General features: G+C 46.0%; 1 protein-coding gene across 2 annotated transcripts; it reads left to right on the top strand.

Moving 5' to 3' along the window:
* Window positions 1-9,459: 9,459 nt before the first annotated feature.
* Window positions 9,460-48,802, top strand: GOLGA7B (golgin A7 family member B). 2 transcript variants are annotated; one of them, XM_035132748.2, is made up of 5 exons: window positions 9,460-9,606; window positions 41,386-41,511; window positions 41,962-42,114; window positions 44,144-44,245; window positions 46,709-48,802. In XM_035132748.2, exons 1-5 carry the CDS (start codon window positions 9,535-9,537, stop codon window positions 46,814-46,816), a joined length of 561 nt encoding a protein of 186 aa, XP_034988639.1. In that variant the 5' UTR covers window positions 9,460-9,534; the 3' UTR covers window positions 46,817-48,802. The 2 variants fall into 2 exon arrangements, with proteins under 2 accessions (XP_034988639.1, XP_034988640.1); XM_035132749.2 differs by lacking the exon at window positions 9,460-9,606 and adding an exon at window positions 35,615-36,329.
* Window positions 48,803-59,583: the final 10,781 nt, after the last annotated feature.

Genomic DNA, 59,583 nt, shown 5'->3' with positions numbered 1-59,583 from the left:
TCTCCCGTGTTCAACTGCAGCATTTCTTCCAGCTTTAATACCTTCCATGAAGGGGAACCCACCAAATCTAGAGGCAGTTGGTTCCATTGTTGAACAACAGTCATCATTAGGAACGTTCTCCTAATGCTTGCCTGAAATCTGTGTCCCTACAATTCCCACCCATTAGTTCTATCCCTGGGCTCTATACACACTATAAAGCACCCCCTGCAAAATTTGTTAAGAGTACTGGGAATTGTAGCTCTCTAAGGGGCAAATGAAAGTTCTTAAGAGTTCTTAGAGTTCTTGAGGAGATGCTTTAAATGCATGGTGCATATGCACCCCTGCTCACTGGATCAACAGAGCACAAGTCTGTTATTTATGTATGACACTGCAGCAGCGAGAATTTTGATAGCACAAAATTGGAAGACTGGAGAAATACCAACTAAAGGACAATGGCAAGAAAAACTGGTGAACTATGCAGAAATGGCAAAATTGACGGACAGACTACTACGGGGAAAAGACAACAGTGACTTTGAAAGAAAATGGGAACCATTATAGTATACTTGCAGAAACAAAGGAAGACTATTGACTTGATGGCAGGATTTAAATAAACACTCACATCTTTAGCAATAAAAATATGTAGAAAATAAAGAAATAATATAGTGTACATTTTAGAGATAGCAGTGTGTAATAGGGGGAAAATAAATCAGAAGTGGAAGTTGGGGGAAGCCCAGGAGGGGTGGGAAGAGGGAATGTGATGTTTGTAATAATTGAAAAAGAACATGGAATAAAAATTTAACAACAACAACAACAACAACAACAACAACAACAACAACAACAACAACAGAGCACAAGTCTGTTTCATCTTCGGTGTGACAGCCTTTCCGATGTATGAAGATATCTATCATGCATCCTCTTAATCGTCTCTCCTCCAGGCTAAACATGCACATCTCTTTCAACCACAGACCACACACCCTACTCACCTTCTGGGTGCCCTCCTTTAGACATGCTCCAGTTGGTCAGTGATTTTTTTTTTAAAATGTGGCTCTCGCTGCTATGTCCACCAGTCCCCATTGGGAGATCTGGGATTAATCCTTGCCTGCTCTATTTCCAATAGCCCCTGGAAAAGCAAGGGTTAACCTTTTGCTCCAAGGAGAGATGTTAGCATGCCTGGATGCTAGCTGGGAAGGGCAAATTGATTTTCCCCTGGGGTCTTTGTGTTTGCTTTTTTTGCTGGGAGACGCTGTTGGAGACAAGATGACGCCTGCTTGGGGGCTCTGCTTGGAAAGGGGGGATTGAGGGAATGCTGCATATTGACAGTAAGAGACAGGGGCATCTTCACTTATTATTGACTACCTTGCACCTAGAATCCTTTGCTCTCCTGTGCACTTGAAGTACTTGGCAAAGGAACCTCTCTGATGCCTTTTCTGGGGGTAGCGTTATACGGCCATTCATCATAGTGGCAACATAGGAACTGCAGGAGCTCATTATGGCAGCCCCCATGACAACACTGCCAAGGAGAGCCTAGTAGCCCCTGGGGGAGGGGGACTCCAAAATGCAAGCAGCGGAGACACACACAGCAGTGCAGCACAATTCTCAATTCAATAGGAGCCACACGACTGCAACCCCGCTCATGGTTTCCTGGGAATAAGCTCAGGTGGACTCAGCGGTGCTGACATCTGACTTGCACAAGGTTGTAAAACACAGTGAGCATCCATGAAAGATTTTCAGCCAGCTGAAATGCAAACTTGAGCTTTTGGTCAGAAGTGCACAGAACAATTTCAAATGCAAATTGTGCCGGCAGAGGATGTAATCGCTCCTGAAAAAAGTCCCAGAGCTGCACTCTCCCTCCACTACATTGTGGGGTTAGAGAGCTGCCATGGCTGTTTACACTGTGGTTTTCACCCCAGAAGGAGCGGCTTATCTGTATCCTCCAGCATGCTGTGAACTGAGCCATTGCCATGCTCTTGCTAGTCTGAAATCTGGGGAAGTGAGGGGAGGGGCTTGAGAACAGTTAGCTCATGGTGAACCTGTTCTATTCATTATTTTCATTGCCACGATCCTACACTTTGTCGACGGGAAACTCCCCACTGGAGTAGAAATCATATATCAAATAGATGGAAAGCTCTTCAATCTGAACAGGCTGAAAGCAAAAAGTAAGGTTACTGTAACGTCCGTCATAGAGCTTCAGTATGCTGATGACAACGTAGTGTGCGCAGGCTCAGAGGATGACCTCCAAACCATCCTAAATATCTTTGCAGAAGCTTACAAAAAGCTTGGCCTATCACTCAACATCCAAAACAAACAAACAAACAAACAAAAAACAAAGTGCTGCACCAACAAGTACAAAACAACCCCTCTGCAGCGCCACAAATTCAACTCAGTGGTGTAACGTTGGAAAATGTTGATCACTTTTCCTACCTAGGCAGTTACCTTTCCACAAGGGCCAACATTGATGCCGAAATCCAGCATCGCTTGAGCTCTGCGAGTGCGGCTTTCTCCCGATTGAAGTGTAGAGTGTTCGAGGACCGGGACATTTGCAGGGAAACCAAAGTGCTTGTTTGCAAAGCAATTGTACTACCAACCTTACTATATGCTTGTGAAACATGGACCACTTATAAACGCCATCTCCAACTCCTCGAAATATTCCATCAACGGTGTCTCTGAAATTTTTTACACATCACTTGGGAAGACAGGCGGACTAATATCAGTGTACTGGAAGAAGCAAAGATCACCAGTATTGAATCAATGATTCTTCAACATCAACTTCGTTGGACTGGTCATGTTGTGCGGATGCCTGATGATCATCTTCCAAAGCAACTACTCTATTCTGAACTTAAAAATGGAAAGCGTAATTCTGGTGGTCAACAAAAGAGGTTTAAAGACTGTCTCAAGGCAAATATTTAAAAATGTAGTATAAACACTGACAACAGGAAAACACTGGCCTGCGAACGCTCCAGTTGGAGAACAGCCTTTACCAAAGGTGCCATGGGCTTTGAAGAAACTCGATCTCAGGACGCAACGGAGAAATGTGCTAAGAGGAAGGCACGCTTGGCAAATCCACATCGTGATAAACTCCCACCTGGAAACCAATGTCCCCACTGTGGAAGGACGTGTGGATCCAGAATTGGCCTCCACAGTCACTTACAGACCCATTGTTAAAATTGTGTTTATGGAAGACAATCTTACTCGGCTACAAGTGATCGCAGAAGAAAGAAGAAGAAGAAGAAGAAGAAGAAGAAGAAGAAGAAGAAGAAGAAGAAGAAGAAGAAGAAGAAGAAGACCGTTGGATCTCCATGTATGTTAAGCTGCCATGGCATCAGATATAGTCATGTGGTTCAGCCCTGTGTTGCCAAGATCAGATTCTGCCTACTCTGCATCGGTGCATATTTTGAGTCCCTTATGCTCCTTGCCTTAGGTGTGCCCAGGCAGTGATATAATACTCCTTCTTACTGAGTCCAATATCTTTCCTCCTAGAATTTCCAGGACCCAGGTGGTTTTTATCATGGACAATTTCCTATGCCTTCAGCTGTTCCCTCGGATGCTGCACCACTGCAAGAATGAACAAGATAAACAACTTAAGTGGTTTATTTACGTTTAACCGAATGACCTTTTTTTTTTTTTTTGCAAAGTGGCTTGGAAGAGCCTAGCTGAGAAGGTCAGGCCAGAGGCAGGGCAGCAAGTTTACTACAACAGAGTGTTTTTGCTGCTTCTTTTAATACATCCTCATATGTATGTGAGGTCATGATCTAGGGATTTCCAGGCAAGTGCCAGCCCTAATGCCCCCAAAAGGACTGGGAAGGACTGGGAGCTGTTTCAGCACTGGTCAGATATTCTGCCATTTTGAACAGCCTGCAGTTTTGACAGGCAACCCTGTGCATAACACATAACTGTAATATAAATCTGGACATTGCCAGATTGCGGATAATTGATCATCCGTCCCTATCAAGGATCAGTTGTAGCTGGCAGCAGGGGAGCTGCTGAAAGTCACCTTCTCTCTCCAACCTGGTCCTGGTTCTGCTGCTTGGGCTGTTAGTGACAAAACTAGATCCACATTGAGCACCCCCAGAAATAAAAATCTGTGCTTTAGGGAAAATACAGGACCTGTTGAGCACCCCCTTGACAGCCAGAAGAACCAGCCACCAAATACACCTCCACCTTTATAGGATAAGCTTCACCAACCTAGATGTTTTGGACTAGAACTCCCATCAACTCTAGCCAGTATGGCCCATGTTCAGGGATGATGGGAAGTCCAAAACATCTAGAGGGAACTAGGTTAGGGAAGGCTGTTGTAAGGGCTAGTGAACAATGATGGCTGGCCCATTGGTTATGTAGCTGGGTGACAAGAAGCAAAGCGCTGACTGCGAGGGTTTATGGTTGGTGCTGGGGAAAATATATTAGGCATATCTGGTTTCTGGGCACCCTTGTTCAAGAACTGCCTCTCCTCCCAGCCTCGATACCTTACATGGGTGTATGATGAAACAATCACTTTAGTTTCCAAACTTTGTGTGAATCTACTCAACCAGTTTGGACCTACGATTTGGTTGTCAGCGATAGTAATAACCCCACGGCTGTAAGTCCCCAGTGAATTCCTCTGAAGCGTTCTTTCATTTAACATTGTGAGATTGAGAGCTGGTGTAGTGTAGTGGTTAGAGTGTTGGGCTAGGACTTGGTAGACCAGGGTTCAAATCCCCACTCAGCCACAAAACTCACCTGGTCACCTTGGACCAGTCGCAGTCTCTCTGCATAACCTACCCCACAGGGTTGTTGTCACGGTAAAATGGGGAAGAAGAGAATCATGTATGCTTTGAACTCCTTGGTGAGATGTAAATGTGATTGATAAATAAATCCTGGGTGAAGAGTGGCTAACACTTGCTATCTACACACACACACACACACACACACACACACACACACACACACACACCAAACAGAACAGAGATACTTCAACAAAACAGCAAATGGCATGTTGTGTTGCTTTAGTGGGAACACTGTATTAAAATATAAGATCTTATTATTCCACCCCACTCAGCATCCCTCAGGCTCTGAGCTGGGGAATTGAGATCCTCCCTTTAATAAGGACGCTGACAATCTGGAGAGAGTTCAGAGGAAACCAAGTTGGGAAGATGATTGGGCTGGAATGCAAGACCTATGAGGTAAGCCCACAGAATTGGGCCAGATCACTAAAGAGAAAATGATGGGAAGCGGACAGCACAAAAACTGCTTTCAAATAAATCAGAGGCTGCTTTGAGCTGGATGATAATTTGAAGGACACCAAGCCTGGGAGTAAAGGGAAGGAGTTTTGGAGAAACAGTGGAGGAGGGACCTACTTTAAAGGAGACTGTAAGCATCGGGCCAACTGGGAGACTCCATCATTGCAAGGGTTTTTTTTAAAATTTTAAAAATGTTTGACAAATATGGTTTGGGAGAGGACTGGGTCAGCTTGGTCCAGTTGAGGGATGGGTCTTACGGAGATTTTAAGTCATTTTTTGCACTAACATGGTGATTCAACTGGTTCGTGGAAAGGGGAAGGAGCTGGGTGTTCCTATATAGCCTACACCTAAGAGGGTTCTCATTTGCTTTCCTAGCAGGTATTCTGTGTTTTTTCACCAGTGGCATGATAATAATAATAATAATAATAATAATAATAATAATAATATATTATTTGTACCCCGCCCATCTGGCCGGGTCCCCTCCGCCACTCTGGGTGGCTTCCAACACACATTAAAATACATTAAAATATCACAGATTAAAAACTTCCCTAAACAGGGCTGCCTTTAGGTATTTTCTAAATGTCAGGTAGTTGTTTATCTCTCTGACCTCTGATGGGAGGGCGTTCCACAGGGCGGATGCCACTACCGAGAAGGCCGTCTGCCTGGTTCCCTGTAGCTTCACTTCTCGCAGTGAGGGAACCGCCAGAAGGCCCTCTGCGCTGGATCTCAGTGTCCGGGCTGAACGATGGGGTGGAGATGCTCCTTCAGGTATACAGGACCGAGGCCATTTAGGGCTTTAAAGGTCAGCACCAACACTTTGAATGGTGCTCGGAAACATACTGGGAGCCAACAGGTGAAGCCTTATCTGTATTTACATGTGGAGAAATTCAGCACTTGTTGAATTTCTGTCTGGCGTGCAGCTAACTGCATGGGGTAACCCTACTTGATGCTGGCTCACCATTTACCCACTAGGTGATATGTCCTCCTGACACCAGGTAGGTTTTCCTGTCCTCTCCCTCTCTATCATAGGGTGTTGTGCCTGAGGTGCTCCTCCCCAGCCTCATTAGTGCTGATCTGCTCCCTGTCTGTCAAAAACCCAGCCAGGCTGAGAGAGTCGCTGCTGCAATTACTGTCTCCTCAGAGAGCTTCTGCAAAGACACCACGTGTGCCTGCAGCTCAGCCAGCCACAAGATACCAATTAATGTTACTGACTGTGAACAGCATGGCCAAACTTGACTGCTTCCCTCTGGCACTGCTTCCTGCCAACCCTTCCCTACCCCCCCCCCCATGCTGCAGCCTTAGGGAGAGAGTGATCTTCTCTGCACCCCCCTTCCCCTAATCTGGCTCTCCCTCTTTCATGCACCCCCCCCCAAAAAAACTTACTATGTTTTTAATTCCAGCTTTGTGGCTGAATGAGATGGCCCATGTCGTAGGGTGCCAGCCTCTCGGGATGAAGATAGTTTTAAAAAGGGGAATAGGCAAATGAACAGAGGATAGGACTATCCATAACTGCTGCTAGTCATGAGAGCTATGCGATGTCTCCAGGATCAGAGGGACCATGCTTCTTAATACCTGTTGCTGCCAGGGAATCACAAGCAGGAGAGGAGGGCTCTTGGAGTCATGCTCTCCTGATGGGCTTCCCATGGGCATCACATTGGGAAAGGGGATGCTGGACCAGATGGGCTTTTCCTGTGTTCTTACGTTCACTTCCTGTGGAGAAAGGAATCACTTCCCCCCTCATCATTTGAATGAGGGAATCTGCAAAATCAGGGGAGGCCAAGGGTTTATGAGCTCGGTTCCTGCTGTAGTATAATACTAATGTTTGGCGTATCCAGAGTATAATGTGATCGGCAGTTGAAGGGGGTGTCCCAGAGAAAGGGAGAGAGGATGATGATGAGCAAGTTCCACAGAATATTCAAGAGACCTGTGCACAGTGATAAAGGGTGGGTTGATGGCGGTGATTCAGAGTGCTGCAAGAAGAAAGCCTCCAAATGAGAATATGGTTCACTATGGTTAGATCCCCCAATGTCACCTTTCCTTAAGGGCTCTTTTATGCCAGTGTGGTGTAGTGGTTAAGAGCAGTAGACTCGTAATCTGGGAACCGGGTTCGTATCTCCGCTCCTCCACATGCAAGCTGCTGGGTGACCTTGGGCTAGTCACACTTCTCTGAAGTCTCTCAGCCCCACCCACCTCACTGGGTGTCTGTTGTGGGGGAGGAGGGGAAAGGAGATTGTTAGCCGCTTTGAGACTCCTTCGGGTAGTGATAAAGCGGGATATCAAATCCAAACCCTTCTTCTTCTTCTCTATGAGCATCTTACTTTTTGCAAGGAAGTAGCACAGTGCCCTCTAGTGTCACACTGGCAGCATTTGGGGGGGGTCATCCCTGGCTCAAAGGGGAGAATGTCCCCTGACTTACCTGCAATCCTCCTGACGGCACAGCACCCTCTCTGCCCTTCAGTTCAACCCAATTCTTGATGTTGATCCACGGTCTGGCTTTGCTGCTCTGCTAGGGAAGCCTTGCCAGTCCCATAGGCCAAAGGTGGAGTGCAAACCTGGCCTTGGGTTTGCAAAGATCCTGGAGTGTGAGAGGATCTCTTGGATGGGGGCACCTCTCCTCCTTTCAGAGGCAAATGGGACTCCCATCTCAATCAGGCTCCAGTTGGCCCCTATGTCTTTGCTCCATGAGACTTGCTCATCTCAGGTTGCCCTGAGCTTCAATCCATTCTGACTGAATATATGCATGAATTATGCCTCTGAGCTCCACCACCCACCTTCCTGAGGTCCCTGGAATCACTGCAGAAGGTAATAATAATAATAATAATAATACTAATAATAATAATAATATATTTTTTATATCCCACCCATGTGGCCAGGTCTCCCCCGCCACTCTGGGCGGCGGTGCCTTTGGACTGTCAGTATTTTGAATTAATGTGGATTAAAGTGTTTTGTCACTCTAGTGCAGCAAATCCACGACGGCCTTGGTTTTCTGAGGTTTGGAAAGGGACGGGGAAATGCATTGAAAAGTGTGGGGTGAACAAATGAACAAATGACACCCCACAAGCAAATCAGGATGAATGCTCATTGTCATCTAAACAGATCAGAAAGAATGTTTAGTGAAGACAGGACATGGAAGCTTTGTGCAAGCATGTAACCTCCAGGTAAGCTTTGGATAGGTGCTGGATAAAGAGGAGGACTCCAGAGGTTGGCAGGAATGAAGTCTAAAGACTACAGGGGGATTATGAAAGGCCTGTCTGGGCTGGGCTCAGAGCCAGTTGGCCCACCTGCCCTGTCTGTCAAGACACCTTCATTACTGCACACCCTCTGACGTCCCGGCACTCCTTGACCTTTGGGAAGGAAGACACATGGGCTCAGCATGCTCTGGCCACTTGCCCCCACCTGATCAGGTAGGGCCTCTTCCCCGCTTTTATATCCCACTTTCCCATCCAAATGGACCTGCAAGTTGGCATAAGAGCAATATCAGAACATAACAGATAAAGAGCAAAATAACACAAGAAGGAACTCCCACCTGCAGCAAAGCAAAACAGAGTTGAACAAAGACCTAATAACCAGGCCATTGAAACATCGGAGGAAAGCACTTTCAATTGTTCCAAGAAACCAGGTGCCAGCAAAGTTGGTACTATAATGGGAGTTCTGTGTCTCATGCACCAGTTAACACTGGGATCATCCAAATGACCTCCTTGTTGAACAAGCATCCTGATTTGCATGGACAAAGCTTACACAAGGGCATAGGAGCCAACTCCTAGGAGCTGAGGTCCCTTCACCCTCCAATAAAATATTTGAGAGAGCCAGGTATCCCCCAAATTTGATGGGCATTGCGTGTTCATGCGTCACATCTTGGGATCGATTATACAGGGCAGGCCTTACCTGCCCCACCTCCCATTTATTTAAGTTGGCACCCTATGCCCTGTCTTTATTGAGCATTTGTTCTGATTTAAGCTTGTAGGGAGGTTATATGACAGTAGGACAATGAACATTCATCCTGAATTGCTTGTGTGGTTTTCACACACATTCCCATGAATTCTCAACTCTCCCCTCCACACATATCAACGGCAACCTCTTGGGGTGGGGGTTCTGATCCAAAGAGAGCACAGGATTCTGTGCTTCTCTGACAGCTCTCCCTCTCTGTTGTGTCGGAGCTCCAGCAATATCTTGAATCCTGGCACTAGCCCTGGAGGAGGAGCTGGCTGGGGTGGATGCATGACCAGGCTGGCTGGGCCTGTCGAGCACCTGTGCCTGTCAGTGACATGCCGGGGCCAGCAGACTATCTCAACCGGTCAGTGGAGGCAGGAAGAGAAACAGGGACTGTGCTTGCAGTTGGCCAATGGGGGCTGGAAGCTCGTCTGAGAATGCGGTGAGACCCTCGGCTGAGACAGGGACATCTCTAGCTTCACAGGTACTGAAACAGCATCTCCTCTCCTTGTTAGCAGTAAGGCCTCACTCAGCCCCCAAGGCTACTGTAAGAGTTGCTTCCTTTTATAGGGCCAAAGCTGGGTACTGGGAGATTGGAAGCTGAGTGCCACCTCTGAGCAGGTACTGTTTCGCTGCCCCTGCTGACTCCAGAATAGAGCTTTGGCTTCTTCTTCCCTCTGGGTGAATAACCCCCTCGTAGGCCGCTAGAGGACTCTTTCTCCAGCCCCCAGCCTGTTTTGTTTCACGCCGCAGGCTCCGATGCCTCCATGTCCTTGTCATTTGCTCTCTGCCGCTTAAGATTTATTAAGGCTGTTGGCTACAACTGAGTGCTTTAGAGCTGCAGGCAGCAATGGAGAAAGCGGAAGGCAGCTGTAAGGGAAGAGGGGGGGAGTTCATCTAGAACAATGGCGAAATCCCTTTGGCAAGGAAGGGAAGCTACGCAGAGGGGGGTGGGGAAAGAAAAATATTGCAGGCCTAGTTCCAAGTACCCTTGGAAAGAAAGAAAGGAACAGGTGATATAGCAGGGTCAGGTTCTGCAGTGGTGCATTGAAAAGGGGGGGGGGTTAGAATTCTGACATTTAAAGCTAAAAGTGATGACAGGGAACTGTGCGGCAGAAAGCTGCTTTTCTGTTTATTTGGTGGTTGTGGTTGTTAATTACCCACCCTCCAGCCTAAGATCCCAGGTTGGGTTACAACAATTAAAGCACAATATTAAAAGCAGTTCAAAACAACTTACAATCACAGCAATAAGATGGGGGGTAATAATAATAATAATAATAATAATAATAATAATAATAATAATAATATATTTCTACTCTACCCATCTGACTGGGTTGGCCCAGTCACTCTGGGGACCCAAGCTGAGGAAAGGCTGCCAGGTATTACTATTAGAGATCATGAATGTGAGTTGCAGAGTTGCAGAGAGGCGACCTCTGTGGGGGCTGGCAGGGAGGCACTGAAAAATTCCGCCCACCTGGCGTTGATCAGTGGTACAACCGCATGTGGCTGGGCGCCTCTTAAGTGCTCCTCACAGAGCCCTTTGACTCGAGCCTATATGCCAATCCCAGCGGCCTCCCTCTTCTCCTAGCTCACAGACCCTCCTTCCCTCCATGCCACACACTTGTGCTCTTGTCCCCAAAGCTGCGCAATGTGTCCTTGGCCGAGGCTCAGCCTGGTTGGTGAGAGGGGAGTGAAATGCATCTGGAGGCGGCCCAGTTAGTGCTGTGCCATGCTGCTGCTGCTGCTGCTGCTGCAGCTCACGCTTCCCATACTAATAAATATTTCCTGGCTGGTGGAGGCACTGCAGAGATGCTGCCTACCGCATTCCCTTCTGCCCACCCAGGACAGAGTCCCTTCCCTTGGAACAAGGTCAAGGAAGAAGGCTGTGCTGAGATGGCTTTGAGCAGCAAGGATCTTTCCTAAGCCCATCGGGGTGTCGGCTGCCCTCCTCCAGCTGCATTCATAATGCTCTCCCTGTTTGTCAGAGCTGGCTGGCTGACAGGGAGGATATGAAATATGAACAGAACAGCTCTTTGTACAGAAGGGAATCCCAGAAGGTGTGCTGGGGGAATCAGAGCCACAGTCCAGCAAACCTCCCTTTTGGGGGGATTAGTGGCTGCGCTTAAATGAAGGCCCCTTGACTACCCTCTTGTGCGGACTCAGGTTTGGCCTCCATCGCCTGCAGGTCCCTGGCTTCTTCTGGAAGCAATGGCAGTAACCCAGGCAAATTTCTCTCTGGTCCAGCAGAGGATGTACTCAGGAGTTGTGGTGCCAAGTTAGGCAATGTAAGTCAGAGTGCACATATAAGAATATAAGATAGATTAGTTGGTTAGAGCATGGTGCCGATAATGCCAAGGTTGCAGGTTTGATTCCCATGTGGGACAACTGCATATTCCTGCATTGCAGGGGGTTGGACTAGATGATGCTCAGGGTGCCTTCCAACTCTTCAGTTCTATGGTTTTATGACATGGGAAATTGCATGCGGGGTCACAGAAGACAAGGATACTGGGTGTGAGGGCTGGCGATGGCAGCAGGAATATACAGCCAGGCACCTGAGCAATCAAACTCCTCTCGTGTGTAAGAACATAGGGAGAGCCTTGAGGGATCAGACCAAGGGCCTTTTTGGTCCAGCATCTACAATGCCTGTGGGAAGTCTGCAAGCCAGGTGTAAGTGCAGCAGCACTCTCTCCAACCTGTGAATCCCAGCATACTGCCTCCAACACAGGTCGTCGTTCATCGTTTCCATGGCTAGTAGTCACTTGCCAGTTTTCCACTTTCTTTTCTCACACCATCATGCCAGGTTCCTAAAAGAAGTATGTTAGAGCAGCCTTCCCCCAGATGATGTTGGACTACAACTCCCATCGGCCCCAGTCAGCATGGCCCATTGGTCAGGGATGATAGGAATCGTAGTCCAACAACATCTGGGGACCCAAGCTGAGGAAAGGCTGCTCTGAAATACTTCTAAAATATCCCATAATTCTTTGCTGAATCATCTAAGCCAAGAGTCTCAGTAGAATTCTATGTTTTGGGGCCAAAATAATGTACGCCAAGGAGGAGGGGGCCCAAAGAGTGCAAAAGTAACAAAGTTTTCCCCTGCATGCATTATAATGTTTTAGTTACAGGTAGGTAGCCGTGTTGGTCTGAGTCGAAGCAAAATAAAAAAATTCCTTCAGTAGCACCTTAAAGACCAACTAACTTTATATTTTGGTATGAGCTTTCGTGTGCATGCACACCTCTTCAGATATGGTATCTGAAGAAGTGTGCATGCACACGAAAGCTCATACCAAAATATAAACTTAGTTGGTCTTTAAGGTGCTACTGAAGGAATTTTTTTATTTTGCATTATAATGTATTATTGTTGCAATATATTGTATTGTTATCTTCATCAATAACATCAACATTTCCATATATTGTTTTTTGTCCCGTTGCCTTTGTTTGTGGGTTGTTTTTTTTTGGTGTGCCAAGATAACTTGACTAGCCTTGTGGGTGCTATTTATGGGTGGGTATGCGTGCCATATGCTGTTCCACCTGGCAGCCAAATGTATTGAGCTAGTCCTGCCCACAGCCACCTCTTGCCCAAACCTCCATGCATAGCTCTGTTTTTACTGAGAGCAGCTGCGCACCAGGGTCAGGAAGAGGAGCAAGCTGTTGGGACAATGGGAGTTGTGGCTGGTGCGATAACAAAGCTCTGAGCATAAAGGTGCCTGGTTTGAGAATGGGTGGTTCCCTTTACGCGAAATCCAGCCAATGCACTCTCTTTAAAATACTATTGGACTTTAAAGGAGGATTGGACAAATTCATGGAGGATGAAGCTATCAGTCGCAACAAGCCAAGATTACTCTGCCTCCATGCTTCTGAATTTGCTGGAAACTCCAGGAGGGGAGGGGGCTGTTGTGCTCAAATCCTGCCCTACTGGTTTCCCACAGGCAACTGGTTGGCCACTGTGAGAACAGGATGCTGGACTAGGTGGAGCTTTGCCCTGATCCTCTGCACCATTCACAAAGAAAGGGTGCAGGATTGCAGCCATATTCTATCTATCTGGCAGTGGCTCTGCCCTATCCTTCGTTGCTCCTATCCTTCGTTCACCTTGTTTCTGCCTTCCTATTCTTTGCCAAAGGGGCTGGCAATTGGTCAGCTCAGATTGTGACCAGACTGGGATAGATATGAAGTGTAAACAAGATGCGTAGTAATAAGTGTGGGATGCAAAGGGTTAAGTGCAGTCAAGTCACAACAATCCCTAGATAGTCCACTTGGAGGACTGAGGAGGAGGATATGACTAAGCGTAGTTTCCTCTTCCTTCACATGCAAATGAGTTGAGGAAGTGGCAGATAAATCCTGAAGGAAACAGCCATTTTCTCTCTCTTGGACCAGACCTCTTGGACTACACACATCTTAGTGAGTCTCTCCCTCAAGGCCTCCAGCCTAGAGAGAGAGATGAGATGGAGTCTCACTTCTTATAAGTGAACTTCACAATGTATATATTACCTTTTAACTAAGCAAGTCTACCTCTTGAGTGTGCTGTACCTCGAGATGCTTGTAAGTAAACATCTTTTATACTTTTAAGAGCATTGTGTTGTGTCTTTTCTTTTAAGAGGGAAAAAGGGGAAATACCAGGAAAATACACTTTATTTTAGTGGCTTAAATCAAGCCTGCGCAAACGTTCTTCTGCTGTGTATTTTGCAAAAGGGGAATGTTTTACTCTGCTAAAGTTTTGTGCTTGCTAGCGCAAGCGGGGATAGGATATATTAAACAATATCTCCTCATCCACATTCCTGAACATTCCCACATAGGGTTATTGCGGCCCAGAGTTGCGTATTTTGTGTATTTTTGAAGGATTGATTTGGATTGTGATTTTGAACTCTGTAGGATTTTTCCAGTTAGGATTTCCTGGTTGAGCACATGGTCTCTTTGTTCTGCAGTGTGCTTGGGGGATTAACTACCCCTCCCCTCCCTCAGAGTTTACAGCACTGAGAAAGCTCAGAGGTAGTGAAGATATTTTTGAGATTTTGAATTTGATTTTTGAAAGATTTTTGAATTTTGGAAATTTTTGAAGTTTTAAGATGGCAAGCTCCAGTTTTGATAGTGAGGCAAGACCAAGTTTTATGCTGCTGGATGACAATAATTTTGTGCAGTGGAAGCAGCGCGTTTTAGTTTATCTTGCTGCTAGGCGTGTTCTGCAGGCCATTAAGGAAGAAAAGCCTACAGGAACCGATGCAGAAGCTTTAGCTAAGATAGAAGCTTGGAGTATTAAAAATGATGAAGCCAAGCACATAATTTTGAGCAGTTTGAGGAATGAGCATCTATCAATGATAAATTTTGAAGATGATGCATCTAAGATCCTAGAGGACATTGAACGCATTTATGCACAATCTACAGAGAGTTCCTATAGATACTTGTTGGATAAGTTACTCAAGTTGAAGATGAATTCTAGAGAAGAGTTTACAGAGCATTTTAAGAATTTTTCTGAGATTGTTCAAAGAATTGCCCTTACTCCCAGAGCCTTTGATGATGTGACTAAAGTAACGTTTATGCTTGCATCATTGGGACCTACGTTTGCTCCATTTAAAAGTATAATGGATCACACAAAGGATTTAACTTTTAATGAGCTTATCAACCATTTAAGAGAGGAATGCAGAGATAGCCTTGATTCTCAAGAAAGGAATCCAAGGAGGAAGGATAGCAGCTATGCATCCAAGCATTTTGGAAAGTCCAGACAGACATCTAGAGAAATAATTTGTTTTAAATGCAATGGGAAAAACCACATAGCAAGGAACTGCAAGAGTCAAAATGGGGATAAAGTTGAATCCCACCCCTCAAAACCACAAGGTGTTAAGAAGGGGAGTCATGAGCAAACCATGTTGATGCAGGAGAGGAGTTTAGCTGTCCAGGATTGTGAAAATAAGCGCAATAAGTGGATTCTTGACAGTGGAGCGAGTTCTCATTTCTGTTATGAAAAGGAGTATTTTAATGAGATTAATGGGGATGAAACCTCTGAAATTGAGATTGCTGATGGCAACATTGTAAAGGCAATTGGTTCAGGAACTGTGAATTTGAAATTCAACGTAGATCATGAAACAATTAATACTAAGATAACTGAAGTTAAGTTTGCACCAAAGCTTAATTGCAACTTACTCAGCGTGTCCAGTTTGGACAGGAAAGGTTTTAAAATTACATTTGAAAAAGGACAATGTATTGTGACTAAGCATGATGAAGTTTATGTTCAAGGCACACTAAAGGATGGTGTATATGAGCTTAATGTTTCAGAGAACCAGCAGAACCAGTCTGCAAAGGTGGCGCAACCAAGTCAAAAGGACGAAGGAAGTCTGGAACTCTGGCACAAGAGACTTGGACACAGAGACACCAACGTTATTCTGGAACTACAGAAAGGTGATCTTGTGAGAGGTCTGCAGGTAAAGCAAAGCAACACAAATACACCAACATCAAAATGTATAACTTGTGTTAGTGAGAAAGCAACTAAACCTTCTTTCCCACGTTGTGCAGAGAAGAGAAGCACTAAAGTATTGGACATTGTCCATACAGATCTATGTGGACCAATGAATGTGTCTTCTCTAGGAGGTAATAAATATATTTTGATATTTTTGGACGATTTCTCGAGATTCTGCGTAGCCTACTTTATCAAGGAGAAGAGTGAGACAGTGGAATTGTTCAGGGACTATCTTAACATGGTCAAGAACAAGTTCCAGCGAGCCCCTTCCATTTTAATGTCCGATAATGGTGGGGAATTTTGTTCACATGAGATGCAGGCCGTCATGGCTAGAGAAGGCATATCACACGTGACCACAGTTGCCTACACACCCCAACAAAACTCAATTGCAGAGAGGAAATTTAGATCCATTTTGGAAATGACAAGGTGCATGCTAAAGGAAGCTAACTTGTCACACAGGCTGTGGGGTGAAGCGGCTCGTTGCTCAGTCTATCTTCAGAACAGACTGCCCACAAAAGGCGCAGAGCGCACACCATTTGAACTTTGGCATGGAAAAGCCCCAAATTTGTCACATATACGTGTATTTGGAAGTTTGTGCTACTATCATGTGCCCAAGGAGCACAGACACAAACTTGATTCCAGAGCTAAGGCAGGGATCCTAGTTGGGTACGCTTCTGGAGGAAAAGGATATAGAGTCTTGGATCCGCAAACTGGCAAGACAAGTTCGCAGCATGTAATTTACTTCGATGAGCAAGGCAAAGTTGATACAAAGGACACTGCCATTGATTGTTCCAAGGAGCCACAGGATGAGGAATTTGTGATTTTTCCTTTTGAACCAATACAAAGTACTAATCCAACTTCTAGTGTCGTAGCACCCCCTATAGGTGACACCCGAGAAGACGTGGAGGTCCAGGCCCCTGGCAGCACCAGAGACGAAGATGATGACGAGCAGCTGTATGGGGATATGCCACTGCTGGAGGAGGATGAGGAAGCTGATGCGGTCGAAAGACCAGAGGTCAGACGCTCATCCAGAACCAACAGAGGTGTTCCACCATTACGGCTGTCCTACCTTACAAGGTCGGCGTCTCCACAGGAACCTTCCAAATGGGAAGAGATAGAGAGGATGCCACCAGATGAAGCCAGTCTCTGGAGGAAAGCTGCTCAGGAGGAGATAGATGCACTTCATCGGAACAGGACCTGGACACTCACAGAACTACCTCCTGGTAAGGAAGCAATTGGAAGTAAATGGGTGTTCAAGGTTAAAAAGGGTTCAGAAGGGGAGGTGCAACGCTACAAAGCTAGGCTTGTGGCACAAGGTTTTTCCCAGAAGTATGGAGAGGATTACGATCAAGTGTTTGCACCGACAGTTCGATACAGCAGTGTCAGACTACTTTTAAGTATTGCAGCATCTAAGCAAATGTCAGTTTACCATATTGACATTGCGACAGCCTTTCTTCACGGCGAAATTTCTGAGCAGATTTATATGAAGCAGCCCAAAGGTTTCATTAAACCAAATGAGGCACATCTAGTGTGCAAGCTGCAGAAAGGACTTTATGGTTTGAAGCAAGCAGCGAGGGCTTGGAACCAGAAACTCCATGAGATGCTGGTGCAGCTTGGGTACAAGCAAGGGACTGCTGATAAGTGCTTGTACACCAAACAAAGGAATGGACAGTTTTCGTACATTTTAGCCTTTGTTGACGACCTTTTAATTTCTACGTCAAATGAGAAAGACTATAAAGACATAGTCAAACACCTCAACAGGGAAGTAGAGGTCAAGGAACTTGGAAAAGTGAAATACTACTTGGGAATTCAAGTTGAGAGAGAAGAGGATGGATCGTTCTTACTCAGCCAAAGGCAAAAGATAACTGAACTGATTGAAAGCATGCAGATGCAGGACGCACACCCAGTTGCGACACCGATGGCCACAGACTTCTTGAAGAATCAACAAGGTTCGAAGTTGCTGCCAAACAACACGCAATACAGGTCAGCGGTCGGCAAACTTTTGTATTTGGTTACCACATGCAGACCTGACCTGGCAAGTGCAGTGGGGATCCTAAGTAGGAAAGTAAGTTGTCCCACTGAGCATGATTGGGCTGGAGTTAAGAGGGTTGTTCGTTATCTAAAGGGAACCATGGACTGTAAATTAAAACTGCCAGCTGTCAGAGACCCTAAACTGCTTGGGTACACTGATGCGGATTGGGCTGGGGACAATAAGGATTATAAATCCACAAGTGGCTATGTTTTTATGTATGGGGACGGAGCTATTGCATGGGGCAGCTATAAACAGAAATGTGTAGCTTTATCGTCCACAGAATCTGAGTACATTGCGGCTTCGGAAGCTTGCAGAGAGATCCCCTGGCTGGATCAGCTCCTGAAGGACTTTGGCGTGCCAAGAACGGGACCTGTCAGCTTGATGGAGGACAATCAGAGCAGTATGAAGCTGACACAAAGTGAAAAGTTCCTTGCACGCACCAAACACATTGGGGTCAGGTACCACTACATACGCCAGGTGATCGAGGATGGACTTGTTGAAATGTGTTACTGCAACACTGACCAGATGACTGCAGATGTCCTAACAAAGCCCCTGCCAAGAGAGAAGTTCCAGGATCTTCGTGGCAAGCTGGGACTCTTGGGTGGTTGATTAAAGTTATTTATGTATGTTTTTGTGTATGTTGTGAATTGCCTGAGAAGGGGTTTGTGGGATGCAAAGGGTTAAGTGCAGTCAAGTCACAACAATCCCTAGATAGTCCACTTGGAGGACTGAGGAGGAGGATATGACTAAGCGTAGTTTCCTCTTCCTTCACATGCAAATGAGTTGAGGAAGTGGCAGATAAATCCTGAAGGAAACAGCCATTTTCTCTCTCTTGGACCAGACCTCTTGGACTACACACATCTTAGTGAGTCTCTCCCTCAAGGCCTCCAGCCTAGAGAGAGAGATGAGATGGAGTCTCACTTCTTATAAGTGAACTTCACAATGTATATATTACCTTTTAACTAAGCAAGTCTACCTCTTGAGTGTGCTGTACCTCGAGATGCTTGTAAGTAAACATCTTTTATACTTTTAAGAGCATTGTGTTGTGTCTTTTCTTTTAAGAGGGAAAAAGGGGAAATACCAGGAAAATACACTTTATTTTAGTGGCTTAAATCAAGCCTGCGCAAACGTTCTTCTGCTGTGTATTTTGCAAAAGGGGAATGTTTTACTCTGCTAAAGTTTTGTGCTTGCTAGCGCAAGCGGGGATAGGATATATTAAACAATATCTCCTCATCCACATTCCTGAACATTCCCACAATAAGTAGCTACAGCTCTGGCAGCTTGAACGTTTTATGTTTGGTCTTCGCAGACCAGACTTTGCAAAAAAACAGCAACTTTGCCCTTTAGACAAGAGGAATTTGAAAATTAATATGCAAAAAAGAGAAAGATCTGGATTGTTGCTGCTGGCTAGTGAAGATGACGCCAAGCTTAAGAAGCTGCAAGCTGTGCAGCCCCCCCCCCCCCCCCGTGGCACCATTCTATATGGCCAAGTAGGAAATGTAAGCAAAAGCTGACTTCATCTTCCTGCAGTCTCTTCCTGAACAGCGAATGTTTGTTGGAGTCTGGTTGTATAGTTTGTTGATGGTTCTGATCCTGCCGGCCAGATAAAGTTTTGCATCTGTACTGGGACTTCAGGATGGAAAACAAACGAAGGAAGGAAGGAAGGAAGGAAGGAAGGAAGGAAGGAAGGAAGGAAGGAAGGAAGGAAGGACTGGGTGCTTCCTGGTCCTGATTCAGTTAGGTTCATTCATGATGCTGCAGGGAGAAGAGCAGTTCTAAGCCAAGGGCTTGGTGCTCCAGTTGGTCTGCATGACTGTCCATCCTTACTCACAAATAGTAGCTGCCCCTACCACCCTCTCCCTTCTCAGTGAATTATGATTTTTGCTTGAGTCCCTTTGTCTGCTTGGAGGACCTCAAGTGTGGGAGGGGAGCGGAGGCAGAGGAGATGAAACCTGCTTTAGACTATCCACCAAAAGGTCATGCATCAGAGAGCATCTCCCACACACAAAGGTACCCTTAGAAACAGTTCTCTGGAGTTTCTCCTTCCACACGCACCTGGTGCCTTTATAGAAAGGTCAAGGCATATCTCCAGTAGCTTCTGCAGTCACCTGGCTTGGCTGCTGTCAGTCTCCATCCTAATGATCCAGTCGGAGTTTGCTTCCTCCCCACCCTTGTTTTGGAGTGCAGCTGACAGGCTCCTAGCTAAACCGCTTGTTCTCTCTGTTACTTTGAAGAGGGCTTGAGCAGGCAGATGATGACAGCCTGGCCATAATGGGTTTAATGAACTGGGGAAGCAGCTGCAGATTGTGATGAAAGCTAACAGGGAGGGGAGTGTGAGCAGGATGAGGGCTTTCAGATGCCTTCCCTTTTGGTCTTCATAACACACAACAACAACAACAAGAAAGCTGACTGTGATGGTCTTGGACGGCAGAACCAGGCCTGGATAGAGCTGTGGGATGGAGAATCATGCAAATTTTCAAAGCTAATAGCCAGCACCATCCTTAACTTTCCCATTCTTTTGTGCTTTTGGTTTCACTGCAAATGGACAAATAAAGCAGGCTTCAAATGAATGTTGATCTCCAGTGAACTGAAAAGCAATGAATGAGTTGTGCCCTGTTTCATGTGGGACACCTAAGCGATATAAGAAGAACCTGCTGGATCAGGCCAATGACTAGCATCCTGCCTTCGCAGTGGCCAACCAGGTGGCTAGGGGAAACCTGCAAGCAGGACCTAAGCACAAAAGCACTTTCCCCTGCTGTGGTTTCCAGCATTTGGTATTTAGGATCATACTGCCTCTGACCATAGTGTAGAGATGCTTAAGTATACAGAATCCTGCTTCGATGCATGAGATGAAATTCCACGTTTCCTTCATCCCAACCATTTTAGGGTTTATGGATTTGATGTCTACATAGACAGTTGGCTCACGAAATGAAATAGTCCCCCACAACAAGTTAAACTAACCCATATAAAACCAGCATATCTGAGAGAAACCTAGGTTACAAAAGCAATTCTTCCTTTTTAAAAAAAGTTTTCTATATGTGGGGAATTTTGCTTTGCTTTGGATGGAAGAGGATTCAGTCATGTGAGCTCTCAAGCTGCAGTGGGACAGCCTAGACCAGGCATCCCCAAACTGCGGCCCTCCAGATGTTTTGGCCTACAACCCCCATGATCCCTAGCTAACAGGACCAGTCATTGGGGAAGATGGGAATTATAGTCCAAAACATATGGAGGGGCGAAGTTTGGGGATGCCTGGCCTAGACTCAGATTTACCAGTGCCAGTTTGGGGAGAACGCTAAGCCCTTCCACAGGGTTGGGGACCCTGTAGCCTTCCAGATGTTGTTGGACCCCAACTCCCACCAGCCACAGCCAGCAGAATCAGAGGTCAGAGGGGTTGGGAGCCATAGTCCAGCAACATCCAGGGGGCTGCAGGTTCCTTATCCCTGGCATTCATAATACAATGCTGGCTTGGCACCATAATTCAGCATGGTTGAGCACCTGTTGACTGCCTCCCCTCAAAGAGAAGAAGTGGCTGCTGCCACATGTACATTTAACCTCTCCTTCACCTCGGTAGAAGGCCGATGACCACATGGATCATGTCCTGCTGCTCTGCTCTTTCTCCACCTTGCCTCCACTTACCTTGTCTTCTCCTGCAGAGGGTGGACAAGTGAAGACACTGGCCATTTTGAGGAGCAGCAGTAGAGGAACAGCCACAAACTTTGGGCAGACCTACACCATACATTTAAAGCACATTACCCCCCTTCCCAAAGGAGGGAACTATGGTTTGTTAAGGATGCTGGGAATTGTAACTCTGTGAGAAGGAAAACTACACAAGTCACTTGGAACACTTTCCCTGCTGAAATCAATCAGGCACCCACAGTTCTGATATGTTGTCACATGCAGAAACCCCCCCCTTTTTTTGGCCCTCTGTTTTTATAGAACGACTTTGATTCAGTGCTGGTCATTTGTTTCTTATTTTTTCATGCTATGGTTTTATGATGTTTGAATGGGTTTTTTTGTACACTGTCACAATATTTTTATGAGTAGGTGGTTATTATAAATACATACATAAATAGAACAGCAGCAGCAGCAACAGCTGTACACCAATGTGCTGCCCCCCTATGGCTACTGCAAGGGCCCCTGCAACCCAAAGTTAAAGGGGTCCACTAAGGTCCACTTGCAAGAAGCCTCCCTGCCCCAACCTTGGAGCTGACCCAGATTCAGTGATCACTAGAGTGATTGACGTAGGGGTTGATTCTCCCTATGATCCAACTCAAACACCATATTACTGACAGCTTTTTAGATAATTTCTTTTACAAGCTACATGGCAGGCAGAAGTCCATTAGCTGAAGTTTTCCCAGCCCTGCATCTCAGAGAGAGGGACGGGGAGAGGGGGCAATGTATTGTACACACTGTACTGCATTTTAGGGCACACCTACTTACTTACCCCTTCTGCGCCCTTGTGTGCATGCCATGGCCCCCTACCTCCCCTCTGTTTCCTGAAGGCATTCATGCAAACACAGTGGCAGGTACCCTGCCCTGCTAATCATACGTTGCAGAGTAATATGTGCAGCTATTCTTTTCTTCCTGCTGTGCAGGATTTCCCCATTCCACAACAAAGAGTGAAATGGCTATTATCCCCATGCCATGGGCTAAGAAAATAGCCCCTAAACAGAGGAGAACTGAAGGTTCTGAGAGCACGGGTGGGAAACCTGCGGCCCCAGGGCCACTTCCAGTCTTTGCCTTAATTGATTGTGTGCAGCTCTTCTGGACTACATTTTGTATGGGGGAGGAAGCGGGGGAAAGGGAAATGAGAGAGAGAAGAGAAGAAAAGAGAAGAGAAGAGAAGAGAGGCCTGCTCACCACTAGTATGTGCCCCCACAGCAGGTTACTTCAAAGGGAATGTGGCTTTCGATGGGGGGAAAGTGTCTCTATTCCTGTCTGAGAGGGATAGGCCTTACTACCCCATAGAGAAACACTTAGATCTGCAGTTTGGCTTCCCTCCAAGTGCAGAGCTTCCTTAATGCATGGGTTAATTCTCCTTGCTGTGGCTGTCTTGGCAAAAGTAAATTAGGCAGGGACACCTGGGAAGGAGCACCATCTGCCAGGTGTTTTCAAAGCCAGCTCACAGGGTACAAAAAAGAGCAGTCTCTTGCCAGCAGAATTGTACAATTCTTCATGGAAGCACGGACTCCCCTTCACTCCAGATTAGGAGACATGTTATATTTTCTTGGCACAGAATTGTTGAGGGGGGGGGAGGAGCATGGGGAAATGTATGTACATCATCAGGTGTGACGAATAGACCCGCCCGCCCTCCTTTTCACTGTGGCTGTGTACACGAAATGCATTAAAAGCACATTTCCTCCCCCCAAAAAGAGAACTGTAATTTGTTAAAGCTGCTAGAGATTGCTACTCTATGATGGGTAAGCTTCTCAAGATTCTTTTTCGGTGGGAGGGGTGTGTGCATTAAATGTATGGTGTGTACTATGCAGCAGGTGTGTACTACCGTATGTGCATGCTGGGAAGACACAGGGAATCGCATCTTCCAAGCTAGTGCATGAAAAGAAGATACAATCATTGCATGTGACTATCTAGATGGAGATGCCATGCAATTGCATAAGCAGAAGCCTTCCCTGTAAGGGGCAAAACATGTAACCGGTGGAGTGAGCGTCAGGTACGACTAGTAAGGTAACCATGACCAGGAACTTCTAAGGTGTGTTTTTGTTGCTCTAGTAGGGAAGAATGATGTCATCTCTGTTCCTTTAGGGCCTGCGAAGCTGTACTGGGAGCAATTTAGTAAGCTCTGAGACTTCTCTGGCATCAGCACATTCTTCCTTCACTCCTTCCCTCTCCACCTGCTTTGAAGAGCATCCATGTGCTTCTGTGTCCCAGAAGATAGGGAGCTCTTTGAGAGGAGGAAGAAAGAGAGAGAGAGAGAGAGAGAGAGGAGAGAGAGAGAGAGAGAGAGAGAGAGAGAGAGAGAGAGAGAGAGAGAGAGAGAGAGAGAGAGAGAAGCAGAAGCGACAATATGCTTTTGAGGCCAAACAGGCAGACACGTTTAATTATACACTGTACAGCACAATATATTTTAACTAACTGCTAGCTATTTCCCTAAGTACCCCCTTATCTCTCAGAGCAATATAAAACCTGGGGTGGATTATGCTGCAATTCTGGAATCTCTGTATATATTATCGGCTGGGATCCTGCATAAACACTCCACTGAGTCAGAACAGCACCAGGTCTAAAAATAGCTCAGCACTGTCTAAACCCAACAACCTGTGAACACCCTCTCCCTCAGTACATATGGGGTGACAAATTCCAGCTCCCTGGCTTGAGAATGATCCAGCCATTCAGGAAGAAGCCGAAGCATAGAGATTAAAGGCAACACAGCTTCTTAGTTTTATCATAGACATGTCCCTATTTTATGAGTGGAGAGGGGATGTCTCAGCTGACCTGTCTACCCACAACCCACAGAACTGCTGCTTCTGCTAGACTCATACAGTGCTTATACCAAATGAATATAGAGTTGGAAGGGGACCAAAGGGTCATCTAGTCCAACCTCCTGTGATGCAGGATCATTACAAAGAAGCTCCTTATATGCCAAGCAAAAGCTCAGTAATCATCAAAATAAACTTCTGGCAAAATGAGTGTGCAATATGAAAAAACATAATTTCAGTTTAAGTACTCCGCGGACCTGTCTGGAATGGATTAATCCACTTTCCATTACTTTCAATTGGAAAGTTTGCTTCAGGTTAAGTACGCTTCAGGTTAAGTACAGACTTCTGGAACCAATTGTGTTTGTAAACCAAGGTACCACTGTATGTATACAGAGAAGGGCAACTAAGATAATCAAGGGTCAGGAAAGCAAGGCAAAGGAAAATTTAATCAAGATGCTTTATAGATGGTATTTAATACCTGCTCAACTAGCTAAAATGTATAAAACAAAAAACAAATTTCTGTTGGAGGTGTGGTAAAGCAGAGGGGATGCTCATACATGTTTGGTGGACCTGCGAAAAAAGCAAAAGCTTCTGGAACATAGTGTATGATGAACTTAAATAAATGTTTAAGTATAACTTTATGAAAAATACAGAAGCCTTCCTACTAGGGATAACGGACACAGGTATAACAAGAGAAGATCAGAAAATATTCCTTTATGCCACAGACCTGGCAAGGACCTTAATTGCCAGAAAATGGAAAAAAGAATTCGTGCCAACAAAAACAGAATGGCAGGATAAATTACTAAATTATATCAAATTGGCTAGATTAACAGAGGCAATTAGGGGATTCCCCAGACAAGAATTTCAAAAAGAATGGGGAAAATGTAAAGCAGGGGTTAGCAAACTTTTTCAGTAGGGGGCCGGTCCACTGTATCTCAGACCTTGTGGGGGGCCGGACTATATTTTGAAAAAAATATATGAATGAATTCCTATGCTCCACAAATAACCCAGAGATGCATTTGAAATAAAAGCACACATTCTACTCATGTAAAAACATGCTGATTCCTGGACCGTCCGCAGGCCGGATTAAGAAGGCGATTGGGGTGCATCCGGCCCCCGGGCCTTAGTTTGGAGACCACTGATGTAAAGAATACTTTACAAAACAGTGCCCTAAAATACACACCTGGACTTGTTTTGATTAATGTCTGCAGGAGACTTTGTGGTTGTTGTTGTTTTAAATCATAATTAAAAAAAAATCATAATAATAATTCATAAAGGAAACAGTTATAAGAAATAAGGAGGCCATGTACAGGATAAAGGAAGTCTTTTATTTTGTCGTTTGTTTTGTTTTATGTTATGTTTATTTTATGTTATGTTCATGTCTAATGGTGGTGGATTCGTTTATTGGAGTTGTGGTGGATTTATGTTGTAAATAAAATAAAGTTTGAGAGGATCTCTCCTCCTCTGCGAGGGGAGACGTTGCGGGCAGGACACGCTCCTCGCGTCAAGTGGGGGGGGGATGTATCGGCCCCCTGCTGCAGCCAATCCCTGCTGCCGCGCCAAGCCTCTGGCTGGCCAATAGGGCCAGCCTGGGGGCGGGGTTTGCAGGCATTTAAAGCAGTGCGGCAGCAGGGGAATCCTCCTTCTTCTGCTGCATCCCTACGGATCTCCCACCAACCCTCCCTTTAGGTCTTCCCTTTGGGTGTGTGCTTTGACCTTGCTATGGACTTCGGTTGGTTGCCTTGGTTGCCCAAGGGGCCTGGTAGGAGTTTTTTTTTATCCATTTGGCTAATTGGCACCGGCCTCTTGGTTTTTTCGCCTACCTCGTGGCAATTCGTCACAACTTTTTCGGTATTTGGCGGTTAGGCATTGGAATATGGAGTTGTCTGGTGTGTTTGAGGACTGGTTGTGGCCATCATCCAACCCTCCTCTTATAGGGGTATCCCCTTAAGGGATCCGACGGTTGTGGATCCCGTCCGATGCCCTGCTGAGGCTAGGGCCATGGCACGACCCCCGGTGACACCAAGGGAGCTTTCAGTTGTATTTGCATCAACAGGCTCCTCCCTTGGGGTGTTAACCTGATATGACCCCCCGCTGAGCGGGGTGGAGTCATGCTTGCTAGGGTGTCCAATGCCTAAGCCAATACCTCTCACTTGCTCTAACCAATAAAGTTGTGGCCTTATTTTACCCATTAACTCAAATCCATGTGTCACTGTGTCTTCATTTCTCGCACGGGGGGGGGGGGGGTCCTCGAACCGCAAGCTGGTAATAAATCATAGCTGCCAAGTTTTCCCTTTTCTCGTGAGGAAGCCTATTCAGCATAAGGGAAAATCCCTTTAAAAAAGGGATAACTTGGCAGCTATGTAATAAATGATTATTTATGATTATTTCAACACACCCCTCTCAAGAGCTGAATGCAGCTTAAAAGAGAGAGCAATGCTTAATTCTGTACACTCAGCTCTCTTTTTGCCTCTGGTGTACAAGTTTAAAGGTTTCTGTTTCACCCCATTAGTGCTTTTGTTCAAACAGGCTTTACAGGTTTTTGAAACAATTAAAACATTTGTAAGATTTAATCAGCTCACGGGACAAATGGAACAAAGGAAATAAACATGTAAGCCATAGGTGTTGACGTCTCTCTCTCAAACCACTTTCAACTCTTGTCTCTTTCTCTCTAGCTACCCAAATTTCTTCTACTAGCATTTCAAAAGAATGGTTGAGACTGTTTTCACAAGTTATCATTTCTGGCTATGGTGCCTACTTGCATTCTGAACTCCATACCTCAAGCTTGGTGGATCATCTCACCTGGGATAATTACATCACTCCTTTCCTTCCATAAAGTATTTGAGACATTTACACTTATCTTCAACCATCATGTCCTCTGTCTTGGCTTTTAGGAAAGGTACATAGATGGATTTGCTCTCTTGAAGGTATCAGGAAGGAAATCAGATTGTGTCAGATGGAATCCACATTGCTGATTACAGAACTCAGTGGGAATTTGCCTTTGTCTTTGCTCAGTGCCTCAGCTCATTCCCACCCCCTGGGCAGCTTGGCAGCCCTGGACAGAAGGGGGTCATTAGGCATTGCTAGTGAGATGTGGTGGTCAGGTCAGGAACATCCTTGACACTGGTACAGTGTGAGTCTTTGTCATGGGCCTCCGTATCTGTCTAGCAGATGGATGGGAAGTGGGGAGGGGAACTTGCGAGCAATAGCTGAATGAGTGCCTTGGTCAATCTGTCTCTGGAGGGTTGACCAAGACTCCTTCTGTTCACTCTGATGAATGGGTCTTGCAATGGACTGTTATGTTAGGGTAGGGAGGGTCCCTCATCTGTTTGTTGCTCATTTTCACATCACCCTGCTGCCCTGTGTGTCTTGATAAGTGATGAGCCCACGGCACAGTAGTGGAATCAATAATGCACAAAACAGCTTCACTGGCTCCATCTCAGCCCTATACAGGACCTGAGTCTTGCTTGATTCTCTCTGCCTGGGGTAAGTGATGGATGGAGCAATGCAGTAGAGTGATAGCTCTGGGCAGGAGGCAAGGGCACACATAGGCCTGGGAGAGCCCAGAAGGGCCTTTTCTCAGGGAAGATTCATTGCTGACTATCCTGCTCTTTTCATTTAGTGCAGTCATGTTTCACAGACTCGGAGATCATACTCTGTCGAAACAGATTGTATCTGATCTAAGGCTCGAGGGGGAAATTAGTACGGTAAGTAGGTGTGGGTGAACAAATGCTCCACTCATTCCTCCATTCCAGCTTTGGGAAAGGTTGGGTTGGGGTGTTTCTAGGAAACCACAGAATGAGATGTTGCCAGATGATCTACTTCAGCAAAATGCAGGTGTGGTGTGCATGTTGCTGGATTCCACCGCTCATTGTCCCTGACTGTTGGCCATGCTGACTGGGGCTAATGGGAGTTGTTGGGTCCCACAATTCCTGGAGGGCCACAAGCCCCCCAACCATGCTCTATAGCACTCTGTTAGCAGAACAAATAAGAAAGTTTAGTGCAAGCAAACAAGGAAGTTGAATGCAAGATTGAATGAAACCAATTAGATCAGGTTGGGCTTGTGTATTTGTGTTTAGGACCTAGTCTCCTATGTCCGATCACTGTCAGGTTCTGGGAGACTCCAAAATCTAGAAACATCTCAAATTTCAGATGGTGCCTATTTCCCTGGGGTGCACAACTGAGAGGATCGGACACATATGCCTTGCCTGCATATGCCTTGCCTGCAGAAAGTGTGAGAGCCCTGGGATCTCCATAGAAAACAACAACTCCTGTGTCACTGGGAAAAGCCTCAGCTAGCTTCTGTAGGGTGTATTGACTTATGTGGCCCACTTTGTAACAAGAAGCTCGATATCCTCATTTGCACTTCCCTGCTTCCTCTAGACCCAATACAGGCTTCTAATCCACTGACTGAATATTCATGAGCTTGCATGCTATTGCCAGATCTGCTGGAAAGCTCTCATTCCCTAAAACAACGCCTTAAGGAGGCAGCATAGATTATCCTTGGAATTGGAGTTTGGGGGCACCCTCAGTTGTTCAATGTTATTTACAGAGATATTTCCTTTTGGGAAGCCCAGTAGTGGGGGTATAGGCTTGAAGTTCACTTATGCCCTTTTCCTGCACAGTTCTGCCTGTGTTAAGGACGAGCTCAAATGCAGCAGCTTATTTTGTTTCCTGAGGTGTCATCACCACTGTGCTAACAAAAAAGAGAGCAGCTACTGGTAAGATGTTAAGCCCTTTACTTCTGCTCCAAGAAAGGAGTGGCAGACCACAGTGAATGTGTGAGTGTGATTTTTTTTTAAAATTCATACATCCAAAGGCAGAAGTGTTGCCATAGAAACACAGCACATCCTTTTTGCCAGCTGGGGGAGATGGCTCCTGGTTGACGTCATAGAGAGGATGACATGCACGTGGAACAGAAAGGTGTGGACAGTAGACCTATTATGGGGAACCAAGAAAGGGGAGCATAGGAGCCAATTCCTAGGGGCCAAAGTCCCTCTGGCCCCCCAATAAAATATTTGAAGGGGCCAGGCTCCCCCAAAGTTGATGGGCATTGCCATGCAAATGGTTTGTGTGTGTGTCTGTGCTGCATCTTTGTGATCGATGATGTGGGACAAGGCTTAACTGCTCCCTCCAATATTTTATTCGAGTTGGCACCTTTGAAGGGGAGCATCAGGAGGTTCTGAATGGGAACCCCAATCTAATATGTAAATTCTGTGTCTACTGTCTCAGTGCAGTAGTGGTTGATGCCCACTGGGACTGGTGGGGCAGAAGAGAGGCAGACCCAACAATAGGTGGAACCAGATCTAAATGAAAGGCAAACCCACTTCCTAATTAGTTGTAAATAAGAAAGCAGGCAGACAGAGAGTTGGTTGACGGTAGACTGAGGTTGGTGGTGCAGTGCCCAATTTGCCCATGCAATGGATGGAGTGAGGATAGCAGGTAGTCCTGCTGAAAAGAGAGTACTTAACAACTGTGGACAAGGCAATTCCTACCCCCTTTTGTTTGCCCTGATATTCTGGCACTTGCCAGAGGGCAGCATCTGATTTGTGACACACAACCTCACTGGACTTTCCTGCATCACCTGATTTCACTAATTTTGAAGGCTACAACCAGGTTCTGTCTGATGCATCCGTGGGTGATTGCAGTGGGCGATGGCTTCCATGCCATGCTGGAACGGAGAAGCTTGGCATTCTCTCAAACAAAGTATCTTAATATGAAGCATTGCATACAATCATCAGTCACAAGAGTGAATGTCAGTAAAATAAAATGAAAAAAGAAATCAAATGACTGGTAGAGAAAATAAAAGCTAATCACATCCCAAAGCTGAATATCACTGGCTAGGATCCCTGTGGTGTGCAGGCAAATTCCCCACCTACCCAGTTAGAGAAGATGACACAGTTTAAAAACATTTCATAGATGGTTATTTTTAGATTCAGAACATTTCTTTCCTATCAGACTAGTTCTCTTGTGATTCTAGGCATCTGGGTGGTGTTGGTTGTTATTATTGCTTCTTTTACTGGCTTCTTTCCATCAAGAGCAACTGATCCCCTACAACACTGATGCCACATACCATACATGTGTGTGGTCATGTTGAGAAGTTGGCATTTTCTGGACAGATATAGTTTTTTTTTTACAATGGACTTCCTTGGTAGTGAATATAATACTATGATTGAAACACAGATAGTGTCAGCTGGCTCCAAGCTTCTATCTAGCCGTTGTAAGGAGCAGGAAAATGCATGTGTTTGTTGCTGGTTTGCCACTTGTCTTAGGGCTCTTCCAGACTTTTGCTGTTTCGGGGTGGGATTCAATCACATACCAGTGAGTCCATCTTTTGCACCACAAACCCACTTCCTCATCCCCAAAGCTGGTTTTTGTGACAATGAGAGTGATGGGGAAATGCCCCAGAAAGTGTGGAATAATACAGTGGTACCTCGGTTTATGAACACAATTGGTTCCGGAAGTCTGTTCATAAACTGAAGTGTTCATAAACTGAAGCGAACTTTTCCATTGAAAGTAATGGAAAGTGGATTAATCCGTTCCAGAGTACTTAAACTGAAGCGTTCATAAACTGAAGCGAACTTTCCCATTGAAAGTAATGGAAAGTGGATTAATCCGTTCCAGACGGGTCCGCAGAGTACTTAAACTGAAGCGTTCATAAACTGAAGCATGGGTGTAATTGGTTCCGGAAGTCTGTTCATAAACTGAAGCGTTCATAAACTGAAGCGAACTTTCCCATTGAAAGTAATGGAAAATGAATTAATCCGTTCCAGATGAGTCCACGGTGTTCATAAACCGAAAATTCATAAACCGAGGTGTTCATAAACTGAGGTTCCACTGTACTTGCTTGACAGAACTATCACATAACTTTCCCACAAACAATTCAGAATAGTCCTGTTCTTGCAAACTTGTGCAAACAAGGCAGCATGAATGCTCAAGAAACAGGTCATCTGCAAAAGACCTTAGCGAAATCATAATGCCTCTCAGGATGCTTGTGCCAATACACCAGAGCCCTTGCCACTGGCTCTCTAATCTGGACTGAACAAACTGCTTTTATTCTGCCAACTGCAGGTTCTAAAGTCAGCTTCTGGACTGCTCTGACCAATAAGAGAAGCAGTCCCAGGCTATCTGCATCTTCAGGCCTACAACCTCTGTTATTATTTTCCCTGCTATATTATTTCCATTAGCACATTTTTAAAAATTCAGTGCAGAGAAGTAGCTAGGTCAGCATTGCCTCCCATTGCTTTTCCAATTGAGGTAAAAGCCAGACCACTCCTACCACATGCAAACTAAATAGGGCTGATAGCGGCCGTATCAGTAGCAGGCAGAGCTTCAATCAATTTTCTTGGTAGATTAATCGACTAAAGCTTCTGCTGCAGTTTGCCATCTGATTAATTAGTAGTGCTAATAGTGAAAGGAAGCCACCCAGCAGACTTCAGGCACATGCCAGCTCCTCCTTCCTTGGAAAAAAACAGAAATGCATGGAGACGTTCTCTTCCAGTTCAGGGCTAAAGCAAGTGCATACTTTGCATTTCAGAGAATTCAGGCGGACAGTGCTCAAATGAAACCAGTGTCAAAAATGACCGCAGTTTAGGTCCTTCACAATACAAACAGGTAAAGTCGGTTAGTTATACCAGCATGTTCTGCATGCATAAGTACACAAAGAAATACAGGATGAAGATGCCCCTTGTTGCTCATTCCCCTTATCCCCCTCCCAATCACTGTAGTTCCACTGACGGCTGTGCCTTTGTACTCTTTGAACTGAGGACAATGCAAGATTCCTCCACGAAATTCAATGCAATTTGCTGACAGTCAGCCCCCTTCCACGGCAAGACACAGCATGCCTGACTGCAGCAATCATGACCTAAAAGGACTGGCTTGAATCCAGTAGGCAGCAGGCACAATTACTCCTTGCCATAAAGCACCGATGTTGGCAGATTCCTCTCTCCACTGAGTACCATGAGTGATTTGTGAGGCGTGCTTCCTTCCCAAAGGCAGCTCATGTCCTGCAGGGAAGCTTATTTTTAGAACACCATGGAAAAGTCCCCATTGGCTTGCCTTAGGTCTTCCCGGTGATCTGAGGTGCAAGGAGATTCAGTCCCAACCCAGGACATAATGGAGTGCCCCAAGTTCTTCAGGGTTTCCTCATCTCTTCCTAGAAGCATTCTATAGATATTACACATGCCTACAAACTGAGGCTGTGCATATGTTTAAAGCACACGACTCCCCCCCCCCCCAGGAATCCTTGGAAGTGTAGCTTGGCAAGGGTGCTGGGAATTGTAGCTTTGTGAGGGGTATATGACAGTTGTCAGTAATCTCTTGGGGAAGTCATGTGCTTTAAATCTGTGGTGTGAATGCAGCCAGAGGAGACAACATATATTGTAAGCTCCCTAAAGAAGAGACCTATCATTTTTGCTTATGCTACCCTGCGAAGCTCCAATGCACATTGACTTTGAGGTCTATCTATGATATGCCATAAAAAGCACGTGGTGCATATCACACAGTAACATGTCTTCCATCCTTAAATGCATGCTATTCGTCATTTTACTCTGAATGCCATCATGCACCTTCTATCTTGTATACGAGCAGCAAATACAAATATTACATAAACAGAAAATGTGGCGTCTCCAAGAGCTAGAGAACTGAACTCTTTCGAACCCATACTGCCTATTCATAATAAATAATCCTGCCAGAGACCTCACCATCATTTCCCTAGACTGAGCACGGATGTGCTTAACCCAGTCTGCCAGGGCCTTCAATTATTGACTTATGAGTATAAGGCACTGTCTTGACCTAAGACAGTTTCCTAACTTGCCCTCCTTCCCAAACACGATTCCTTTTAATGGATTCAAATCACCCTAGCTGTGTATCACTCTTCAGCCACCCCCCCACTCTGTTTTTCCCATACTGCAGACCATGCCAATTGCCTGCATAGGTCTAATGAGCCCAGGCTTTGTTCAATCTTCCAGAAGTTTTGCTCCTCTCATTGAGCTGTAGCTAATCTTTCAGCCTTTCTTGTTGATGTGATTCTGTGCAGTGATCTCCAATGTGCAGCCTGAGTTTCCTTTCCAAACCTTCAGTTTTCGGGGTGGAGGGGTGGAGGACACCATGTCTGAAGATCCGTAAATGAAATTTCAGGCTGCACTTTGCGGAGCACTGCACAGAATGGCAATGAGAGATACTAAAACATTTCCAGAGCAGAACTCCTCTGCAGATAATTACAAGTTCCAAGCACTAGGCATCATTGTTGGCTTTGGGCCAGGTATGCCCAGCATCTGCTCAGGTCGATGCAGCATTTCTGCCCATGCCAGCAAACAGCTGGATTACCACTGGCTCTCAAACCTCCATTCTGCTGATGAAGTGCTCAACTGCAGGATTGAGAAGCTTCTCAGCAATCCGTATTGCTCCTTTAATTTGCCTGAATGACAAGATCCTTTGAGAAATTTTTCCATGTGCCTTTGCACAATGCATCTGACAGGGTCCTGGGTTGTATTAATTGGGAAGAGATGGGAAGAATGGAGGAGGGCCAGAATGACAGGTTTGTCTTCAGGGTGAGGCAGAAGAAGCAAGTATCCTGGCTTGGAAGTTGGGTGTGGTTCTTCTGCAGGTGTATACAGGATTGAATTAGGCTTGTAGCTGATATTTATATGTGTGTGTCTGGGTGTAAGTATGCATATCTGAAGTCTCTTGGAGCCACATAATAACAACACTATATTTTTAGACCTAAGCATTTATTTTCCTTCCTTCTTTCCTCCCCCCCCCAACAAGTAGCACATATATATCACAGAAACAAGCATAGCTAAAATATTCCTGCTATCTGCATTTATCTCTGTTTCCCTTATGTTGCTGCTGTGAAGTCTTGGAACATGCAGAAACAGTCACAATTTTCAGGACAGAACACACAACAGTAAAAGGTTCATAAACAGGCCAATATCTACGAGGGGGCTAGAGAGCTCAGCTTGGGTGGGGGAAGATTCACATAGGGCAGAAGAAATCATACCCATGTTGTTTATATTCCATGAAGTCTTCAGTACCCTATATAGGTCATTGCCCCTTCTCTATGTCTGCTGAATAAATTCTGCAAACTAAGCAAAGACATGAAAATAATAAATGTGCATAATTCATAGAGATTGCAGAATCCAGCCTTTTCCTTAGCACTGAACTCCATAATTCAGAGTACATTTGCAGGAAGCAGCTGAATAGCAAAAGGCCCCAGGAGGTAAAGAAGACAAAGAGCAGAATCCTGACACAGAGTAGAGTAGGCATGGACTGAGAAACCAAAGGGAAGGATAAGTAAATAAGGCAAAATCCTAAGGCAAGGATGATGAACCCGAGGCCCTCCAGATATTATTGGATTACAATACCAATAATTCCTGGGTTGCTAATGGTGCTGATGGCACTTTGAGCTGAACAACATCTGAAGGGGTCAGGTTCACCACCTTTGCCCTAAAGAAAGGACAAGCAGAGGAGACAATGAATTGAGAAAAGGATCCATCAGTGAGAAAGGTGTTATGAACAAAGCTCCCATTTGGCCTCCAGCAGGTGTGGAGAACATTTGGCTCCTTCAGATGTTGCTCAACTACAACTCCCACCATCCCTGGCTAATGGCCATGCTTGCTAGGGCTGATGGGAGTTGAGACAACAGTGACTGGTGGTCACCTGGAAGTTGTCCTAAGGAGAAAGCAGAGCAGGTAAACCCCATAAAACAGGATAAGGGACCTTGTGCTGTTAGGAGAAAAGGTGAGGACAGGCAAAGATGCTTTGGAGATTAGAGGAGTGTGGGTCAAGGAGTGATATGAGAATAGGGCTATTACTTCCAGGTGCTAGGAAACCTCCTGTACCTTTAAAAGTTCTGTAAAAGGGAAAATCCAACCAAGGGTGGAGGAAGCCACACCTGGAACTGTAATTATTATTTTAATCAAATGGTCAAAGCAAAGGTACAGAAAATCTCTCAAGGTGTGAACATTGCAAGTTTAAGGAGGTAGCAAAGCCCGAGAGATGCAGGGTTGAGTTTGAACTATCCAGCTTTCGACTGAACTTCATAGTTAACTAAGGGCACTGCATCTAAAGTTGCCCAATTGTGAACTCAGGAGAGGGGATACAAATATATTTAATTCCACGAAAAATTATGGTTTCTTTCAATCCTGTTTGGGGAATATCATTCCCTGGAACAGGGAGAAAACCCCATTATTTTAAATTCCAAATAAACATTCAGAGATCATAAAATGCTTTTATCCATATTTCCATCCGAATATGAACCATAGCTGCCAAGTTATCCCTTTTTTAAAGGGATTTTCCCTTATGCTGAATAGGCTTCCTCGCGAGAAAAGGGGAAACTTGGCAGCTATGATATGAACACTCCCTTGCCAGTTCTAGACAGTAAGCATGGAGGATCAAGTATAGTGCAGACACGCCACCCCAGGGAGGGCTATTCTGCAGGAGGCCCTTCTGTCGCTGTGCCCTAAGTGCCCATTAGTGCGGCCAATTAGTCAGTCCCACACCATATACCAGGTCTCCCTTAGGCTTTGTATGGGATGGGGTGGGTATGTGGCAGCTGGGGCCAAGCGTTCCCCATCAAAGAGAACTGCCCTGGAGGCGGAGGCAACAACGCCCTCCAGCAACACCGCGACCTGAAGCTATGCGTTATCTCCCGCTTTGAGGCTGGGGTAGCACGTGCCCCAAGTAGCCCGCACGCCGGCTCTCGGAGGACAAGCAGGAAATGAGCGCGAGCCCGGTTGCTCTTTTCCTTGCTCTGCACAGCTCCGCCTCTCGCCGTCCCTCCCGCAAGTCAGTGCCGGAGCCCGGCGCTCCAGCGTGGGGACACCCTGGGGGGATGCGGCTCCCACGAAGGCAGCCTGCCCCCTCCCCTTGTAGTGGAGATGCCATTCACTGAGGAAGCCTGAGCGTTGAGGCTGGGGGCGAGCGAAGCAGCTGCCGGTTGAGGAGGGGATCGCGTTGGGGGAACGGGTCGTCAGCACCGCGGACAGCGCTAGGCGGGGCGCTTTGCCCCCGACTCCTGCGCCTCCGATTCCAGCACCAAGGACAGCGCAGAACTCTCCGCGCCCGTTGCCCACCGCGCTTCCCCGCCGCGGACGCCGCCCCAGCCCTGCCGGTGGCAACAAGCTCCAGGGAGCCGAGCGCTTCCCCCGCCTACGGCAACAGGGACATCGCCCTTAGGTCGGCTTCCTGGGAAAGGAGGAGCCTTCGTCACCAACCTGCTCTAGCCTCGGCTTCGGACTCCCGAGCTCCCGAGCAGCGTGGAGCAACCACGCTGGCAGCACAACATGGCAACCGAGGTGAGCAGCGCGGGGAAAGCAAGAAGCACAGGAGGAAGCTCTGTCGAGTCATGGCAGCCGCTGGGAAGCATCTCCTCCTGCTTTGCCTGCCTAGTTTCTGCCCAGTGCGGTAGGGGATCGCCAGACCAGGCGACCCTCACCGAAACTGGCTGCTCCGGCACCGCATCCTCTGGGTTTGTTCTGCAGGCCCCATAAGTCCCTTGTGCCTCCGACTTCAGCGCCGGTTAAAGAAAGGCAGCGCCGAGAGCCTCCGGCGTGTGTCTGGGGCTAGGATGGTTGGCACGTCATGGCTCCCTCTGAAGCCTCGCCGTGGTCTCCTCCCCAGCGTGGCGTTTCCCCTGCTCCGCAATCCTGGTTCACTAAACAAGGCAGGGCATTGCTAATAGAGAATGAGACCTCGCTATGCTCAGTTGCGCTGAGGCAGTGTGTTTCCCTGGGTGCAGCGCAGGGAGTCTCATGGCAGTACCTGCCAGCGTCAGACAAGGGGCAGGGCGAGGACAGCAGCATCCCTGATGCTTCCCCAGGCTGTCCTTTGCATGTGGCTCTGGTGATGGAGGATGAGACCACCTGTGGCATATGACTCTCCGGTTTAAGTGTGGGTCCCATTAACCAGCTTTGTCGGCAGCCACCCCCATCCCATTGCTCCGCGAGGAAGGTCTCAGTGATAGAGCCCTGGGACCTCCAGGTAGGACTGAGAGAGAGAGAGACCCCCTGCCTGAAATCCTGGAGAGCCACTGCCAGGCAGTGTGGGCAATACTGAGCTAAGATGGACCAATTATGTGGCACAGCATAAAGCAGCTTCCTAGGTTCTTATGTGGGGTTCAGAGCAGAGCAGAAAGGGTGGGGAAACGGGGATCCAGCAGCGCTATCCCCCCAGGTGTTCTATAGCCAGGAGCTCTCCAAAGTCAGCTCCTTCATCTTACACCTCAAATCCATCCCTTAGGGCTGTTCTCCACAACCTTCCCCCTCCCGCGCCACAAAACAAGGTCTTGTTTGCTGTCGTTGTTGTGCTGTTGCCGAGGCAAGATGCAGCAGCGAGCAGGCGAAAATGGTCTGAGTCGGAATGGGAACTACCGAAAGGCTGTTACTAGGGGGAAAGGCGGCAGTTTCTAAATGCGGGTGGTGCGGCGCTAGTGCAGCCTGCTACTAACGCCACAGCAAGACATCCCTGTAAAAGGCCAAAGCATCTGAGCACACGGTGCGCCCTAAACCCCTCCCCTGTAGAGTAGACCACTTCCCCTTCCTGCTAGGAAAGTCAATAATTTTTATCCCAGCAGCAGATCTTCAGCATAGCAACCCTTGTTGTTGAAGTTAAGACCTCGGTTGACTCCCATTTTGCACATGCTCAGATTAAATAACCCTTGACTTGAGCCCAAACCCTCTTGAAAAAAACCGAGGAGTGTTCCGAAATCCAGGTAGAAAACAACTGCTGGCTTCTCAATATCTAGGATGGTTATTAATCTGGAGGACCCGAGATCCAATATATAACAGAGCATGTGGGAAATGTAATGAGGTCAGAACCTGAGACATGCCTTTTTTTGAAGTCTTGTAAGGAGACATCTAATAGGAAGGAAAGGTGTGCTTTTCCTGCCAGACAGGGTGAGGGCTGCTAGCAAATTGGGAAGGAATATAAAATTTCATCATGCCTCTAAAAGCCAGCATCAGACTGTGAACAGGCAGGATGACAGATTATCCTACACTTGCTTTCCAGGGGATCTGAAATGCCTCTTTGAAAGTTTGAAACTGGGCTGAAAGGATTTCTGGTTTATATATACTGGGCAGCTACAGAAGTTTAAAAAGGTAAAGGTAAAGGACCCCTGACAGTTAAGTCCAATTCCACAAAGCTCACTAGAAACTAAAGTGAGTGGGATGGACCCTGGAGCTAAGAGGTGTGCAGTTCCATATTGATTATTAATCACTCTGGGATTCATCACAAATAGGAGAGGAATAGTTTGAGACACAAAATCTGCTGCCACATCTTGGATTATCCATCACACAGCTCTAACTCCCAGAAATCCAATTCAGGGTTTTGCAAGCTGTCAGTTGGCATATACTGCTGCAGTTAATTTTTGTTTTCTTTCTGTTACTCCATTCTACATCTTTCAGTGTTGGTTTTAATGTTTTGGACCTGCTATGCTTCAACTCAAGCTGAGTAAATTTCAAAAAGTTGTTGAACTGATTTTTGAGATCAGTTCAACAGCTAGATAGTTGGGGGTTTTTTAAATAGTTTTTTGCCAAAAGTGCACTTTCTTGTTCTGTTAATAGCTTGTTGACTTGCCACATCCTCATTCAGCATATTCCATTATAAATAATTGGTAAACCAATGAGTCATACAACCTGGAAAATCAAGATACAGAAGTATACCTCAGTAACAACAAGGTGTTCCATACCTAACTATGTATTTTATCCTTACACTATCAAACCCTCAAAAATGAAGTGTTTCCATCAAAATATTTTTGTTAAATTGATTTTTCCAGAAGGTTGTTAAATAGTTCCAACTTTCCGTATAGCTTGTTAATCCTATTCCCATACTGTGTTAATCCTATTCCCATACTGACTCAAACAATATGCATTAATTTTATCAAGTAACAGATATTCCATGCATTCATAACTCTTTCATAGCTTTAAGTTATTCTTCCAAATTGTTTTTGTGATTTAAATTCTTGCAAATATAATTTGGTTATTGAAAATCCTCTGGTTTTATCCATGCCCTCTGCTCTATAACACAGGAGAAACCTCAATGGTATTAAAGGCGATACGGAGAGAATGGGCTTTTACATAATTGGGGGGGGGGTGTTTCAAAAAGATGGAAAAATAATGCAATACAATGCAGAAAAATATAGGTAGTGCCAAGCTTCTTTTCTTCTGACACAAATTTTGTACATCTCCATTTCTTTAAGATTCCTTATTTATTCCTCTTTCTGTTGGATTAACTGTGTCTTTGAGAGTCTGTATGCAGGAAAGCTTGGGAAGCTTCTGGAGAAAATGCAATCTCCTTCAAAAGCAATTTAGTTCTGCTGCAGAACAAATTATAAGTATAGCTGGAAATACAGAATTAATAGGATTTTTATTTATTTATTATTGGTTACCCACAGTTTAGTTCACACTCACATATACGTTACATCATTGCATGGGTCAAACACAGTGGACCTTACTCCAAATGGAATCAGGACACTTCTAAAGAATAAAGAAAAGTGTCTGGTTATAATTTTTCAGAACTGTTTGGATACTTCGTGAAGAAGGAAGATGCACGAGGTTTTTAAAGACTTAGATAATCTGAGTTTAGGAAATGAAAGTGTCAAGAGAACACAAAAAGTAATATGGCATGACAAAGACAAAGATGCTGAACATAATTGTTAGGAACAAGTGACTCAATGTATTGTTTCATGCATCTTATGCAGTTTAATTATTACTGTGACACAAATAAGGTAGGGCAGAAATGGGTCGTGAACCCATGATTACCCACACCGAGTCTAATGCTCCAGCCATTGAGGCACAGTGCTCACTGCTCAGGTGCGTGTGTGTGTGTACACACACCCACACCCACACCCACCCCTTCTGGATGAAATAGGACCAGAAAGGAAACGCCCATTAGAATTGCCAGGGGATATTCAGCTACAAGCTGGCAGTTTATGAAGTTTTATTCATATAGTCACAAATCTAGGGGAGGCTGGAACAACTCAGAGTGTTTAACAAAAATGTTTATAATGGGTTAGCCTCAGGAAGGATACACACTTTTACTCCCTAAAGTTATGTGACAGATGTCTGCAGTGTTTATGGAGGATCTTGCTTTGGGGTTGTAGTTCTTGAGCCTACATTAAATAAGGAGACAGATGCAAAGGCTAGTCTCCATATCAGCCTGAGGCTCTTACCTTTTTACCATGCATGATCTGCTGCTCTTACTTTTTATCTGTGTCTTTGGCTGGCCGGGATTCAAACTGGAGGTGGGATGAGTCTGTACATTCAGCTCAATCCAGTCTCAGAGTTGGCTGGCAACCGGGGGAAGAAAGAGTGTTTGGGGAGCAAAAAACCTCTGTGGTTTATTCTGGAAGAACTTGTTCTTGCTTTGTTAGGTGTGTCCCTTCAATTGAGGTCATCCTGTGATCTTTCCTATATGTTCCTGCCAGCCCCACACTTTGTAGATATATAACCCCAGAGTTTCAGGTTTTCCAGTCATTGATGGTCTTGGGAACCTGCTCCATTTCTTACTACAAAGCATCTTGCCAAGTTCCAGGCACACATTGCTTGTATATAGGGATAGCCCATGAAATGTAATAGGAGGGCTGATTCACACATGGATGTTGCACAGTTCTCAGCCAATAATGTGCACTGCCTCAGTTGGAATTTACTATCCATTGTGATAGAAAAGCTTCATGATGTTTGATCTATGATCTATGATGACTGTTTTACACATCTACGTTACTAGCTAATGGATATGGATGTATGAATTTACTCCGTGTCTAACCTTCAAACTGCATTTCCAAATCTAAAACCCTTGCCGGTATTCTAACGTGATGCTGAAGAAAACTGTGTTATAATCCACTGCAGCAGGGCTTACCAAAGTTGTGCACTACAGTCTCATAGAACATACTTTCAATCAATTTTGGGTAGGCTTGCAATGTTGAATTGGTTAAACAGTTGTTGAATGGCCTTCTAAATGGTCAACTAAAGAGATGCCCTCCAATTAAGTAGGGGAGATGAGAGAAGGGGATATTTCCATTGCACAAGCAGAAATCAGTTGCATGAGAAGAGCAGCATTGACTACAACCCAATAACAGTACCTCATAATCATAACTATTTTTTTAAAAAATTAAAATTTGTATCCAAGTCAATGTAGATTCAGGGACTCTTTAGAGCAGGGGTGAAGAACCTGCAGCCCTCCAGGTGGTGTTGGGCTCCATCTTCCACCAACCCCTGCTAGCATGAACAATGGATAGAGAGAGTTGTAATCCAGCAACATTTGGAGGGCCACAAATTCTTGCCTTAGATGCATGGCATCAGGGTATGGCGTGAGCTTCCCCCTCTGCCTGTTAACCACCTGCCTCTGCTCTTCCAGGTCCACAATCTCCAAGAACTACGGCGGAGTGCTTCCCTGGCTACCAAGGTCTTTGTTCAGCGGGACTACAGTGATGGGACCATCTGCCAGTTCCAGACCAAATTCCCCCCAGAGCTGGACAGCCGGGTACAGCCAGTTTTCTCACAGGGTTCATGCTGACTGGTGAAGTAGGTGACAAATCCTTATGTCAGACGAAGGCATTGTAGTCTGGATGCCGGTGAGAGCAAGGTGTTAGTGCACCAATGATGCTTCAGACGCTCTCGAAATCTTAAGCTGCACAGAGTGGTTTGCGGCCTTCTTAAACACCTGGGGTATGCCTCGTTTCCTTTTGTGCTTTATTCTAACTTGTTAGCTGTTTTTATCATATACAAAATACATAGAAGACTATCTTGCTCAAAGATGTGAACACACACACTTCCATTCCACAGTGCCCCTGCTTTTGTTCCAATGCTCCCTTCTCCATGATAGCATCTATTATTTTGCACTGGGTGAAAGATGGGTGCCATAAACAGTGGAATGGCCTCCTGTGCATACATCTTATGGCATTCTTTCTCTTTTTTTCTCCTTTCACCAAAGATTGAGCGGCAACTTTTTGAAGAAACTGTGAAAACCCTCAACAACTTCTATGCGGAAGCTGAGAAAATAGGGGGCAGCTCCTACCTGGAGGGATGTCTGGCCTGTGCCACAGCCTACTTCATCTTCCTCTGCATGGAGACCCGCTATGAGAAGGTTTGGAGCCACAACATGCATTGTATTGTGATATAACAATTGAGGTTGTTGTCGTATAATATTGATTGGTCAATATGGAGTGTGCAAGTTAGATGAACTACCTGATAATCCACATTCATAAGATGTAGATTCCTTGTTTCTCCCATATTTAACAATATCCTATCCAACCGCTTCTTGTGCCAATAACCTCAATTTGTGAATCATTGGGGGTTAGGACTGAACTAAATAGGATATAAAGGGTTACCATCCAGAAATGCTGTGAACCCAACTATTGTAGCAAAGCTGTAGCAAACCGACGCTATGCATCAGTGCATATGGTGCTGAAGCACCCAGAAATTAGAATGCCAAGCTGAGGTTTTTATTTATATACTGGCTTTTATTTACTTAATTGTGATAGTATGTGATCTGAATTCTGAACCCACACAACGCAGGATCATGTAGACAATGAGGTCGCACTGGCAGAGTTTTTAGCTTTGTCTGATGTGCTGATGGCAGGAATCCAAGGAACACTTGGCTCATGCATATGGACTGAAGGATTACTTGCACAGAATGACCACCTAGAGTTTGAAGAGTGGAGAGAGAAGCCCAGTGTGGACACATCCTCATTCTTTGATTTTGTTCTTGAGAGTCCCCCCCCCTTCCTGGTTGTGTCTGAAATTTGCTTATCTCTAACAGCAGGTAGGCAGGACCTTGAATATCCTTGCCTAGTAAAGAGCTCTGGTTGAATAGAACCAGGGAGACCTGCAGCAAAATGTTGCAGTGTGGAATGTTCTTGGGCTTCTCCAGATGACCTGTTTATTGAGGACTCATCCAAGTTTACTAGCACAAAGTTTTCAGGGCAATTTTACAGTGTCCTCTCTTTATTGAGCATTTCTCCTGAATTGTTTGTGGGGAGGTTATATGACTTCCTGTCAATTGACCATCATCACACACTTTTTAGTGAACTTCCTCATCACTTTCCTTCCTGCAAAAAGTCTGGAACTTTTTAAAAGTAGATTTGTGGTGCCACAGCACTTTAACTGTGACAACCAAAATTGCAAAAATGCAATTAAATTCTTCCTGCAATATAGTGACAATCTGTTCAGTACCCTCCCCAGGATACTCCATTACATTTCCCACCCAATCCTTTTTCCTCCCCACCCCCCACCCACATGCTGCAATAGTATTCCATGGCCACTGAACATGTTCTTTTTGGGGTTCCCCATAATTTTCCCCCTAAAGATTCTTTATACTTATGCAAAAGTTAGAGTTTCCTGAGGCCTGTTGATACTTCCCTCTTGCCCATAGCTGTCTTGACTTTATAAGCATCGGTACTGATGTCTGAACATAAGAAACAGAGGGAATAATGAACAAGATTAAAAGGGAAAGGCGCATGATTTAAACTGACAGCCTGTTTCAAGCTGTAGGAAATGCTTTCTTTGTCACAGGTTTTGCTCAAAATGTCAGACTTGACAACTTACTATTTTCCAGGGTTGGGAAAATATTCAAAATAGCAGAGCATTCTGGTACACTTAACAGCTCTGCCTTCAGGTTTAATACATTTCATCTGAATGTAGTGCTACCTTTCTGTGAGGTCTTCAGCTAATTTAGATTGGGCTCCCATGAATTCAAGATGCAAATGCAGTCATTCACAGAGGCACATAAATAGCATAGGAGAGAGACTAAAATAATTCTTCTGGTATCACTTACAAAAAGTGTTCTCAGGCAGATAGTAGGGCAACATGCTCTGGGTAGGAGCACAGTTAGGCAATAGAGTGAATTGCCCTGGGAAACTTTCAAAGCTTGATGGTTATCAATCAGAGATTACTGAAACTGGGAATGGGATATCTAGGTCAACACTAGCTTCTGTTATTGAGGTGTTTCATCTGTTGTGGTTTCATGAAACACTTTTTCCTTCTTGAAGTAGGTGAATTCAAGAACTTCTGAGGATCCCAGTAAATGGACCGTCTTCCCTGTATTTTGTGTCTCATTCTCTGGGGCTACATCTTTGCTAAATAGTTGCTGAATGGTTGTCCTATTATCTCACCAGGTTCTGAAGAAGATCTCCAAGTACATCCAAGAGCAGAATGAGAAAATCTATGCTCCTCGAGGGCTGTTGCTGACAGACCCAGTGGAACGGGGCATGCGAGTTGTATCCTTCCTGGTTAGCACCAAAGGGGAAAGGGGAAGATATGGTCACCCTATAGATCGCTCTTCTTACCCATGTGGCTGACTCTCACCAACACACACACACACACACACACACACACACACACAAAACCATTTCCTGTGTCCCAGCTGAGATTCTCTGCTCCAAATTCAGCGTTCAAGCTCAAAAAAGAAGTTGCGGGATCGTGCTACTTAGTCTACTTACTTATTTCACAGCGGTTGTTTACTGCTTTCAAACCACAGTGGCTCTCAAAGCGGTTCACAAAAATAAAATCAGATCTACAGGCAGATGATATTACTCCACACAGCAACAAATCTGGAGTCCCAAGTGCTATCAGTGATATTTCGAACAATAGCATTGTGTGACTCTGCTCCCTTGACAAGAGTTTGGGAAAACGGGGCAATATAAGGCTGAGGTTTTTAGGAACATAGGGAACTGCCTTATATGGAGTCAGACCACTGTCTCATCTTGCTCAGTACCACTGAGCTATGACCCTTCCTAACTGCTGCTCACTTTTCTGCTGCTCTCAGCAGATGGGATCAGTGGGGCTTTGGCTGGTTTCAGGCACAGTGTGTGGACAGTGATGTCTAAAGTAACCCCCCAATTCCCTTTGCTGGTGTTGCTGCCTCCCCAGGTTCACCGCAGTGCTACAGGAAACGACCCATGCTCCCAAAGGGGCTACCAGGCCTATGCTTAGCAGCCAGAGGTTTTCAGTCTTTGTGGAGTCAAGCTCCTTCACCAGAGGTTGTGTCCAGCTATTGCGGCTTCTGGCTCTGCTCCCTTGAAGGGATGTGGTGGCCAAGAAGAAGTGGGTACTGAAAGGCACATGTGTTCCCTCCAACCCACCAAGCATTCCTGCTGCCTCTAGTGCTGCCAGGACTCACAGTTTCCTGAACTTGTCAGCAAAATGTATTTTAGCCTTCAAAAACACAAGCAAAACACCGTAGGGATTACAAAGGATGTGCTTGGGGTGTGTTTGTTTAGAGCTTTAAAACTTTGCTCTTCAGATGAAAAGGGCTTGCAAAGACCAGAAATAAAACAGTCCCTGCCCTCGGGCTCACAATCTAGGGGACACAGCACAAAATGAAAGAGATTTGGGAGGGAAGAGGTAAAAGCAAGCTCAGGTGCAGGTTTTTAGTTACAAAGAACATCTCATAATGGAAGGCAGTAGCATATAACTTTAGGGTTGTCCCTGCAAGAGTGAGCATGCAATATATTCATGGGGCAAAGACTACTTTTTGTGTAAGGAAAGATTAACTATCTTATCATGCGCCTGATTACTCTCTCAAACATAAGTCTCACTTAGTTCAGTAATACTTACTCCCAAGTTAATAAAGCATTGCATGCTTTTAACTATTTCTCTTAGATAAGTGGTGGTTAAGGATTGGAAGTAGACAGATATGAAACTATGACTAAGGAGCATCCTTCTTTCACCTTCTGTGTGATATCAAACAGCAGGAATGGATAACCTGTCACCCCACAGATGTTCTTAGGTTCCAGCTCCCATCAGCTCCAACCAACTTGGTTGGCCAATAGTCTGAGATTATGGGATGAAAGCCACAGATTAAAGGCTCGCCCACACTTCTGCTTGTCATGCCACTTTCCTTGGGGTAATGGAGCTCTTTACTGCTGAATCGGAACAAGTGTCAATTGGATTTTCGGTGGACTGACACTTGCTCCAATTCAGCAGTAAAGAGCAGGTTTTCCTGGGGAAAGAGGTGGGGCAAACAGAAAACCTCTGGGACCTGTTCTTTCTAGGTGAGGGATAAGTGGAAGTGAGCAGAAGCTCCAACAGCACAGGATGCCAACCCCTTCTGTAGAAGAAGACAGCTGATGTCAGAGAAAAACAGATGAGGCACATTTTTATTCAGTGCATAGTTGACTTGTGGAAGCACAACAACATGTATTTGAGACAGAGCAACTGCCTGAAAGGTGCACTGTCATTTCATATTTCAGCTGCACATGCCAAACTGTCTGAGGTTGGAACAGTCAGGAACTTGCTCTTACCAGATAAGCTGATGTATTACAACAGAGGTGAGGAAACTTCTTCAGACTGAGGCCTCGTTCCCTTGTGGGGAACCACCCAAGGGCTACTTGCTAGTGGTGGGTGATGCCAGAGGCAAAGGTGGGTGAAAGATTGGATGGGACTCTTCCAGCATAAATCAGAGGTTTATATACACACATCTGTCCAGCCAGGCAGAAGAACTCAAGGTGGGCATAAAGCAAGATTGTCCCAGGAGGGGCATGGCCTAGGGAGTTTCACAAAAGCTGGATGGAGAGATCTGCAAGGACACAGTTGGCCCCTGGGCTGGAGGTTCACCACCCTGCTCAACAGCATTGTCAAGCTCTATACAGTAGCTCTATGTGCATTTGTGGCCGAACAGGGGTGTGTGAGGCTACTACCTCTCCTTGTTCCCTGTGTCCTCCTTATCCTCTTGCCCACAGATCGAAATCTCCATCTATGAGGATCGTTGCAGCAGTTCCAGCTCTGGCAGCTCAAGCAGCAGCAACAGCAGTGCTGGCGGCGGGGGTGGGGGAGCCGGGGGCCGGTGACTGGCACAGAGTCCCGGCAGGGATTTGTACTGCCGGGACGATGGTGTCTCCGAGATCCGCAGACTGCGCTACCAGAGCACCCGCTTCTGAGCAGCCCCAGGGGGGTTGGGGTGCCAGCAAGGAGGGTTGTGACATCCCTGGGGAGGGGCTTGTGACAACCAGTGGGGCGGGGGTGGGGGGCAAAGTCGTTCTAAAGAGGATGCTTGGCCTCAGCCCCAAATGAGCCCAGTCTCTCCATGGCTCAAAACCTGGATAACCTGAACTGCTTGACATTTCCTGTGGGCTCCTGGGGACACTCCTGCCCACCCCCTCCCCGGGATGTCCAGATGTGTCATTGTCCAAGTCCTGCAGGCACACAAATACCCTGTCTGAATGCACCCTCTTGCTCAAGGTCAAATGACCAGTAAAGATCAGCCCAGCATGGTGAGGTGGGGTGGGGTGGGGGTGAGGGAACTGGTGGTTTTGGGACCCCGTGACAACCCTTTCCCTGAGCACCACGGTCCTCTCCCCTCCTGCACTGGCACTGACCCCCCCATCCTAGCTCCTGTCTTTCGCTTGCTGCTGTGCATGCCATTCTCCTGGCACTTTAGGCATGGTCTGTGCATCCAACATCCACAGTGCTGTGGTGGGGCCCCTGCAAGTGCTTTGCCCACCCTCCCCTCCCTCCTGCAGGGCACTGGTACTGGCAGAGATGTGCCCTCTCACAGATTCCAGGATGGACTCTGTACTAGGGCACATGCCTGATGCGCTGGATCCTTTTGAGGCAACAGAGGGGCAGGGGCATTGTATGGAGCCACAGGAGGGGGTGAGACAGCACTGCCCCCCCCTCTGGTGGGATAGCAGCATGGATCCTGTCGAGAACTATATAGTCTTCCAAAGTTGAAAGACTGCACCTTGCCACCTCTGACCAGCTGCAACAGGTTTTCCAGTTCAACCAGGGATCGTGGAGAGCATCAGAAGATGGAAGGTGTTGGAGGTGCTTTAGTGGAGAGGCCTCTGGCTCCTCAATTCCTCAGCTCATCCCAGTCCAATAAGCGTCTTTGGGATTATGTATGTAAATATTTAATATAGCCCTGGCTACCAAAGCTCCACCCCTCCCTTCACCCTTACACCACATTTGGCAAACAGAAGAAAGAGGAAGGAGGATGAAAACTCTGAGGTGGGTATGGAACCCTGCAATATTTGACCCACTTCCCCAGTGCACAGGTGTTTTGTAGCATCACCTTATCACTTGCATGCACAAGTTCTCTCCTTGCTGCATGTTCCTCCTCCCTCCTTCCTGTAAATAGCTACCTGGGCCCCACATATGTATGTTTGAGACCCTCTTGGTTCTGGAGCTTCGGTACGTCTTCTCTGAGTCCCCAGTGCCATTCTGTGAAACGAGATGGGAAGGCAAGGGGGAGATGACTGAACCACTGGGTCAGTGGACTGGGCTGCCCAATGAACAGGTGTCCAAACCATGGGCGAAGCCTGCCACCACTTCCGGCAACGGACAGCAGCTCCAAAAATGCTTCCAGCTTCTCACACACCACATGTCCCACGCACAGCTAGATTTCCTTGTGGGGGTCACTCAGTATAAGACTTTGTTTGCACCCAGTTGTGGAGGGGGAGATTGTTGGAGGGTAGACACTAGGCTGTCTTGGATGCTTGGCCTGGGCAAACTCAGTAGTTACTCCAGCACTTCGTTAGTGCTCCAAACTTCTTGATTTCAGAATGGGATTTCCTCCTTTTTGATGGTGGGAATGAATGTGTTTGGAGAGTTACCAGACCCTAATTGTGCTGCAGAGAAATGGGAGAGCTGCAGAGGGCATCACAAATGCATAGAGGTTAAGCCAATGTGACTCTGGGAGGGTTTCCCCCTGTACCCAGATGCCCTGAGAAACTGCTCCCCATGCCATATATTGGACTCATGGATCTGGTCATAGTTGTATCCCTCTGACTCTACATGAAAACGTCTGACAATAAATGAGAAGTGAGAATCTACAAGTGTGGCTTTCTTCCTATCTGTTCTCTTAATAAGTAATAGACCTGGCTCCCGCGCATATATTTCATTCACAGCCACCCATGCTGTTGTCTTAAGGCTGCATAACCCATTAGTAGAAATGGTGGAATCTATATAGTATATAGTATGCATTGCCTGGATGATCGAGGAGTAGAACTATCAGTAGTATCACACTTTTAGGACCCTGTTCTTCTTTAATTGGACCTTTATGCATATGCTTGATTCTAGAGCCACTGATGTGTGGTTGAAGTATGCATTTAACATTTAACTGGTGCTAGCACCGCTCTTGAAACAAACAAGGCAGATGCTGGAATCATGATCACCAGAGACTTTGCTGGTTTCATATGCACTATGCAGATTCACCTGTTTTGTTTGAAGATATCAATGGAACTGATGTTCAGCTGACCTGCTGCCTGGCTTGGTGGTACTCATACACAAGTAGGTCTGCAGACAATTGCTCTAAAGCTAGCAAATGAGCTTCATCAACAGATGACAGGTTTTCACATGCAGATTGTCTCACTGATGTGACCTATGCAAAGAAACAGAGTCGGGTTTGTGTAAAAGGCCCTGCACCCTTCCAGCACTCAGAGCTTTGCCCATAACAGTGATGACCATGTTAATAAACAAAGTTAGTTTGGATATAATAATAATAATAATAATAATAATAATAATAATAATAATAATATAATCAGTAGGTTTCTGATTGGCATCCTTCAAGCTGCTCACACCATGTATAAAATACAAATGTACAAATGGGGACATTAATGTACAAATGGGGACATATATATACATATATACATATACATATACATATATATATATATATATATATATATATATATATATATATATACATACATACATACATATACACACATACACACACACACACACACACACACTGAAAAATAAAAGGTAATTGTACAATATTTTCAAATTAACACTCCATCATGCACATTTGACTTCCCATCCACCCCTTCATGCTAAAACTGGAATGATACAGAGAAGATTAGCATGGTCCAGAGTAGATTGTGAGGGTGTGCAAGGGCAGCAAGGGGAAGGAAAGAAAGATGAAGTCCCATAGCACCGGGTGTTCTCCCCCCCCTTTTATATTTATTACTTAAAAAAACTAATAACACAATATTAACAGTACAGAACAATCTCTGCCTCATAACATAGAGGAGAAAAGGGGAGTAAAATAATTTTAAAAACATTTTTCTGTCAGTATAGTCCATCAGGAAGCATCAAAATTCAAACCCACAATGTTCATAGCAGCCAGAATTTTTTGTATACTTCTAGGTCTAGGATATTTGTTTGCATTTCATCTTGCCAATCTGCTGCAAAAGAATCTTTATACTTCTTTAGATTGTTCGTTAATTTATCCACCAAAGTGACTTGCCAGCCCATCTTATACCAATGAGCTATTGGGGCACTCTTTCGGTCCATTGAGCAACAACTTGCCAGGCAGCTGCGAGAATCTATCCAATTAGAGGTTTGGAATGGCAATCCCCATTGTTGTATTGAAGAGAGAGAAAAGTTTAACAGGACCAATACTGGAGATTTCATCACTTACTGTCCAGTCATTCTAGGAATTTCTGCAAAGACCACAGGCTAAAACTGCGACACATTTTCACAAGCCTACCACATATGCTGGAATGACGTTTGTTCCTTATATCCTCTCTAACACAGTTTCAAATTAGTATCATGGACTGGCTGGAGGCAGAGGAGTAGTGGGAGGCACCAGCTGGGGAACCCCCAGGGGAAGAAGGCTCAGAGCCAGGGGACTGGTGGTGGGATGGCGATGCGTGGTCAGAGGGAGAAGAGGGGGCAGACTGGGAGGTGGTGGTGGCAGAAGCTGAAGAGACAACAGCGTTTAGTGAGCAGGAAGAGGCTGGGACAGAGAGCAGTCCAGAATCAGGCAGAGGCAGAGGCTGGAGAGGAGGGGCGCCAAGAGGCAGAGATCAGGCAGGCTGCTGAAGGAAGCCAGGGAGTCTCCCCCCCCCCTTCATACCATGGAGGTATGAAAAGGAGCATAGACAGACACGGCAAAGAAGTCTCAGGCTGCATGGGAAGGAGACTTAGGGGGTTGTGGGGAAGTGGGAACATTCAGTCCTTGCAACTGCCTCAATGGGGCAAGATCTGCTGGAAAGAGTTGCTGTGCTCACTGGGCCTGTCTTCTTGAGCTGTTTGTTTCTTTGAATGAAGAGTTAACTTCATGGACGCCTTGTGAGTTATTGTTTATCTGCTCCCACCTCCCTCCTTGACAATTAGATATATTCATTTGAAACAGTCTCATACCATTTCTGCACACTTTTTCATGTTCGTTCCCTCATACTAGATGATGCTGATTTAATGGGCAGCTTTAACCACATAAAATTCCAACAACTGCCACAAATCTCTTTTCCACAGGCTTGTTGGTGTTAGGTGGCGTGAGAGTGGCAGTCCATCGGGAGTGTGAACATAGCATTGCCCTCACTTGCTTTCCATGGATCGTTTGGTGTCAAGGCTTATGTAGGTCGGCCTTCCCTGCCCGCTGCTTGCTGGACTACAACTCCCATCAGCCCTAGCCAGCATGGCCAATGGTCAGGGATGATGGGAGTTATAGTGCAACATCTTGAGGGCGCTAGGTTGGGGGAAACTGATGCGGATCTTCTGCTGTGCCTCTCTGTGCCTTCACCAAGATCTCAGTTATTCAGAACTTACAGCAGTGTAATAATACATATCAGAAAAGCATGTGAACCAAGCCAGATAAGAGTTTGTTGGCTTGTAACACTCACCTCTCATTTAAAGTGGGCTTTATGAGCCCCAGGAGTTCATTTCTGAGCCTGATATGGCTCAAGAGAACTTCACCAGCATCTCTTGTCCCTGGTAGCGCTTGCTTGATCAAGTTTGTGCAAGACTTCCCTGACAGGTGATCAGCATGGCCAATGATCTAGTTGTCAGGAGTATGGACTTTGCAGGACTGGGGCCCTCCTGAGCTTGTTCTGGGGAAGCAAGGCACGGCTGCTCAGGTGAAGCCACTTGATAACTCACTGCACCTGGTGGCAAGAGCCAGGGGGATACAAGCCCAGCATTTCCCTTCGGCTCTTTGCCACAGCAACACGTTCTCTGCCTTGCTGTGTCTGGCCTCTTGCTTCCTGCCTCCTGACCCTCGCCGTCATGATTCCTGCCTCCTGACCCTCGGACCTTTGGCTTTGGGACTCCTGCCTCCTGACCTCTGCCTGCCCGACTCCCTGCTTCTTGACCTTTGGACCCTCGACTTTGCGACTCCTGCCTGCTTGACCCTCGGCCCCCTTGTCAACCGGACTCTCGGCCCTGCTCCCGCACCGCCATCTTGCCCCCGGTCCTGACGTCCTCAGCCGGGGCTTCAACTGCCCACTGACCGGACCGTGACACTAGTCTGGGAGACAGAATTCTTAATCCAAGCTTTCCCTTTGCCCTGCCTCCACCACCGAAAGCATTGACCACAGACAATGTGTTGCATAGGGATTCTCATTCATAGCCAACTGTAGCATGCAGGGGTATGGGGACTGGGACCAATACTTTGGCATGGATTGCAGCGATTCAGAGAAAACCTATGTGTGAATTCATTATTATTTTTACTTGAAATATTCTAACCATGAGGTTGTAAAGCCCTGCAGGTCTTCTGAAATTCATGTCTGTATCACAGCACCCTCAAGTGGTGAAGGATTTTAAGAGGCATAACCAGGGCTCTAAAAAGTAAAGGGACCCCTGACCGTTAGGTCCAGCTGCAGACGACTCAGGGGTTGCGGCGCTCATCTCGCTTTACTGGCCGAGGGAGTATATATAGTTCAAACTCCAAAAGAGCACAGAATTCTGGACTGAGAACAGGATGTTTCATGTTAATCTCAGCTTTTGTGGTTTTTGAAAAGTGAAGCTTCTAGCCCTTTGGGCTGTGAAGGTGTGCTGAAAAGCAACGTGGGCAATATCTGCTGAAATCTCAGGACCTGTAGAGACCTGTATAAGTTTAGCAGTGGCAGAGGAACAAGCCTTCCGTGTTCTTTGCCCTTCCCATGACTAGGAAAGGCAGAATAAATTATGCAAAATATAAATAATTGAAGAATGAATTATGCAAAATAAGAGAAGTGTACATATTCCCCCAACTTGCATAATTTATATAGATTGCAGATTTCGGCATTGGCACTAAAAATATTTATTTATTCAGTACACCAAGTCCTTGCCATAACCATGGATTGTCTCCATGGAAAACCTTACATTATTTTAAATAACAGTAGTAATAGCAATAATGTAGAACAGGCACCCCCAAACTGCGGCCCTCCAGATGTTTTGGCCTACAACTCCCATGATCCCTAGCTAACAGGACCAGTGGTCAGGGGTGATGGGAATTGTAGTCCAAAACATCTGGAGGGCTGAAGTTTGGGGATGCCTGATGTAGAACCACAGACTTCTACTTTTGAATGCCCAATCTATGGATGACTCTCTTTTCCACCATGTTGGACCATGTTTACACAAACAATTAGAAGGCATAATAGAATAGAGACTCTTGATCCCAGGGTCGTGGGTTTAAACCCCATGTTGGGCCTAGTAGTAATAATATGTAGTAATAAATGTAGTAATAATAAATAAATAAATAAATAAATAAATAAATAAATAAATTTTATTTATACCCCGCTCTCCCTGGTCCAGACCAAGCTTAGGACGGCTAACACTGAATATAAATACAGTAAAAACATTAAAAAACAAAACAAAAACAGTTGATTAAAATATAAGAATACAGTTTAAAATGCAGCTTAAAATGCAGCCTAGTTTTAGTGGTAGCCTATATATCAAAGTCATAAGGGGAGAAAACGTCAAATATTCACCGGGGCCAACTATCCATGCTGGTCCTACATGGGCCAGCAAAAAGAGCCGAGGGAAAATTTATATACAAATCCCATATAAGGGGCTCCATCAAAATAAATAAATAAATAAATAAAATAAAATGAAATTTTTTTTGGGGGGGGGGGTTTAGACCAAGTCCAGCCCAAAGGCCAGGTAGAACAGCTCCATCTTGCAGGCCCTGTGGAAAGATGTCAAATCCCACAGGGCCCTGATTTCCTGTGGTAGGGCGTTCCACCAGGCCAGGGCGAGAGCTGAAAAGGCCCTGGCCCTGGTTGAGGCCAATCTAACCTCCTTGGAGCTCAGGACTTCCAAAGTGTTGTTATTTATGGACCTTAAGGTCCTCCGTGGGGCATACCAGGAGAGGCGGTCCCGTAGGTACGAGGGTCCTAGGCCGTATAGGGCTTTAAAGGTCAAAACCAGCACCTTAAACTTGGCCCTGTACTCCACCGGGAGCCAGTGCAGCCATTGCAGGGGATTGGACTATACGTCCCTTGTGGTCCCTTTCAACAATTCTATGCTCCTCGGAATATGGTGCAGCAATATCCTTTATTGTTTGATCAGTGATTCATCATGACACTGGTTGTTGGTTCAGTAAAAGGTCTTATTGATTCTGTGCCTCTGTTTCCGTAGGACCAACACAGCAATAAACACTGTACAATAAATGCTGTAAAACCGTATCAACTGTATAAACTATGACAGGCTGTGTTTGTGTTCAGAATAGTATGGATGGATAACTATTTTGTGTTGTGTTTTTAAAATATGGTTCTATTAAAGGCCCACTCATCCCTTGATGAACGTAACATCAAGTGATGACTTCCACAGGTGAAACAGTCATCACAGATCAACCACAGCAGATAGAGCATTCAAACTACCTAATGTAACCCTGGGCCCAATATTTTTCACACATTTAGCTGAGAGCCATGAAGTAGTATCAGTGAGTGGTGAACTATCAAATGATATATAAGGAAGTGTGAATGCATCCTATGAATCTCTTCCATCCATCTGAAGATCACACAAATGAGCTGCCAGAAAGGGCAAGACCCTTTGCCTCTGTGAAATGGATACTCTTTAGTTTTATTGACTCTTGCGTCAATGAGAGCCGTGCTTGCTATGGCCTTGTTTTACCTATCTTCCACATCAGCTTTATTTCCTTATTTCTCATCAACTTCCACAGAAGGCATCATCCTTATCTATTTCCTAGAAAGACCAAACCTGAGTTAAAGGTAAAGGTAAAGGGGCCCCTGACCATCAGGTCCAGTCGTGTCCGACTCTGGGGTTGCGGCGCTCATCTCGCTCTATAGGCCGAGGGAGCCAGCGTTTGTCCACAGACAGCTTCCGGGTCATGTGGCCAGCATGACAGAGCTGCTTCTGGCGAACCAGAGCAGCACACGGAAACGCTGTTTACCTTCCCGACGGAGCGGCCCCTATTTATCTACTTGCACTTTGATGTGCTTTCGAACTGCTAGGTGGGCAGGAGCTGGGACCGAGCAACGGGAGCTCACCCCGTTGCAGGGATTCGAACCGCCGACCTTCTGATCAGCAAGCCCTAGACTCTGTGGTTTAACCCACAGCGCCAACCTGAGTTAGATAGCCCAATAGCCTGATCTGCTCTTCTGCAGTTACCTATGTACCTGGGGACCAGGCTGATGGTCCACATGCACCAGAGGCTGGAGTCTAGGGTAAAGAGTGCCATTCAGTCACAGCTCATTGGATGCTGGGTGGTCATCTGTCATGGATGCCTTAGTTGACATTCCTGCATTGCAGGGGGTTGAACTAGATGACCCTCAGGGTCCCTTGCAACTCTATGGTCCTTGATCAGGCATCCCCAAGCTTCGGCCCTCCAGATGTTTTGGACTACAATCAGCGCCGTCTTAAGCGCCCCTGTCGCCATGGTGCGCCGGATCTCTCCGGATCCCTCCCGCCCCGTTTCCCAGGTGGGCGCCGCGCGCAGCTCCGCAGCGGACCGACGAAACGGCCGGACAGCGGGAGGGCGCCGCGAGCCCTCCTGGCGGGCCGGCGCCATGGTGCCCTGCGCCACCGGGGGATCTACGACAAGCCGGCCCTGACTACAATTCCCACCATCCCTGACCACTGGTCCTGTTAGCTAGGGATCGTGGGAGTTGTAGGCCAAAACATCTGGAGGGCCGCAGTTTGGGGATGCCTGTCCTTGATTCTTTGAGGCTTTAGCTTCTGTCTTTTTATTCCCCTCCCCATGGGTCTTCAGAGCTAATGCTGTGGTGTTTAGTGCCCTCAGCTGGGGGAAAGTATTCTGCAGTTCAAAGCATGCCTAGATGAGGAACACTGTAGATTCTACAGTGAAGAAGATAGAAGATATTAGGTGGGTATGAAGGTCCATTGCCTGGGAATTCAGCACAATAAGAGGTGGGCGGGCCTGGGAACCATCACTTCCCTCAATTGCTGGCCTCTGTGTGTGTTGGCTGCAGAGTTGTTTGTGGAAGAAGCAGGGAATTATGGAAGTCGTGTACCCCTAGATCTTTAGGGAAAGGGAACGAATGTGGCACCACAGAGTCTAATTTTGATGCACTTGACTATGATGTAATCCAAACCTTTCTGAATATACATTACACCCTCCAGCAAATCATGTCAAGGGGGGGGGAGGGATGTGACAGATGAGTTGGGAAGCTTGGGCTGACATAAGATAACAAATGGCCCTGTCATTTTGTAAACACAGTGCAGGATTTGATGTTCAGGATGATTCGAAAATGCTAAATTAGAGATGTAAGATCATGTGACATTACTGAAACGGTATTAGCATCTTGAATCTGATCTGAGGTGTGGACCAGGCTGCCTATTCCATAGAACTCCTCAGCTCAGCTGGCTGGCATAGATTTCAGATGATGACTAAAAGCAGTTTAGATCCAAGTGTTTGAGCTTAACTGGATTATGGATTTTGCTATTAGCAAACACAAATTATTTGTGTGATAATCACTGAACATTACAGACACCGTGACAGAGATCTAGCAACACTATCTTAACTTTCCATGACGATTCAATGCCAGCCTTAAGCCTCTTGACAATCAGCTCCATATATATATATATATATATATATATATATATATATATATATATATATATATATATATATATATATATCTCACAGAGCCAACATCTGCAAGAAGTAGGAAAATTGTGGTGGAAGCCTGGAAGACAGAGAAATGACAGAAGTGATTCTGATACCAATGTACTAGATTAGCTATAAATTGAGATGATTACATTATTCCTATCAGTTTTCACTCTTTCTGACTAAGGTAAAACCATCTCAGCTGCAGCTAATGACAAACCTGTCTCCCTGCAGGCCACCTCTGACTGTCAGTGATCTGGGGACACAGGAGTCCCACTGTAGCCAGAAGGTGGGGAGTCCTATACCTCTCTTGCTTTCATAACCCACTCCGTCACAGAGCCTGTCCAATAAAAGCTCTGACTGATGTACATTTGTGTTTCTGTGCTAGTGAAGGCTAGTGAACAGGGGTCTCTGTTTCCTATTTGTTTCTCAGCTGCGTTCATGATGAGCCACCCCCTGCAGGGGGGCTCAGGAGTTTTAGGGACTATTCCACTACCACACCCACATCAGGGTTCAGCGCCTGCATCTTATCCACCCTCTGTCCCCTCCTACCGCAACCCCCCCCCCCTAGTTACTGCTGGTGTGATAAATCATGCAGCTGGGCTGCATGGTGGTGAAAGATAAGGGGGTGGGGGGAACATTGATATCATGGTCTGCTGGCTTCTTAATCTGCAGACAGTGGCAATCAACCAAATGAACATGGGAGATGTAGCAGTATGAGATTAAGTGGGCTGGTAAAAATGACAGGCAGCCTGAAGCAAGTCAAAACCAGGCAAGTAGCCAAAGTGGGCTATTGGTCCCTGCAGGGTTGGTGTCAGCACTCATCATCCTTGGGCATCTTCCAGGGCCCCAGGGCCCTGGCAGGGCCCACTGCTGACATCTGTTCTGGGCTCCACTAAGAAGAACTAAAATGCACCCACCACCCTCTAAGCAACCACCATTCCAATTTCCTATGGTGTTACTGGTGTAGCATCACTGCAGGGTATTGTGGGAAATGAAGAAGACAGGCTGCTTGGAGCATTGCCATTCACTGCTACAAACCAGGTCCCTGACTCTTCCCCAGCAACTGATGCTTGTTTTTCCCAATTATAACTCCCTGAAGGATTCACCCTAGAGACTTCACCGGTCACAAAGTGCACAAAGGTGTTTTTTTTAATACCCAAGGAATTGTTCCGCATATGAGATGATGTGAACATCAAAACGTTTTATATAAACTATCCACTGCTGACCGGGTTTGTAGCAAGAAGTTGTGCCTTTCCTTTCCATTTGCGATCATTCAGCTTGTCTGCATTTGTATAAATATATCCATATTTAAGCAAACATACGATACATTTTAAAATATGATTAAAAAAATTCCTTCCAGTAGCACCTTAGAGACCAACTAAGTTTGTCATTGGTATGAGCTTTTGTGTGCATGCAGATATTTTTCTTCTTCTTCAGATATTTTTAAATATAGATTGCTCTGCAGTAGATCCTGCAAATCACCTGCTTCTGGCCTTATCTATTGATTATCTGGCTACAGAAATATGCCAGAGCTGCCCAGAAGGAACTTGGAAGTTCTGGCTCCCATCAGTAACAAGGAGAGGCTCCTCACCAAAGAGAAGATTTTTCCTGGTTGTGTGTTGCTCAAGCGTCATTACTTGCCCGATTATAAAATAAGCAGTAATGTGATTGTAGCATTTAAAGCTGGGATTTAAGCACAGCACTAACATTCAAGAGCCAATTTCCTTTCTGGCTCAACCTTTTAAAAAATGGGTTTTCCAGGAAACAAGTGGAGATCGTTTTCTTGAGCTTGGTCTCCCAGGCGAATGATGGTGACATTGTGATAAGTAGCCTGTCACAAGGTCAGCGTCATGTAGGAATTTTGTCCGAACAGCCCCTTGATAAATTCCACCTGCTCCGACTGCTGAACAGCATCTTGCCTCATACGCCCTGCAGAGTGTTATGCAGGACTGCCCTGTCACAAAACCCCTAGGTCAGTGATGGCAAACCTTTTAGAGACAGAGTGCCCAAACTGCAACCCCAAAACCACTTATTTATCGCAAAGTGCCAACATGGCAATTTAACCTGAATCGGTGCATATTCTGCAGTAGCTGTCACTACTCTGACTCCTATTTAGCCTGGTTACCATATTGCATTGTATCTGGGGAATTTGTGTGAAGTCTAGGCAAGCTCTCTCAGTGTTTGCATTGAAAGAGAAGATGCATATCGATCATTTTGCCGTTCATTAAACCAACAATTACCCATTCTCAGAACCGTTGTTTGCCTTCATTAAGGTAAGTGTAGTTAATATGTTTTGACATCACCACCACGAGACTGGGTTTGTTTTCTCTATGAGCTACTCATCTTCTCTGTTAGGATAAAATACTTGTTTCTGCAGCAGCCGGAGCAGGTTTTAGAAAAAATAAATTCCAACAGTGTTTTCCCTGCTCCCTCGCCCAGCCCCGACCAGCCGCTACACAGGATGTCCGGCATGGCCCTGGGTGCATCCTCACCCGCTACACTTGGTTGTGGTTCAGCTTGGTGAAGAAGTACGCCAGCAAGTGGGAGGCAATCATGGCACGGTGGGGCCCGGAGCCCTGGTGCTGGGTGAGGGGCGATGAGCATGGGGTGGAGGCAGCCCTACCTGGCTACCCAGCACTGGAACAAAGTGGCTTCTTGAGGCTCGCCAGTGATACCATCCACCCCTGCCAGCTCCTGCATGACGCGCCCTGCCCGGAGCCTCCCATTGGCACTGGGCAAGAGGAGGAGGAAGGCGGCTGCTCGGCTGCCCCATTTGAGCCGAGGATTCTATGCACCGCCTGTGCCTTCTGCCGGCTC

Source organism: Zootoca vivipara, chromosome 5 (assembly GCF_963506605.1).
Source record: "Zootoca vivipara chromosome 5, rZooViv1.1, whole genome shotgun sequence".
Taxonomy (NCBI): Eukaryota; Metazoa; Chordata; class Lepidosauria; order Squamata; family Lacertidae; genus Zootoca; species Zootoca vivipara.
The sequence above is the reverse complement of the archived record's forward strand: the minus strand, read 5'-3'. Positions and strand labels throughout refer to the sequence as shown.

Bases quoted from the DNA above. Each gene is read 5' to 3' on its own strand.
- GOLGA7B (XM_035132748.2), top strand. From the start codon at position 9,535: ATGGGGGCTGGAAGCTCGTCTGAGAATGCGGTGAGACCCTCGGCTGAG. The intron at 41,512-41,961 runs GTACAGCCAGTT...CTTTCACCAAAG, and splicing joins CCCCAGAGCTGGACAGCCGG to ATTGAGCGGCAACTTTTTGA. The intron at 42,115-44,143 runs GTTTGGAGCCAC...TTATCTCACCAG, and splicing joins TGGAGACCCGCTATGAGAAG to GTTCTGAAGAAGATCTCCAA.